General features: G+C 35.4%; 7 protein-coding genes and 1 pseudogene across 8 annotated transcripts; 3 read left to right on the top strand and 5 right to left on the bottom strand.

The window, feature by feature from the left end:
- Positions 1-24,649: 24,649 nt before the first annotated feature.
- On the bottom strand, positions 24,650-26,370 carry LOC119992688 (probable disease resistance protein At4g27220). Its single transcript, XM_038839482.1, has 2 exons — positions 26,124-26,370; positions 24,650-26,073 (listed from the first exon to the last, which is right to left on the bottom strand). The coding sequence occupies exons 1-2, from the start codon at positions 26,368-26,370 to the stop codon at positions 24,650-24,652; spliced, it is 1,671 nt and encodes a 556-aa protein (XP_038695410.1).
- A 4,400-nt stretch (positions 26,371-30,770) lies between these two features.
- On the top strand, positions 30,771-34,891 carry LOC119992837 (protein NUCLEAR FUSION DEFECTIVE 4-like). Its single transcript, XM_038839626.1, has 3 exons — positions 30,771-31,541; positions 32,638-33,548; positions 34,121-34,891. Exons 1-3 carry the CDS (start codon positions 31,218-31,220, stop codon positions 34,605-34,607), a joined length of 1,722 nt encoding a protein of 573 aa, XP_038695554.1. The 5' UTR covers positions 30,771-31,217; the 3' UTR covers positions 34,608-34,891.
- Positions 34,892-35,320: 429 nt separating this feature from the next.
- On the bottom strand, positions 35,321-36,435 carry LOC119993762. Its single transcript, XM_038840985.1, has one exon. It carries the CDS (start codon positions 36,247-36,249, stop codon positions 35,518-35,520), a length of 732 nt encoding a protein of 243 aa, XP_038696913.1. The 5' UTR covers positions 36,250-36,435; the 3' UTR covers positions 35,321-35,517.
- Positions 36,436-39,347: 2,912 nt separating this feature from the next.
- Positions 39,348-43,641, top strand: LOC119993872 (receptor-like protein 15). Its single transcript, XM_038841172.1, has 9 exons — positions 39,348-39,692; positions 39,768-39,926; positions 40,040-40,195; positions 40,303-40,377; positions 40,474-40,632; positions 40,751-40,825; positions 40,921-41,073; positions 41,167-41,313; positions 41,389-43,641. The coding sequence occupies exons 1-9, from the start codon at positions 39,377-39,379 to the stop codon at positions 43,545-43,547; spliced, it is 3,399 nt and encodes a 1,132-aa protein (XP_038697100.1). The 5' UTR covers positions 39,348-39,376; the 3' UTR covers positions 43,548-43,641.
- A 1,008-nt stretch (positions 43,642-44,649) lies between these two features.
- On the top strand, positions 44,650-50,227 carry LOC119993349 (NEDD8 ultimate buster 1). Its single transcript, XM_038840455.1, has 11 exons — positions 44,650-45,037; positions 46,227-46,349; positions 46,443-46,539; positions 47,009-47,044; positions 47,670-47,857; positions 47,958-48,060; positions 48,468-48,649; positions 48,734-48,811; positions 48,972-49,074; positions 49,158-49,251; positions 49,617-50,227. Exons 1-11 carry the CDS (start codon positions 44,736-44,738, stop codon positions 50,000-50,002), a joined length of 1,692 nt encoding a protein of 563 aa, XP_038696383.1. The 5' UTR covers positions 44,650-44,735; the 3' UTR covers positions 50,003-50,227.
- A 259-nt stretch (positions 50,228-50,486) lies between these two features.
- Positions 50,487-54,114, bottom strand: LOC119993350 (protein OS-9 homolog). The gene is made up of 8 exons (XM_038840456.1): positions 53,878-54,114; positions 53,250-53,326; positions 52,709-52,912; positions 52,468-52,539; positions 51,971-52,086; positions 51,800-51,866; positions 51,603-51,709; positions 50,487-50,827 (listed from the first exon to the last, which is right to left on the bottom strand). The coding sequence occupies exons 1-8, from the start codon at positions 54,080-54,082 to the stop codon at positions 50,698-50,700; spliced, it is 978 nt and encodes a 325-aa protein (XP_038696384.1). The 5' UTR covers positions 54,083-54,114; the 3' UTR covers positions 50,487-50,697.
- Positions 54,115-54,961: 847 nt separating this feature from the next.
- Positions 54,962-62,814, bottom strand: LOC119993687 (F-box/LRR-repeat protein 14-like). 2 transcript variants are annotated; one of them, XM_038840898.1, is made up of 16 exons: positions 62,655-62,814; positions 61,633-61,932; positions 61,423-61,551; positions 61,099-61,306; positions 60,423-60,569; positions 60,035-60,109; positions 59,718-59,789; positions 59,154-59,225; positions 58,771-58,842; positions 58,549-58,620; positions 57,922-57,993; positions 57,763-57,831; positions 57,533-57,676; positions 56,861-56,932; positions 55,775-55,921; positions 54,962-55,507 (listed from the first exon to the last, which is right to left on the bottom strand). In XM_038840898.1, the coding sequence occupies exons 2-16, from the start codon at positions 61,825-61,827 to the stop codon at positions 55,323-55,325; spliced, it is 1,731 nt and encodes a 576-aa protein (XP_038696826.1). In that variant the 5' UTR covers positions 61,828-61,932; positions 62,655-62,814; the 3' UTR covers positions 54,962-55,322. The 2 variants fall into 2 exon arrangements, with proteins under 2 accessions (XP_038696826.1, XP_038696827.1); XM_038840899.1 differs by having other exon boundaries at positions 61,633-61,803; positions 62,655-62,809.
- Positions 62,815-63,633: 819 nt separating this feature from the next.
- LOC119992687 lies at positions 63,634-70,480 on the bottom strand (annotated as a pseudogene).
- Positions 70,481-70,818: the final 338 nt, after the last annotated feature.

Raw genomic sequence — 70,818 nt, 5'->3', positions numbered from 1 at the left:
TTTGACTATCCAACCCCTTGAGGGTAATTTTAGGATCTGTTTGGTATCACTTTTGTTTCTTGTTTCTTGTTTTAGTTTTCAAAAAATAGAAAATAAAAACAAAAAATACTGTTTGGTTGAATTTTCTGTTTTGGTTTTTATGAAAACCAAAAACAGGTTTTCAAAATTTTTGAAAACAAGAAAAAAAGGTTTTTAAAAGTTTTGGAAACAGAACTAGTTATATTTATTATAGATTGCACTTTCTTTAAGATTTCAGATTGCAAATTGCATAGAGATATGAAGACAATGATCAAATATACTTTAAGTTATTGTTTTATTTCTTATCTTTTTTTTCTTTCTGCTGATGTTTTTTTTGAAGTTCTACATTTAACAAACTTTATGATTATCTCTATCATTATAAAAATAATTTGGCAACTTTTTGAAAATTTAATTCGTATTATTTTTAAAAGTCTAGAATAATAAATCATAAATTAATAATTTTGACACATTTTTTTTTACTTTAGAAATTGAATGAAATTAATAAAAATATATAAAGGATAGATGGTTAGAATTTAAAATAAGAAAATTCAAATTAAATTAGAAAATTAGTTAATAAAGTTTTAAATATTAGTCAATAAAGTATTTTAAATATGGACAATGCTAGATACCCCAAAATATCACCCCCAAAAGTCCCCCAAATCTATGTGGCATTAAAATAGCCGTTAATTAAAAAATACATGTAGAACCCACTTCACATCCAACACTCCACATTAAATAGAGGTCTTTTGGATTACTTCTTAGGGGTCTCAAGCATTATTCTTTAAATATTTATATTGAAGAGTTCAAATCATATCCAAACATCTCATAACTAATTTTTAATTGGAATTAAATATATTACGTCAAATTTAATTTCTTTGATATATAAGCAAAGTAATCAAATATAATATTAATTTTAAAATTTATTTTAGTTACAAATCATAGCACTTAATCATTGAATTTAAATTTTATTTAATAATTTTTTTAGCACTTTATAACTTTATTCAAAATAGTTTTTAAAAAAAAGTTAAATTATATATATGTGTGCGTATATATGTTATTCGTTTAAAATTAGCACTATATAAATGCTAAAATTCCCTTATTATTTTTTTGGAAAAGTGAATCTTAATTGTTGTCTTTGAAAATAACAGTTGCTTTGTGATCTTCCTATCCAATTAAATAATTTGGTTTTATTTAGGATAATCACTCCAATTTTTATTTTATATAAACTAAGTTTTCGGGTTTTTTTTATATATAAATTGATCTAATTTCTATAAGATTAGATAGACATGTCATAAGAGAAAATAAATAACATTAATAATATATTATTCAGTGTATAGATGATTATGCAGTTTGATAGGTTATAGACATGAAAGTTTTTCATCCACAATTGGGTGTTCGTAAAAACAAACTCGAAAGACCGCTTATATTGACAAAATAACATAATTGACTTTATTTATTTTGCAAACAAAATTCCCAAAAATTATATTTGAAATGAAATAAATTTTATGTTAATATATTTATTATTGTATGTAGATGAACTGAATGATGTTCATATATTTAAGGTCAATGAAGTTGGTGATGCTGAAAGTATGATTTCATCAATATAATATGCATATCCAAAAATTTACTTCAATGATGTTTGTATTTATATTCCAATTTAATAACTAAATATTCAATAGTAATATTGAAATCTTTGGCATTTCATAATATGTACTGTAGGTAACGACAATGATATGAGTTTAGAAGATATAAGTATTGAACATAATCTTGAAGGTAAAAATGACACGTGAAGTTGTTAGATTTAATTGATTTAATGTAGAGTAGCTCTCAAATAAAACAACATGATCGTATTCTAATGATTTTCACACTTAATTATTTTGAAGGTGATGATCAATTGGATTGGATATATTACAAAGGTTTGCACTTATTTTTTATATTATTATATATTAAATAAATGTTAAATTTATTATATTATTGTATCTTTAGTTAATTCATATTATCACAAGTTGTTAAGCCTTTTCTTTTAAAATATGTGATTCTTAGATCCTTAATTCTATTACTTGTAGACTATTGGGATATTGGTGAGCAAATATTTGAATGCGGAAGTTGTGATGCTCTCTTTTAGTACAAAGAGCGAATAGGGAAATGGAGGATGTCAACAACTCTAAAATTTTCATCATGTTGTATGTAAGGAAAAATACAACTTTCATTGAAGAAAAAACAACTGCAACCATTAAATGATCTTTTGCACAAAGGGGATGCTAAAAGCAAACATTATTTTGAAAATATTCAAACTTTCAACATAACGTTTTGTTTTACATCGATGGGAGGAGAGATTGACAACAACACTAATATAGAGACATGACCTTTTACATTAGATTGAGTTTATTGACATAGATTGTGTTCTCTCTAGAAAAAAATACCAAATTAATTGTATGGTATTTTGCATGAAACAAATTAAAAATAACCACATGGAGTACTCCGTTTATTTAAACAACTATATTTGGATATCTTTTTGTTTCTTTTCCTGAAATTTATGTTAGGTGTTCAAGAAAACTATATACCCATAACCCAATCTTTATTTAGTAATATATTTCTAAATTAATATTTTATTGGAAACATAATTATGCATACATTTTTCTAAACTCACCTTGTGTTGGTTCTTCTATAAATAATTATTCGCGTAAAATTGTAAATATTTTTTTTATTCGTGCATCGCACGGGTCCAAACACTAATTGAAAACAAAAACAAAAAACAAGAAATAAAAGGGTCTATTTGATATCACTTTTGTTTTCAAAAAATAGAAAATAAAAACAAAAAAAATATTGTTTGTTTGTATTTTCTGTTTTGGTTTTTATGAAAACCAAAAACAGGTTTTCAAAATTTTTGAAAACAAGAAAAAAAGGTTTTTAAAAGTTTTGGAAACAAAATTAGTTACACTTATTATAGATTACACTTTCTTTAAAATTTCAGATTACAAATGACATAGAGATGTGAAGACAATGATCAAATATACTTTGGGTTATTATTTTATTTCTTATCTTTTTTTATTTTTATTGATATTTTTGGTGGTGAATTTACATTGCAATAGACAGGGCAAAGGCTGCAGTTATGAAAAATATAGTGGTGTGGATATATTCCATTATTATGAAAATAAAAGCATAACCACACATTTTTTTCTTCAGTTTTTGTTTTCAGTTTTAAGTGTTCAACCAAACAATTTTCAATTTTATGTTTTATGTTTTTTTTTTGTTTTTAAAATTTTTGGAAGTGATACCAAACACAACCTTAATTGTTAAAATAATATGATATTGAACAAATATAATTTTAGTATCACTCACATCAAGCCAATCTTGCGGACGTATATTTGCCTTTTGGTCCTCTCCTGTTGAGACCCAATTTCAATCATCACAACCAACTACTTTTATTCTCTACCTGGCAGAGTTACTACAAGATACAATTACCACTTAAGGAAGGCTAGCATGATCAGTCGAGGCAATAAACAATAATGTCCTTTTTTCCACAGTAGCTTTAACCTGCAAAACTTAGTTTGAAGATTGAACTCTGAACTCTGAAGAGCTGAACATTAACCAAATTAAGGAAAGCTAAACCCATAATGTACTTTAGGTTATTAACACTAAGCTCTAAGCAATTTTAGAAGCTCTGTTTACCAAAATTATTAAATTGAACTCTGATAATAAGTGAATCAACTATACCAATTGTTTGTAAAACCCTATATTCAAGAGACTCGTAGAAACACATAGAAGAGAAATTGAGAGTAGACAGAGACGATTTTCTAGGAATTTCTTAGGATACCTGTTGAAGAATTACTTGGATAAAACTTCAGCTTCTCTACCATGACTCCAACTCTACCTCTCTAGTGTAACACCGAAGATACCAGAAAGATTTCATCTTCTTTCTTTATTTATCCTTTTTTATTTTGGTTCTTGATATAAACAAAAAGGAGAGGCAATTATGTGGTTCATCCCCTATTTATCCTTTACATTTTTCATGTTTTTTAAAAAGAAAATCTCATATTAGTTCAATTACGAAGTTGCCATCAATAAAATAGTTATGCCTGATAAACCCTTTCCTTTGTTAATTAAACAAATTTAAAGACTAGGATAAGGAGAGGGCCAATAGAACAGGCTAACCAGACTTGGCCCATCGCGTATAGACACATAGCAGTATAACACAACGCAGTCTCATTTTGGACTTGACCGACGTACAAGGAGAGGACCGATTTTAACTGGGCCAATAGAACAGGCTACACATTATTTGCACCCCACTATTTTTTAATTATACCCCATTTTTTATCATTTTAACTTTGATCCTCTATTTTTTTAAGTAGAAGATTATTACACTTCACCTCAAACCTTCAACGAGAGACTTGCGAGCAGGAAGGGAGACATACGATGATGAGTTTCTAGGATTTATTTATTTTTGGATATGTGGGTTTGCATTAGTTTAGGGGTGATCAAATTCTTGATTTACTAAAGTTGAATCAATTTAGGGGCAACCAACCCATTTTTGTATTTAATTTCTTTAGCAATGATCATTAATCGTTAAAGTCACAACGTAATAGAATGCAAAGTGCAAGAGAGCCTACTTCTTTATGTTCGTCTATTCTCACTATAGTATATTTTTTGGTCTTTGGTGTGTATTTCATTGATGTGTGAGTTTTTTTTTATTACTTAAGATGAGGTTAGATATTTTCAATTTCGGTGGGGTGCAATATATTGGGATGATGTTTGAAAATAGTGAGGTGTAAATAAAACTCACCCAAGATCAAAGGCCATGTCGAAGCAACAGAGTAATGGGTCCCCTTTTGTAGCCCAATTGTGTAATATATTTTTGGAAAAATTTCAAGCCGATATTTTTAAGGAGACTTTTGGACATCTAGGTCCACTTAAAAAACACATGGACACATAAGTACTCATGAAAATCAAACGGTAACATGAAAGAAAAAGTCTCAAATCCAGACAATTTCGACAACGGTTCACTACACACACACATTTGAAGAACCCACAGATGAAAGTACTTTGAATACCACAGAGAAGAAAACTCTTGAGGGTAATCACATGATAAATGCCAAAGCTCTATCAAGAATACAAAACGGAGTTGGTGCGACCATCTTCCCACGGATAATCAGAGCTCTCAGTGCAAAAGAAGCCTGGAACACTCTTGCAACAGAATTTGGAATACAATAATCATCAAATTACAGAATCTACGGAGAGAATTTGAATATTGGCGAATGAATGAAGCTGAGAAGGTAAGAGACTTCTATTCCAAAACCATTGAAATAGTGAATTAGATGAGAACACTTGGAGAAGACCTAAAAGATCAAAATATAGTTCAAAAAATGTTAATAAGTCTTTCAAAGAGGTATGATGTGTTTGTCGCAGCCATTGAAGAGTCTAAGGACTTAACTATTTTAAAGCCTGAAGAATTGGTCGGCTCTCTAGAGGTTCATGAACAGAGCATCAAGATGGGGTGAAGGCTCACAATCTTTGGAAAATGCTTTTCAAGCAAAATTATCCTTTTGGGATGATGGAAGGAAGGGCAAGAAGACTTGGAGAGGTTCTGGTTCAAAAAATTCGAAAAGTGCAGACAAGGGATATAGTGAAGGTAACTTTAATAAAACTCCCTGTGATATTTGCAAACGATTGTGTCATGTGGCTCCTGATTATTGGTTAAAAGGCAAGCCTCAATGTCATCGATGCAAGAAGTTTTGACACATACAAAAGTATTGTCGTTTTAAACCTGAAAATAGTGCAAATTTTGTTGAAGTTAGTAATGATCCTGAAGAAAATTTGTTCTATACAATTCAAGATACTTCAAAATCTAAGTCTACTGCGTGGTATTTAGATAGTGGTTGTAGTAACCACATGTCTAGCAATGTAGAACTTTTTGAGTTTGTGGACTCCACTGTGAAGTCTAAGATCACTCTAAGGGATGGTATAGTTGTGTATGCTGAAGGAATTGGCAGAGTAAAAATTAGTACAATTGAAGGATCAAAAACCATTGGTCAAGTTTTGTTTGTACTTGCTCTGAGTCATAATCTCTTAAGTGTTGGTCAAATGATTGAACATGGCTATAAGTTAGTCTTTGAAACAGAAGGGTGCAAAGTTTTTGATAAAGAGGATAAGGAGAGGATGTTGATGTATGTTCAGATGAGAGAGAAGAAATTTCTTGGTGGATTTTCAGGGAGAAGAACTACTGGCACTCAAGGCTAGTACTGAACAGGGACAAGTTACTAAACTGTGGCATAGGAGATTTGGCCATTTGAACATGAATGATCTTAAGTTATTGCAAGAGAAGAACATGGTTGAAGACCTGTCAATTCTATCAGAAGAAATTGGTGTATGTGAAGGATGTATTATGCGTAAACAGCATAGGCTCCCCTTTCCTCATCATGGGACTTGGAGAGCAACTCATGTTCTTGAACTAATACATACATATCTGTGTGGTCCCATGCAAATTCCATATTTTGGCAAATGCGAGTTTTTTCTAACTTTCATTGATGACTTCTCCATAATGATTTGGGTGTACTTTCTCTAGTCTAAAGCATATACTTTCTCTACATTCAAGCCATTCAAGGCTCTACTTGAGAAGCAAAGTGGAAAAAAATCAAGGAGATTAGAAGTGATAAGGGAGGAGAGTATACATCAGCATAATTTGAAATTTTCTGTCAAAAGGAGGGCGCATATGAAAGCAATTGACAACTGGTTTTAGTCCCCAAAAGAATGGGGTTGCTGAGAGGAAAAACAGGACTATAATGGAGATGGCAAGACTCCTTCAGACAAAATTCCTTCAGACGTATGGCATGGTTTCAAGTCATCTGTTAAACATTTCAGGGTATTTGGTAGCATTTGTTATATTCATGTGCCTACTGAGAAGAGACACAAATTAGAAAAGAAAAGTAAGAAATGCATCTTTGTGGGCTATAGTCCTACCTCTAAGGCATACATAGTGTTTGACATAGAAACAAAGAAACTATCAGTGAGTAGGGACATTATTTTTGATGAAGACACTAAAGTGACATGGGAAAGTCTGTTTGATCATGATCAATCTGATATGAGGCTCCTGGAGAGTGCAAATAGCAATTTAGAAGCTCTTACAGAAGAGGTTGATGCGGAGAATGATACACTTCAGCATAACACAACAGAGTATGGAGACATAGATGGTGATCTGTATAACTCTGACTCTAAAGAAGAAGACTATCAATTGAGAGTTTTGCAGCTTAAGGGAGCAAGTGACTGACATCTTCACAAAAGCTTTACCAAGGGATAACTTCTGTTTTTTGAGAAGGCGATTGGGAATGATTTCTGGCATGCAATTCAGGGGGAGTATTAAGTGAATTGCTTTATGTTAATTATGTTATGGTATTATTTTGTTAGTTCGTCTAATTAGTGGTCTTAGGGACAGGGCTATTCTAGTAATTCTTTGTAATGTCTACGGTTCCTCAAATAGGTCTTGCCTTTTTATTGAGGATTAATGGTTGTGTAAAAACCTAATATATTTCTTTGAACTATTTTCTATTAACGCCTCCCCTGTGTTGATGGTGTTAAGCTGCAGATTTGGATCTTAGTCTTTCTCTTCTGTTTATATCCAACATTCCAATGATGGTAATTTGAATGCATGTTTCACGGAGCCGCAGAAGCTTCAAAGGTTTGGAATAGAAGTAATATGTTGTAGTTTCAGTTGTCGGAAAATAAGTTCTTCCAAATTTGGCAATTTCTTAAAGAAACCTGGTGGAAAAGAAGTGATGATTTCATCATGGAAATCAATAATCGTAAGAGATTTCAAGTATATTCTAATATTATGAACACAAAAATATTTAATAACACATTTTAATTCATGATTTAGCATGGTTTTGAGGGAGAATTGGAGCCCACTATCCCCACCCACTGAGTTCAGCTCCACAATACCGCACCATCATAGAACTAATTTATTATGATATTACTTTCAATTTAAATAATTAGAAATCAAATTACTTCATATCATAATTAATAGATGTAAATTATTTCAAATAATTATTAATAAATGTAAAAAAACAGAAATTTTAATTGATCCACCTGTTTGGTATAGTGGATCCGCTGCACCAAACGATGCAACGGATCCGCCACAAAAAATAAGCTCTTGTTGGGAGTGTCCTTTTTAAATGACGTGGGCCCTAGTTTATTATTTAACTTTTTTATTAATTTTTTAAAAACAAACATGGCCCCACTTTATATTTAATAAAAATGATTATTTTAGGTAACAATTTTTGTTAATTTTACTTAAAAATATAATTTATATTATTATTCCCACTTGTATCATATTATAATATTTTATTAATATAAACATTATAATATAAAAGTGTTAATTTTAATATTAAACATTTTATAAAATTATAAAAATATTTAATAATTTATGCTTAAATTAAATTTAATAGAAATTAAATTTATTAGATTAAATTTAATATAAAAAATCATAATATAATATTTTAATTCAACAGTTTTTTCGTCAGCGTCAGGTTTTAATATACCAAACACCTCATAACATATTTAACAACTTTAACCTCAACTCTTTTTTTGACAATTTTTCCACTGACATTGAAAATCAATCCAACCGCTCTATCAAACGGATCCATAAAATGGCACACACATACCCATAAAAGTCCTAAGCAGAATCACATCAAATACTTTCATTTTTTCCCTTGCTTTATGAACTCTAGAGTTCCTTTTTCTAATAACAGCATCAATTCAAAGTCTCAAACACAAGCCAGGACATGCCTGTGTTCGTCCTCTTCAAAAACACCCAGGCTCGTTCAGGTGCAGCATCCACAAGAACTATAATCGAACCACAGCCTGATCTACGGCTCCTGCATCACCAAATCAACGGGAAATGGGCATGATCAGGAAGGTTTTGCTTCAAATTATCAAACCACCAAATCATGGTCGTCAGAGGAGGAATCAAAAACTAGGAGTGTTCTTCCAGGAAAACTTCTATTATACTAAGGGTGCGTTTGGTACAGGGGTAATGAGGTATAATGGTTACAAGGGTAATTAAATTTTAAGTTTATTTGTGTTTATTATGTCAATATAACTTTTACTCCTATAATAAATTTTAGTAATTGAGTTTATTTTTTATGCATAAAGTTTACTAGTGGTGGACCTGTGTAATAAAAAGTAATAGGAAGTTTTACTCCAACCTATTACCCCTTGATTAAAAAATTCTAAGAGCTCATAAGTTATAAGCTTGATCGAGCTTATTTTTTCTACGCGTCTCTCTCCATACAAAAAAAGAGCAACGTGCATCTGAAATTGGCGCTGTATTCTGATGGTCATCGACTGAAAGGCAGATAAAGTATTTGATGTTGGACCAAGACTTAGTGTCTAGTCAACATTGTGTTTTTGATGATTGTGTATGATTGTATACTAAAATGTGTGTGGGCATGCTTGATTTGAACATATCCTAAAATGCTAGAAAACATGCTTAAATGGTTATTTGGTTAATTGTTTAATATCTTAATTGTGCATATACACTTAAATGAAGGCTTATGCATATCTCTATGTGAATTTGATATCTATATATTTTTGAGATAGTGCTGGAAATTAAGTTTTGAAAACAAACATACATGGACTAAGTTAGGGCATTAATCTTCTAATGATCATAACTTATCTTAACCAGCTTAGGTCCAAATTACTTGAAACTTGAACCACATGCACATAAAAGTCTAATATATGTTCTATGACTATAATCATGATAAATTAAGTGCATCACATACACATTTGGTCATATGCTTAAATTCCGCCAAAACTAGGTCTTACCTAATTTTGTGCATGTGTTCTTTGTGAACGTGGTGAACCAAATGAACTCCGATTTAAATGAAATTTTGTGTGCATCTTAGTTTTATCACTATGAACATATTTGACTTAATAAAGTTCAAGAGAAAGGGTCATTTACACTGAGTTTGCAAAATGACATTGAATTTACACTTAAAATTTATCGATTTCACTATTAGTGACTTATTTGCTTGGTTGAGTGACCAAATGATTTCCGATTGTTATGAAATTTTATATGGATATTCTAATATATATAAAATGATTTATCATGAAGTAATATAAATTTTATGGGTTGTTTTTCTAATGTAATTAACCTATGCGCTTTATATGAAGCTCTTTGAGCTTACATGCAATTGGGAAGTTCTACCTCCTATTTCTTTGTAGATTAATCATCATGAGGATGTTATATCACTCAGAATTCAGTTTGCTCAAGTGAATTCAAGTTCGGTTTTCAAGTATGAGCTTAGATCTCTAGAAAACCAAGAAAAACCTATGTTCATCAACCTTCCACTAAGGCATTTTGATTGATGATTGGAATTAGCCTTGGAGCTGTATAATATGGATATATTGGTGCTGTCAAATTCAGAGTTTGAAGTCAAGATTCAGACATGGACATTAAATGTTACACAAGGTGTCCGATTTAAGCAATATATGCCACATGAAGACATTTGTGCATGAAGGCTATACGGACCAAGTATATGAAGTCTAGAGCAGTTGAAATTAATTGATTTAATGTTCTAGAAGATGTCTCAAGCTTTGGAAAATGTCTCTACACATTTGAAATCAAGAGACCAAGCTTGCTTAAAGATTGCAGGGAATGTTAAAGAGCTCATTTGAATTCAAGAGAGATACATGTTTAAATTTGCTTGGCTATGAAGTTGCCAACAAGGTCTTTTCAAGAATGTTATTGCAAGCACGTGTGAAGGGTCAGCCTTGCTATTGGGACATGTTGGTCACATGAAGGATCTCTTGTCTTCATCAAACAAGATCTTGCACATGCTTCCTTTATTGAGGTCAATGATCAGATTTTTGTGAGAAGAAAATTGATGAAGCTAAAGGACAAATGTAATGGTTGAAATTTGTAAGAGATGAGAAAGTATATTTTGCAACTAGACAAGACTTAGATTATGAAGATATTCTTGAAGACTACAAGCTCCAACGGTACACTAATCTGTGGTCGAGATTGAATTATTTTGAATTTTGAATGGATCAGATTACAACAAGACTTGAAGGGTTAAGATGACCATTTAAAAGGTGAATCCAATGGTTGTGCATAAGACCATATTCTTGCTTGCAATTTTTGACTTAAAAGAAGATCTTACTTGATTTTTGGAGTCAAAGATGGCTGCAAGTTGCTACACATTTTGTAGAAAATCGTTGGAGATACCAAGGCCAAGATTTGGTGTAAGTTTGATCAAATGGTCAAAGATGACAAAATTGTTGGAGATACGAAGGCCAAGATTTGGTGCAAGTTTGATCAAATGGTCAAAGATGGCTGCAAGTGCACATGACAACTCAAATCTTGCAAAGCTGGACTTGGAAAAAGATGCAAGTGCAACGGCTATGTATTGCAAGGTTGAGATTTAATGATCTATTCATTCAATGGCCAAGATTTGCACATATAATTGAAGGTCGAGATTTGAAGATGGAAAAAGATCCAATGATGGAAATCACAAGAGCTTGGTAAATTATAAAGAGGGGTTCTTCCTCATTTCAACTTGGAGAAACCAAAATTATATTGAAGAAATTCTTGCTCTCAAAGCTTTCAAGCTAGTTTGTGCCATTGAATCCAAGCTTCTACCCAAGCCACTCTAAAGGCTTCCTCACTATTTTGCTTTTGCAAAGAGGGAGTGCTTCTCATTTGGCTTCTTATTTTCAGATTCGAAAATCCTCATTATTCTTCATTTTCTATCCAACCCGTGAGGTGATATTGTGATTCTTGAGTGTTCCTCAACCCCATTTGCTTAGTGCAAACCTTGAGTGAACCATTTATACCAAATACTTGTAAAAGTCCCTTCATTGGGCAAAAACCTTGTTGAGGTTGAGTTTAAGGGAGTGCTTGAAACCCTTGGTTGTAAAGTTTGAAGATTGTCTTGAAATCTTCAGTTTTAAGGGTGACCTAAAAACCCTTGTGAGTTTTGTGGAGCTCTTGAGAAAACCACATCCTTAGTGGAGGTTGGAAAATCCTAGGTTGGTGAACCTAGGTAGTAGATGTAGGAGAAGAGTCTCCGAACTACTATAAATTGCTGTGTGGATTTTCTTGATTGCATTGCTTGCTTGTTGATTGATTAAGTGTTTTGATTGCAGAATTTTCTGAACCACTAGTCTGTCCGTGCACTGTTCACATAGCTAAACTTTGAATTTTAATCTGAATTTTTGATATAGTATTCATTAGGATGTTGTGATACTGCATACCAAATTTCATTGAATTCTAACTTGATTTGCTAGGTGAAATTTGAGTTGTAAAATCTGTGTGCAGTGTGTTGTTTGAAAAAATCTGTTTTTGCAATTCCTTGATTATTTGATAATTGATCATTCACCATATTGTATCACATCTTGCATTGAAATGAATATTGATTAGGATAATCATTAGAGTTCAAATTTGTGTGCTAATTGTTAATTGACATTGATTTCCTTTTAAATTATAAAAAGAGATTCCTATCGGAATTTGGGGACACAATTCACCCCCCCTCTTGTGTTAAGTACGATCCATCAATTGGTATCGGAGCAAGGTTTGCTAAAACATAGGATTAACACCCTTATTAGCATTTTTATGACTTACACAAATTTGCATGTTGAGGCCGAAAGCCTTTCTATGGATATTCCACCTATCTTTAATGGTGACTATCCATTTTGGAAGAATAGAATGAGAATATTTATTAAATCTAGAGGCATAGACGTATGGAGGGTAGTAAAGGATGGTCCTCATTGTCCTAGTAGGAGTAGAGGAGATGAATGGACAAATAAGGACATTGAATTAATGTGCTTAAATGTTTATGCTATTAATCTCTTTCATATCTCTCTTAGTAGGTGTGGACTTGACCACATTTCCGGGTGTACAAATGCAAAGCAAATTTGGGAAATGATGGAAAGAAAGTATGAAAGGTCAAATGGCGATGTGTGCCTAGTGACCAAAGTGGAGGAGACCTCTAGTGATAAAGAGGAAGAAATCAAGGCCAACCTTTGCTTGGTGGCAAAGGAAGAAGAGTTATCATCCATTCCGGATGATATGGTAAATGATTCTACACTACCCACTTATGATGAATTGAGTGATGTGTATGATGAATTATGTGATGCTCATGGTGACTTAATTTCTAAATACAATCATGCTACAAAAGAAATATCTAGGCTTGTGAAAATTGAGAAATCACATGTGGATGAGATTAATGACTTGAATGATAAGTATGTTGATCTAAATGCAAAGCATGATAATATATATTTATCTCTTGATGCTTTGATGAAAGAAAATGAAAATCTTAGAAAGCAATTATCTATGCATACTTCTAGTAGTAACATGGCAAATTGTAATACTTCAAAGATTCATGATTTGGATGCCTTGCGTGCTAGAGTGAATGAGTTAGAACAAGAGTTGAGAACATGGGATGAACATGAATGTATAATTTTGAACAACTCTACTTCTTTGCAACTTGAGCTTGATGATGTGAAAGAAAAGTATAGGATGTTAGAAATTCAATTTTCTAAATTCTCTATGAGTTCATCAAAGCTTGATGAGTTGCTTGCCTCTCAAAGACACTACCTTGATAAGAGTGGACTTGGATTTGATCCTACAAAACTCAAAGAAACCTTGAGTAGTGTTAGTACCATAGCCAAGCCTTCAAAAGGCAAGGCCAAGCTAGCTCATCTCATGGGTGAGACTAGTACCTCTAGGGAAACTCATCCTAGACTAAGGAGAGTTCACCTAAGGAGGTTGTGGGTGGCAAAGGGTTTGTGTGATATTGATGTGAAAGCATATGTGAAGAATTCTTTTAATATTAATGTATATGCAATTGTGGCCACTAACCCTAAAGGATCCAAGGTTTGGATACCTAAAGCGTCTTGATCACACTTTATTTAGATGTGCTATGCATTAGTTTGGGATACTAGGCTTTATTGATTTGTTTCTCTTTAAAAAAAATAAAAATAAAAAATAAAAAATAAAAAATAAAAAAAAAAAAGAAAAGAATGCTAGAACCTAAATGAAGGGGCTGCCCGAATATGATTTTTTAATGATTGTCATTGAAAACGATTTTATTAGGTTATATGATGCTTGGTTGTTGTATGAGAGTTATGCATTTATACTATTTTTAATCTTTATTGAAAAAGATTGCAAATTAAGCATGGAATGCATGATATGTATGACAAAGGTTGAATATGAGAAAATCATGAACAAATTATTTTTGTAATTTTTGTATGAAGAGAAAATCTAAAGTTATCCACTTTAGAAGTTTTAATTTAAACATGCTTTTTCTTGAATACAAAAGAAAATCTGAAAAAGTTTGATGATAAAAGTGATATTTGTATGCTTCTTGATTACTTATCTCTTTCTAGTGCACACAATGCTTTTGATACTAAGTCTAGAATGGTTAAGGAAAGTGTTTGTGTTAATTTTTATGATATAACCACACTTGAGGTCAATGTGCTTGTAGAGAAATAATTTTCAGATTTAAAGGACTTTGGACATCCCAAGGAGTTAATCTCAAATGGTACTCGTGGGGTACTTATCTTGGATGAGGATGCACCATTGGTGAAGAGCTCAAAAGAAGATGAAGATCTCAAATGATGAAGCAACACCAATTGGTGAGGAAAGTGTGCAACCCTTGGGGGAGCAATTTTAAATCAAGGAAAATATATTCAAAACATGGACAAGCACAAACACTCTAAGGAAGGAACTAATATTAAAGGAATATCATCAAGATGCTCAAACAAAAAGCTAGGAGGGTTTCGACGGTCATTTCTTAAACCTTTAAACTCCTTTGCATTATTTTTGTTAGATGCTTAACTTTAACTCAATTGCATTTGGAATGTTTGATTTTGGATGATATATGCTTTAGACATGATTAAATGATGATGATACGTGCATTAAGTTTGAATGAAGCATCATGGGTGCATATTTGCTTAATTGGTATCTCTTGTTGTTTTTAATTGGATTGGAATACATTGATGATATGTGGTATGCATATTTTCTCAAATATTCATTGGTATGCATGATTGAAGGGGGAGCATGCCCTAAGTCTAGAAATTCATGTTTTATCACTAATTGAAAAAGATAGAACGTATGTTAAGTTTCTTAAGTGAATTTGTTGCATCTCTATAATTTGGAAGCAATATGTGGAATACATGACTTCTAGTGTGCTTTTATTACTATTCATGAACGCATATATTTGGTTGGTGTCAACTCCTCTCCCTATTCCCTCTTGATTGACTACATTATAGGGAAGAGATAATGATTAGAAAAGATGCATTAAAATGACATATTCTAAATTGGTATACTTTCATGCGATATTTAGTATTTGAACTTTTATTGACGAAACATACTTATCTTGTATCAAGCATGATGCATCCTTAAACTAGTACTTGAACTGATATATGAAATGGTTTATGGACCAAAGTTTAAGGGGGAGTGCATTTGGCATGTTTTGGTGAGAAGTATGTATGCTACTATACTTGAAGTGAGGGGGAGCTAATATGAACATTACCTTATACTCGATCTATAGCTCACTTCATTTGCATGATTGGAAACAATTAAGAATTTGAGTATAAAATGAGAATTTCAATTAAACCTTAAGAGCTTTTTGATAATTACAAAAAGGGGGGAGAAAGAATATAGTTTTTGGATAAAGATTGTAGTTCTTGGAAAAAATGGTACATCTTTAGAAAACTACATTGCACATTTTGGAATCATCAAAAAGAGGGAGATTGTTGGACCAAGACTTAGTGTCTAGTCAACATTGTGTTTTTGATGATTGTGTATGATTGTATACTAAAATGTGTGTGAGCATGCTTGACTTGAACATATCCTAAAATGCTAGAAAACATGCTTAAATGGTTATTTGGTTAATTGTTTAATATCTTAATTGTGCATATACACTTAAATGAAGGCTTATGCATATCTCTATGTGAATTTGATATCTATATATTTTTGAGATAGTGCTGGAAATTAAGTTTTGAAAACAAACATGCATGGACTAAGTTAGGGCATTAATCTTCTAATGATCATAACTTATCTTAACCAACTTAGGTCCAAATTACTTGAAACTTGAACCACATGCACATAAAAGTCTAATATATGTTCTAGGACTATAATCATGATAAATTAAGTGCATCACATACACATTTGGTCATATGCTTAAATTCCGCCAAAACTAGGTCTTACCTAATTTTGTGCATGTGTTCTTTGTGAATGTGGTGAACCAAATGAACTCCGATTTAAATGAAATTTTGTGTGCATCTTAGTTTTATCACTATGAACATATTTGACTTAGTAAAGTTCAAGAGAAAAGGTCATTTACACTGAGTTTGCAAAATGACATTGAATTTACACTTAAAATTTATCGATTTCACTATTAGTGACTTATTTGCTTGGTTGAGTGACCAAACGATTTCCGATTGTTATGAAATTTTATGTGGACATTCTTATATATATAAAATGATTTATCATGCAGTAATATGAATTTTCTGGGTTGTTTTTCTAATGTAATTAACCTATGCGCTCTATATGAAGCTCTTTGAGCTTACATGCAATTGGGGAGTTCTACCTCCTATTGCTTTGTAGGTTAATCATCATGAGGATGTTATATCACTCAGAATTCAGTTTGCTCAAGTGAATTGAAGTCCGGTTTTCAAGTATGAGCTTGGATCTCTAGAAAACCAAGAAAAACCTATGTTCATCAACCTTCCACTAAGGCATTTTGATTGATGATTGGAATTAGCCTTGGAGCTGTATAATATGGATATATTGGTGCTGTCAAATTCAGAGTTTGAAGTCAAGATTCAGACATGGACATTAAATGTTACACAAGGTGTCCGATTTAAGCAATATATGCCACATGAAGACATTTGTGCATGAAGGCTATACGGACCAAGTATATGAAGTCTAGAGCAGTTGAAATTAATTGATTTAATGTTCTAGAAGATGTCTCAAGCTTTGGAAAAATGTCTCTACACATTTGAAATCAAGAGACCAAGCTTGCTTAAAGATTGCAGGGAATGTTAAAGAGCTCATTTGAATTCAAGAGAGATACATGTTTAAATTTGCTTGGCTATGAAGTTGCCAACAAGGTCTTTTCAAGAATGTTATTGCAAGCACGTGTGAAGGGTCAGCCTTGCTATTGGGACATGTTGGTCACATGAAGGATCTCTTGTCTTCATCAAACAAGATCTTGCACATGCTTCCTTTATTGAGGTCAATGATAAGATTTTTGTGAGAAGAAAATTGATGAAGCTAAAGGACAAATGTAATGGTTGAAATTTGTAAGAGATGAGAAAGTATATTTTGCAACTAGACAAGACTTAGATTATGAAGATATTCTTGAAGACTACAAGCTCCAACGGTACACTAATCTATGGTCGAGATTGAATTATTTTGAATTTTGAATGGATCAGATTACAACAAGACTTGAAGGGTTAAGATGACCATTTAAAAGGTGAATCCAATGGTTGTGCATAAGACCATATTCTTGCTTGCAATTTTTGACTTAAAAGAAGATCTTACTTGATTTTTGGAGTCAAAGATGGCTGCAAGTTGCTACACATTTTGTAGAAAATCGTTGGAGATACCAAGGCCAAGATTTGGTGTAAGTTTGATCAAATGGTCAAAGATGACAAAATTGTTGGAGATACGAAGGCCAAGATTTGGTGCAAGTTTGATCAAATGGTCAAAGATGGCTACAAGTGCACATGACAACTCAAATCTTGCAAAGCTGGACTTGGAAAAAGATGCAAGTGCAACGGCTATGTATTGCAAGGTTGAGATTTAATGATCTATTCATTCAATGACCAAGATTTGCACATGTAATTGAAGGTCGAGATTTGAAGATGGAAAAAGATCCAATGATGGAAATCACAAGAGCTTGGTAAATTATAAAGAGGGGTTCTTCCTCATTCCAACTTGGAGAAGCCAAAATTATATTGAAGAAATTCTTGCTCTCAAAGCTTTCAAGCTAGTTTGTGCCATTGAATCCAAGCTTCTACCCAAGCCACTCTAAAGGCTTCCTCACTATTTTGCTTTTGCAAAGAGGGAGTGCTTCTCATTTGGCTTCTTATTTTTAGATTCGAAAATCCTCATTATTCTTCATTTTCTATCCAACCCGTGAGGTGATATTGTGATTCTTGAGTGTTCCTCAACCCCATTTGCTTAGTGCAAACCTTGAGTGAACCATTTATACCAAACACTTGTAAAAGTCCCTTCATTGGGCAAAAACCTTGTTGAGGTTGAGTTTAAGGGAGTGCTTGAAACCCTTGGTTGTAAAGTTTGAAGATTGTCTTGAAATCTTCAGTTTTAAGGGTGACCTAAAAACCCTTGTGAGTTTTGTGGAGCTCTTGAGAAAACCACATCCTTAGTGGAGGTTGGAAAATCCTAGGTTGGTGAACCTAGGTAGTAGATGTAGGAGAAGAGTCTCCGAACTACTATAAATTGCTGTGTGGATTTTCTTGATTGCATTGCTTGCTTGTTGATTGATTAAGTGTTTTGATTGCAGAATTTTCTGAACCACTAGTCTGTCCATGCACTGTTCACATAGCTAAACTTTGAATTTTAATCTGAATTTTTGATATAGTATTCATTAGGATGTTGTGATACTGCATACCAAATTTCATTGAATTCTGACTTGATTTGCTAGGTGAAATTTGAGTTGTAAAATCTGTGTGCAGTGTGTTGTTTGAAAAAATCTGTTTTTGCAATTCCTTGATTATTTGATAATTGATCATTCAATGGCACAAACTAGCTTGAAAGCTTTGAGAGCAAGAATTTCTTCAATATAATTTTGGCTTCTCCAAGTTGGAATGAGGAAGAACCCCTCTTTATAATTTACCAAGCTCTTGTGATTTCCACCATTGGATCTTTTTCCATCTTCAAATCTCGACCTTCAATTACATGTGCAAATCTTGGCCATTGAATGAATAGATCATTAAATCTTGACCTTACAATATGTAGCCGTTGCACTTGCATTATTTTCCAAGTCTAGCTTTGCAAGATTTGAGTTGTCATGTGCACTTGCAGCCATCTTTGATCATTTGATTAAACTTGCACCAAATCTTGACCTTGGTATCTCCAACAATTTTGTCATCTTTGACCATTTGATCAAACTTGCACCAAATCTTGGCATTGGTATCTCCAACAATTTCCTTTTAAATGTGTAGCAACTTGCAGCCATCTTTGACTCCAAAAATCAAGTAAGATCTTCTTTTAAGTCAAAAATTGCAAGCAAGAATGTTGTCTTATGCACAACCATTGGATTCATCTTTAAATGATCATCTTAACCCTTCAAGTCTTGTTGTAATATGATCCACTCATAATTCAAAACAATTCAATCTCAGCCATAGATTAGTGTACCGTTGGAGCTTGTAGTCTTCAAGAATATCTTCATAATCTAAGTCTTGTCTAGTTGCAAAATATACTTTCTCATCTCTTACAAATTTCAACCATTGCATTTGTCCTTTAGCTTCATCAATTGTCTTCTCACAAAAATCTGATCATTGACCTCAATAAAGGAAGCATGTGCAAGATCTTGTTTGATGAAGACAAGAGATCCTTCACGTGACCAAACATGTCCCTCCAATCTTGACTTCAAACTCTGAATTTGGCAGCACCAATATATCCATATTATACAGTCCTAAGGCTAGTTCCAATCATCAATCAAAATGCCTTAGTGGAAGGTTGATGAACATAGGTTTTTCTTGGTTTTCTAGAGATCCAAGCTCATTCTCGAAAACCGGACTTCAATTCACTTGAGCATACTGAATTCTAAGTCATATGAGACCACAATGATGATTAACCTACAAAGAAATAGGAGGTAGAACTCCCCAATTGCATGTAAGCTCAAAGAGCTTCATATGGAGCGCATAGGTTAATTACATTAGAAAAACAACCCAGAAAATTCATATTACTGCATGATAAATCATTTTATATGTATTAGAATGTCCAGGTAAAATTTCATAACAATCGGAAATCGTTTGGTCACTCAACCAAGCAATTAGGTCACTAATAGTGAAACCGATAAATTCTAAGTGTAAATTCAAAGTCATTTTACAAACTCAGTGTAAATGACCTTTTCTCTTGAACTTTACTAAATCAAATATGTTCATAGTGATGAAACTAAGATGCACACGAAATTTCATTTAAATCGGAGTTCATTTTGTTCACCACGTTCACAAAGAACACATATGCACAAAATTAGGTAAAACCTAGTTTTGGCGGAATTTAAGCATATGACCAAATATATATGTGATGCACTTAATTTCTCATGATTATAGTCCTAGAACATATATTAAACCTTCATGTGCATGTGGTTCAAGTTTCAAGTAATTTGGACCTAAGTTGGTTAAGATAAGTTATGATCATTAGAAGATTAATGCCCTAACTTAGTTCATGTATGTTTGTTTTCAAAACTTAATTTCCAGCACTATCTCAAAAATATATAGATATCAAATTCACATAGAGATATGCATAAACCTTCATTTAAGTGTATATGCACAATTAAGATATTAAACAATTAACCAAATAACCATTTAAGCATGTTTTCTAGCATTTTAGGATATGTTCAAGTCAAGCATGCTCACACACATTTTAGTATACAATCATACACAATCATCAAAAACACAATGTTGACCTAGACACTAAGTCTTGGTCCAACACTTCCTTCATATTCCATTCGTATAAATATTCAAAAGTAAGAATCAGCAGAAACCAATATCTTTCTCAAGAAATCTTCAAGGATGGATACTCCTAACTCTCCACCTGCAAAAAGGTCTAGAACTTATGAAGGTTCTACTTCTAAAGAAGAAGAAGGTGGAAATGATCCCAGATTCAACCTCTCCCCTATAAGGGAAGACGTATACGAGGACGATCCCCAGAAAACCATCGAATCTCTACAAGAAGCTTTGATGGAAACCAAAAGGAGACTTAAAAAAGCAACCGACAAAGTTCAAGACTACAAAAGGCAACTTATGGTTTCAAGGTATGCCATACAAGGTGTTCGATATATGTCATGGGGCAGACAAGCAAGTACTCATGACCCAGATAAATTGCACGAAGCAATCACTGAGATCACAGTACAACTTGGATCTGTTGCAGATGGAATAGACAGTGTTCTTTATACCCTAGAATAAAATTCCTGTCCAACACATATTGTATCACATCTTGCATTGAAATGAATATTGATTAGGACAATCATTAGAGTTCAGATTTGTGTGTTAATTGTTAATTGACATTGATTTCCTTTTAAATTATAAAAAGAGATTGCTATCGGAATTTGGGGACACAATTCACCCCCCCTCTTGTGTTAAGTACGATCCATCATTTGAGACTTAAAATCATAGTCTACGCCAATCAACCCATACATTAAAACCAGAGTACATTATGCAGCAGGGCATACAATCGAGAAGCTAAAGACAAGGTCATGGAGTTTCACATTACATATGAAATGCATATGAGTGCCACTTGATTGGACAGTATGAACCAAAAGAAGTTGCGTACCATTTCTTTATACAAGGTCTGTATGGTAGTATTGAGGTTGCCATTCCAGCGCTTTTCAATACCCCATCTTGATAAACGGACGCTCCGGAGCTTAAAAGTGGAAAGTGGCCCCTCGCAAAAAGTTTTTAGATTGGGGCAACTTTGCACAACTACATCTTCCAATGATGGTAATTTGAATGCATGTTTGGCTGAGCCGCAGAAGCTTGAAACGTTTGGCATATAAGTAATTTCTAGTTGTTTCAGTTGGTGAAAAATGATATCATCCTCTGCCTCACATTCCCCTACACATTCTACAATGGACGTCATCATTGCACATCCATCTACCTCCAATTTCTCAAGCTGCATCATTCTTTTAGCTGTCGAGCAAGACATTAAGTAAGTCAATCCATTACAATTTGATATCTCCAATTCAATCAAATTGCAGAATGACATCAGTGAGGACGGAGACAGAATTTTCAATCTGCCACAAAATATAAATCTCAGAATTTTGAGAGTGCAAAATGTTGAGAGCTCTCCAGCCTTGCCAATGACTCCTCCATTTGGGAATATCTCATCGAAAGTACTATGCCTTACAATCAGTTTTTCCAAATTTGGCAGTTTCTTAAAGAAACCTGGTGGAAAAGATTCATCATGATACTCAATAACCTCAAGGGATTTTAATCTGCAAAACATTTCAAATTGAAATTCTCCATGCCACTTCTGCTTCTTAATGTAATTCCCACTCAATGATAATTCTTCTAGGTTGGGGAATATCTCCTGTCAAAATATTATGTAAATGTAAAAAAAATGAAGGAAATATTATTCACTAAACATGCAACAAAATACATACACACATACATATATATATGTGTGTGTGTGTGTGTGTGTGGCTTCACATAGTTTAAACATGCAGCTTTTACTAAATTAATGCAATACAAAAATAATTGTGTTAATCTTCCACACCACTTGTGCTATACATTATCGCTCTTAGTAAATTGAAGGATTAATATTAGTACTATTATCGCTCTTAGTAAATTGAAGGGTTAATATTAAAATATCGATTACAATTTATTTTTCATCAGTGAATAATAATATTTAAACGATGGAGGACATGTGCATTTTTTTTCTCAACTAACTCCGTCATTCATGAGTGGTTATCTATATTCTATACATACGTGATACATCTAAGCTACAATTCAACTGTTGCTTGAGTTCTTAATGATGTTTAGGTATGAAATGTGAACTTTAGATATTCTAAGCAGAGAGTTTTAAGTCCATACCTTTTCATGCAAAAAAAGGGGTTGCTCAGCTAAGGTGTCCAAAAGATACTCATCATGCCCCCCTTCTTCCACATTCGAACGTTCAGAAGCAATTATTTTCAGTTTACCACACTCCACAACTTCCAATTTCTTTAACAGTGGCCATTCTGAGGTATGAATTCCAGGGTAGAAACTTCTTAGTTTTGGTAGTTATCGAAGTTTCAGGGAAGTGACTTTTGGAAACTCGAACCTAACATCCGCATCTACCCCTTCCATTGCAACAATTTTCTCAACTGCCATACAGTCGTCAAAAACTAACTCTTCAAGTTCCTGAAGACCAATGCCAATGGAGAGTGGAAAAATATATCTCAGACTTGGACAATAACGGATTGTTATGGACTTTAGTTTTCTGAATATGGGGGCCTGCGCAATATTTATCTCCAAAGCATTTGGCCCTTCCAAATCAAATATCACATCCATTGACTTGCAATTGAGTATCTGCAAATTTTGTAGGTTCTGGAGTCTTGTCAGCATATTAGACGGAAAAATGTGCAATACATTTTCACACTCATTCAGCCGAAGAAGATCTAGGTTGCAAAAGGATTCTGGGGCAAGTTCATTGTGCCATATTCTTTTCAGGTTAACGGACCAAAAGATGCGTAATGTTTCAATGGTAGGGAGTTTCACCTATAAATATGATTCTGACTACATCAGCTAATCATCGAAAAGAATGCAACACAATTATATGAACAGATTTAGGAATATTAGTAGCTCATATACTCAGCATATGTCCATCAAAGCAATGAAAGAAAACTAACCTTTTCATCAAAGAGAGGAGGTGGGAGGTCATCATTGCTGACTTCCTTTTCATCAAAGATGAACGACTTCAATTCCGGGCATTTCACTATCGACATATAGGACAAGGATGGAAATTCAATAGAATTTCCTGTGCAGAATCTTTTGAGTTTGGGAAGACTTCCAAGACTCAGACAACATAATTGGGGGAAGATCATATGACCTGCCACTCCTTCTATTATCCCTTCCATTAATTTACAGTCTCGTACCGTAAGTGTTTCGAGTTCAATGAGACTTGTGACCACATCAACAGGTAATAAGAACTTTAATTTGTCACAGCCTGACAATTCCAAATTTCTCAATGTATGAAAACAGCGTGGCATTGCTAGAAGACTGTTGTCCCATATTTTTTGAGCACCAATCTGAGATAGATGTAACTCCTCTAAGTTGGGAAGCACTATCTGCATATATACGAGAACATTACATTTCGTGAATATATTTTCAAAAATTTGAACATTACATTACATTTGACGAGAACATAGAAGATAAGAATAATGTCAAAAGAAAAAGGAGCAAGTTAATTATTCAAATTAAGTCTTCCTGATCTCATATAAAGTAATTAAGACACTTCCCTTGCTGATCTCATATAATTATTGATCAAATTTTTGCTTAATCTATTAGATAATTATGTTACATACCCAACAAAATACGATCTGTACAAAGAATAAGAAAACGTACCTTCCCATTAAGAAGTGAGATGGGTTCATCCACATTGATTTCTTCACATCTTCTCACTTTCACATTTCTCAATTTATTAAACGACTCTACTCCAAGTTGGCCGTGACAAATCATCTCAAGGTTAATCAAGTTTTCAAGAGAGAGTACCTCCAAGCCTGGAAAAATGTGACAAGGAACCCTTGTGTTTGAGTTTACTATGTATTGGAAGTTGCGACCATTCTGGACATGCAAACATCTCAATCCTGGAAAACACTCCCTATCTAACTTAGAAACACTGTTAACATCAACCAATTCGTCGAGATAAAGATCTTCAGTTTTCTTCAACAATTCCTGAACATCAGGCTTCAAATGAATGCTTGTGGAGAGTTTTGAGTTTCAACCTCTGTGAGGTTTCATACTCGCTAGACCATTGCCAGTCCCAACCATCTCCTATTAATATTTTAAATCTTTCTAACTTGTCTGAGAACAAGTCATTTGGCATAATATCGGAATTTGGAATGTGAATATCCAAGCTGACTAGCTTAGACAATGTTTTCAACTCAGCAAGGCAAGCATTTTGATGATTAACTCCTTCAGCCTCCCAATTTACAAAGCTTTCTTCCATAGACAATTCTTCTAATCGAGTCCACGATGAAATGACATTTGGTGGAATCACTTCAAGATTATAACACCCGCTGACACTGAACAACTTCAGACAAGTCAGTTGTCTTATTTCCTCGGACAAACGGGAGATCTTTGTATTCACAATGCGAAGAACTTCTAGTCCCACTAGATTTCCTATTATGCCTATATCTTCCAACTCACACTCCTCAAGAGAGAGAGTGCAAAGGTTTTTCAGATAATAGAGGGATGAAGGTAAATATGGAATTATGATATTCTCAATATCTAAGACCACAATTCTTCTCAACCCTTGGAAAAATGAACTAGGAATCTCCAAGTCACGATTTTTGGAATGCAGAATAAATAACTTCAGCTCTTCACATTCCCACCCTTCTAGTAGTCTGTGAATATAATTGTGAGGAAAACATATGGAAGAAAACTTTGCAACCGTATTCTTTTTGGGCCATTCTTCCAATTCACCATCATATTCTCCAAGGAACATATTATGATTTTGGCTTGCAAATGACACAGCAAACTTGCGAACCACATCATGCATTTTGATGTAACCATATTTTTCACCATCTAATAACAAACATGCAGATTTGAGGTCTATAACCAATTTATGCAACCTGTTTCTCCTATCTTCCAACCGATCAATATCTTCAAAAGAATCAAGTGTCATGCAATATTTCACCAAATCCTCAATGGCATAATCAGTATTTACTAGTAGACCACAAAGCAAGAACAACTGTTTCATCACATCACTTCTCAAGTAATTGTAACTCAACTCTAGAGATGAATACACTCGTTCATCAAATTCAGCATTTTCAAACCTTTCTAATTGTCGTAAGGCTTCTTTCCAAGTATGTGAATCATTTCTATTTCTTAGAGCCCTTGTAACTGTGACAACCAAAATTGGCAAACCTACACATCTTTTAGCTATTTCAATGGCGATAGGAAGCAAATTGGGAACTTTAACGACATCCGCTGCCATTTTCTCAAATAATTTCTGAGCCTCCACATCATCTAATGTATCAACCAAGATTTTCAAACAATTAGTACCAATCTCGGTTAATACATTCTCATCTCTAGATGTCATCAATATTTTGCATCCTTTCTGGTTATTCCCAAAAGATATTCCTAATTCTCCCAGATCAAGACCTGCCCAAAGATTATCAAGAATCACTAGAATTTTTGTTCTTTTTGCAAACGTTCACGTAACTGGATGGATCTCACTGAAATTGTCTCCGCCTCGAATTTGAAGCCTAAGGCCTCTGCAATTTCTCCTTGAACCTTTCTCCTGTCTTGATTTGAAGATACCTCCGATAAAACCACCACATCAAAATTCTTGTCTACATAGGCTTGTTCAGCAGCTTTCTTCACAAGAGTAGTTTTGCCCACACCACCCATACCCCAAACGCCAATCATGTTGACATTAGGATTCTTTAAGGCATTCATAATATCTTCCAAATGGCGTGCTCTTGATTCAACGGTCTCATAATCCTTGATGGTTGGAAAACGTATTCCTTGTGGAGGACGATATGAAACACTAGGAAACTGCGCCGCCAGAAGATCGAATGCGGCATTTGATATGTTCTCAGCGTTCTTACTAAGAGCATCCACAACAGCTCCTCTTAACAGATTCTCTAAAATACAGTAAAATGAGTTATTTTACAGTTTTACAGAATCACAATTCAACAGCACTCCACAGCAGCTCCTCTAAACCATTAAAATATTCATTTCTCCAATTACTTTTAAAATATTTTATGTTTAATTTTTATCAATTACATTATACAATAACAAATATATTTTTGACAATATCATTTTTAAAATAAAATAATATATTAAATATATATTTTACCAGAAATTTTTGATTTTTTCAATTTAGTCTAAAAGTTTACTCGAACGGCTATATTCTCAACACTCAAAATTCCAACGGTCATATATCAAACGGTTATATTTACAAATATTTGAATGGTCTAGAATATTCTAATGGCATATTGTACAGGATCAGAATATTCCAAAGCATATTCTAAAGGATCATAATATTCTAGTGACATATTCTAATGGTCAAAATTTCAAACGTTACTTTTCAACACTTAAAGAGATTATGCTTGCATGTGTCATATTGCACAACATGATCGTTGAAGACGAGCGACATCTACACCTTCAACCAAATATGTCCTTCATATATGATCAAATCGATGAAAGTCCTTCATCAATAGAAGTGCCAGAAGACCATGCATATGAACTTCAGGATTTCATAGATCAACATTTTCAAATCAGAGATAGACAAGTTCATTCTCAGCTCCAAAGTGATCTTATCGAGCATTTATGGAATATTTATAGTGAATCGTAGTTTGTACTCTTTTCATTGTATTCTAATAAAAAGTTGTTATTTATTTGTGTGTTTATAATTATATATCAAATGAGTATCAAATTTAATTACCAATTAATTTCCTGACTTAATTATTATTTGAGCACAAACTAAATTAAAGAAAATAAAGAAATAAAATTGTATGTAATATATTGTCATCAAGCGGATCATTGTAGAAATAAAATAAAAGAGTAATTCATGTAATAATTGGATAAAGCTGTGGGCCCATTTTATTATTTAATTAATAAAAAACATGTAGCGGATCTACAGTGGTCCGCCAAATCAAGCGACCACTGTAGATCCGCTTAAGTATTCCGTCATTTTAGAGGAGCTGCTGGGAGCAGTTTTTTCAACTTTTTTTACAAATGGTCCTCTAAAATAGCGGACAGTATGAATATACAAGAGCCACAGTGGGTGCTCTAAGCCGGTACCTTGCCTTCACATTAGGACATAACCCAAAGAAACACCCCTTCTTTGCCCTCTCCATTTCCTCCAAAAAAGGTTCTGCATTCTCATCAAGTGTTGTCACTCGCTGTAGCCAGTCTTGAACGTCCCTTTCAATCAGCCTTTGATATGTCCTAGTTGCATCATCAACATCATGCTAGATCCTCTCTCTCTTAAGTTTCAGTTTTTGGAGTTGATCATTAAAATTATCAACATTTCTTTTGAAGTTGAACACATAACTAATTTGACGCTTAATCCAACTTGCAGCAGGAGCAACCACTGGTTCTGCAACAATTGGAATAGCAATCTCGGCCATTTCCCAAAAGTTTTATCCTCCTTACTTTTGTCTTGATTTTCTGTAGTTACACACGGAGTGAAACAATGTTATGAAAGTTATATGGGAGTAAATGAGAAAATCGTTATTGTAAAAGTGCTTTTGATAGGAAAGTTATATAGCTTCAACATATCATATCATGAAAAGAATTTTCATCCTTCATGTTTTAAGAAACATAATATGGACACTTAAAGCATACTCAAAGACACAGACATTTTGTATATCTAGTAGTAAAGAATAAGGATTCTTGTGAAAGTAAGGTCATGAGTGTAGTAATATTTTTAAACCGCGGTAAATTATTCTCTAGCTAAGCATGAATGCATTTGGAAACATTTATGGTATGTCACAAACAAATAATTCGATGCATGAGACAAAATTACAAAATTGGCTTAAGTATGATAGTTAGTATCGGTTGTGAAATTCAAGCCATCAATTCTAACATCTATAATTAATCATCACTACAGATAAAAACACTAATTATAGAATTTGAAAACCTACTAGGGGACTTTTTTTTAAGGATTCTACATATGCTGTTTTTTTTCTCCATAAACCAAGTGGTACTTCGTTGATAAGTAATAATAAGAGTGATAATAGAAGGAATGACAGGGGATTCGAGTACCTGAAATTTACCATGCGATACAGAGTTTAATAAAAGTTATATAAAAAAAATCAAAATAATGATCGATTTCTTTATTATTTTAAAATAACCGATTGGTTATTTTATATATATGATATATAATAAAAGTCATATAAAAAAAATCAAAAGATAAATAATATTGACAATTTTGTACTAAAATAGACTCGAAAAAATCTTAAGAGCTGAACTTTAAGAAAGGACTTGAAGGTCTCTCTACTCATTACTAATTCCGGTAAATTCTTATGCATCCTTATCACCTATAATTAATGTAATATGGAAGTAAAAGGAATTCGAAATCATACAAATTAGTCTCTGCCGGTCAAGACCTTCAATAATAAAGAGTAAAGAGTAGCATCATTTGTGAGGTCTACATGTAATTCTTCTATATAATAAATTAAATTTGATTAGTTTTTGTTGGGCCTATGATTTGGTCTTTTATTTAATAAAGAAAATCATTGCCAAGACTTAGAAAGGGTGCGAAATCATCCAAGTAAAGAGACACTTCTACATATCTTGATGTTTGTTTTTTTCTTCATAAATCTAGTGGTACTGCGTTAATGATTAAAGATAGAATCAAAACAAATACCTACGAAGAAGAAAGTTGTAGGTGGAAGGAGCGCAGATGAAGTAGAGCCACTAGGAAATCATAGCAATCCAAAATCACTGCAATCAAAAATGAATTCAACTTATAGAGTATGATCTGCCGAACTCAACGATACACAAAGCCAAACCCACATAGCCACGTAAAATTCACAACACCACTTCTCCACTTGGGAACACACTACACATCCACAAGACTCACCTTATATAAGATCATCGCATACATCCACACAGACTCCATAATCATAGGAAACCAATCAGAACGACGAAATTATAAAATTTAAAAAAAATATATATATTGGACATACCTTTGCCAAGTCTCTTGTATTCTTTAGTTTGGGTTATCAAAGACTGAAAAATGGAATCGGAGATTAACAGTAGATTTGCAGAGCAGAATCACAATGAAGAGAAATGTGAAGGCTGGGAAGACTTAGAAAGCGTGTGAAAGCTCCAAGTCAAGATGAAAATATACAGTGAGTTTTGCATTATTGTCCATCTGGATCCCTTTTGCTTCTAAAAAATTGAGTTGCATTATTTTGCATCATACAGTTACTTTGATGAAAAAGTAGGAGTGCCGAGAGTCTGCTGCCGTGCTGCGCTATAGATAAACTAGAGATTCAAAAAAAATTAAAAAAATTGAAGTATCTTGATCGGTTTCATAGATTCAATGATATTTTTTGTTTATTGGGTGATCAAATTGAAACATTTTAAACAATTGTGTGTAAATTGAAACACTAACTATCTTTCGATGTGCAAAAGTGATATTAACTCTAACGTGTGCATATAATTATAGATGAATTCTTATATAAGAGTTTAATGTAAGGGTGTAAAATAATAGTCTATGTTTACACGGCTGATTTGAAACATGTGGGATCTAAAGCATTGGACCTCACTTATCATCTTATTCACACCATTAAAAAGTCACCCTTATTTTACACTCTTACATTAAATCTTTATGTGAGAAATTATATATATATATATATATATGTATATATGAAGTTTTTCCAAAAGTAATGATGAAGAAAACACACAAATGATACCTTTTCTTAGGCCACAAACAAAGAGGAAAACAAGATAAATGGGCCATCAGCCCATATCTGCTTCTTGCAGATGTAAATAAACCAATAAACAAAAAAAGAATATTAAAAGCAACTAATCAAGGGACACAATGATTAGTAATGGGAGGCTGGTGGGCCAACAAGATGGGCCTTAAAAAAACCAGGTTCTCTTAGTCTTAGCATTAATTACTCCTAGGTTTTGTGCAAAATTATTTTTGTTGTTATTATTTTCATTTGAATAATAACAAAACTCACGCATGGACGGCATGATGGGCTTTGTCATCGTTCACAAGTGTCATGATAATTTTCAGGCATTGGTCACATTCCGTCGGTGGAGCATTTGATGGATTTGACACAGGGAGCGGAAATGGACACACGCCTCCTCCCCTACCTTTTGCTTTTGGAATGAATGCAACGTTTATTGAAAAAAAAAAAAACAAGCACTAAATCGCCATATCCTTGATTTTGAAGGAATTGCAACATCATCTTCATGAAAAACTATAAAATGGGTATCAATTATTCTGTTCTGTTTGATAAGTAGATAGAAGCCATTATTGAAATCAGCTCATTTTTCCCAATTATTTTAATAAATGACGAAAAATTAATGTGATTTATCGAATTTAGATTGAGTTGCAGTACTGCAGAGGTGTCCAAATCCCCAATCATCAGGGGGAGTGTAGGTGTAAACTAGGACAAATATCCACATCTCTTGCACTTTCTGTCCTCACTCGGCACTCGCCTCTCTCTCTCTCTCTCTGTTTCTCTCTAACTCTGCTAGTCTCTCTCTTTGAGCTCAAGATCAAGAATTTCAACTAAATTAAGCTCGTGAGCTCAACATTGATCGATAACCCATCAATGGTGACCCTCAAAGCAGGGAGTAGACCACCATGGGTGGGTTTAGGAGCAGCAGTTTGGGTTCAAATAGCATCAGGAAGTGGATACACCTTCCCTCTCTATTCCCATTCTCTCAAATCGGTTTTGGGTTATAGTCAACACCAGCTCACCATGCTTGGTGTTGCCAATGATATGGGAGAGAACGTTGGTCTCCTTCCTGGGTATGCCTGCAACAAGTTCCCTCCTTGGGTTGTTCTATTGATTGGTGCTTTTGCTTGCTTCTTTGGTTATGGTGTCCTTTGGCTTGCTGTCAGCCGTACTGTTCAGTGCTTGCCTTACTGGTTGGTGAGTTCTCTTTTGTAAACATCGTTTAGGGTTTTAGCTTTGTAATTTTAAGATTTTGAATACCCATTTGTGGATTTTGTTTCTTAGAGGGTTCACTTGGAGATGGGATACTGATTAATCTGATCTGATTGAATAGAAACTGAACTTATGGATCATTAATGCTTCTTGATTCTAGGTTATTTGATTGTTGAAAGGGTATTTCAAATTTTGGGTCTGAAATGACTGGTTTAGATTTGTTTGTTTCATTTGGTTTTCCTGGTAGCTTAGTAGTTGATGTAAAAGTTAATGTTAAATTGATATCAGAATCAATAATCAATTAATGGAATAGTTACTGATAGTCTGATACACTTCCATAAACCATATGGGATCTAGCCGTGCTCTGCTTGCCGTGAATAGCTCATAAAACTTGCAGATTCAGTGAAAAGTAACTAAATGTGCAACTTTGAAGAATATATTTGGACATGCTAAAATGTCAATCAACCTGATCGTCAAGTAATCACATTATGGATACAATATTTGTACATTGATTAGCTTCGCTAAGTCGCTCTATGACATCTCTCTTTATAGATCTGTAAATTCTGCAATGTGTTTGCTGCAATGCTGTTTGAATAGAAAAGGTGCTCAAGTTTGAAATTATGAGATGGTTAGATGCATTTTTACAATGTGTATTGGAAGTGCTGACGTTGAATGGGATTTGGAAAATTTTAAATTCCATTGTTAGTCTATCATTCAGAAAAGTGCTAGCTGAAAGTTATCAATGAAAGGAGAAACATGGATCGTGCATGATAATTGTGTTGGCTAATCTATTTTATGCCATTTCTGGAATGTGAAAGCCTGCTATTATTTATGTTTTAAGTCTAGTGGGGGGAAATAGATGATTTTTACCTGCTTCCATGAATTTGATAAAATTGAGATTTGTGTGCAAGTTGGTTTCCTTACTTAGGCTTGTGCACTGTTGCTTTTCGTGGTGCACTTTTTTTAGCTTCAAATGAGATTTTCTTATATGACTGTAGAAAGCCTTTCAACTTCGTTTTAAGTGTTTTCCGTCCCCAAAAATAAAATTATGTATTTATTTACGTATCTTTGCTTATCGCAGTTATGGATTGCGCTTTGTGTCGCCACCAACAGTAGCGCTTGGCTAACCACAGCTGTGCTTGTTACCAACATGAGAAACTTTCCCTTGAGTCGAGGCACAGTTGCTGGTATTCTCAAAGGTTATGGGGGCTTGAGTGCGGCAGTTTTCACGGAAATTTACAGCATACTACTTCATGGTTCTTCTTCTAAGCTTCTCATGTTCCTAGCTCTTGGGATTCCTGTCCTCTGCTTCGTTGTGATGTATTTTGTCAGGGCTTGTACCCCAGCTTCTGGTGAAGACTCTTCAGAGCATGGCCATTTTCTTTTCACCCAAGCAGCTAGTGTAGTGCTTGGCATATATCTTCTTACAACTACATTATTGAGTCATATTCTTCACTTAACTCATCCAATTTCATACACTTTCCTTGTCATAATGATTGTTCTTCTCATGGCTCCTCTTGCAATCCCAATAAAGATGACATTCTTCCCCTCGAGAGCCAGAAAATCATGGATCACTGACCAACCAGGTGGGTCTTCAGACTCTCTGTGCGAAGGAGAAGACAAAGCCGTCATAACTGAGCCGTTGATGAAGCCATCCTCTTCGGCAGCACAGCTTGGAAGTTTTCTTGAAAATGATGATGAGTCTGAGGTGGCTATGCTTCTTGCTGAGGGTGAAGGAGCAGTCAAGAAGAAGAGGCGGCCCAAAAGAGGGGAGGACTTCAAATTCAGTGAAGCAGTAATCAAGGCTGATTTCTGGCTTCTATTCTTAGTTTACTTTGTTGGGGTTGGTTCCGGGGTAACCGTTCTCAATAATCTCGCTCAGGTAGGAATTGCTCAAGGTGTGCACAATACCACAATGCTGCTGTCGCTCTTCAGCTTTTGCAATTTTTTGGGCCGTCTCGGTGGGGGTACTGTTTCTGAGCATTTTGTCAGGTGAGTGCCACTTTATTCCTATTGACTATTGATATCCCCCAAAGAAATTACATATAGTGGTTATGCATAATCAGCATAGCCTATGTTTAAATGCCTAACCCCATAAACCAGAATTCTATTCCAGTACATGGACTTCTTTATCAAATTTAAATGTATAAATAAATGAAACTTTAATTAATGTTTTGAACGTGAAAAGAATCTGATATGCTGTAATGGCCTATCTAAGCATTTGTATTTCAGGTATCTCTGGCATATTACACAATGTCATGTGATTGCCTTACTTGTTTTTTAAACATCAAAAATCATTTAGAAAACCTATCATTTCAGATACTGCAATGAACCTAGTGAAATGTGTCCAAGGCAGACGCAGATACAAAGGATCACTTGATATTCTTCTTCGTTCAATCTACCATCTCATCCTAAAGATAGGGCTCTAGTTCATGATTGTTTGTTCAATAATTATATTTACGGATACATCCATGTAATTTTTGATGCTGATATATTCATGGGATTTGTCGTATCTTGATGTGGTTGTTTTTCTTTTTCAAATATTTTTTGTCTCTATTTTACAGGTCGAATTCAATTCCTCGTACAATATGGATGACTTGCACTCAAGTAACTATGATTATTACATACCTTCTCTTTGCTTCTGCTATTGATGGTACCCTTTATACTGCAACTGCATTGCTTGGAATCTGCTATGGCGTTCAGTTTTCCATCATGATCCCAACTGTCTCTGAACTTTTCGGCTTGACGCATTTCGGTATATTTTACAACTTCATATCATTAGGGAATCCTCTTGGCGCATTTCTCTTCTCGGGTCTCCTGGCAGGGTATATATACGACACTGAGGCAGCAAAGCAGCATGCACTTGATCCATCTTCTGCAAGCATCTCCTGCTCCGGTCCAAATTGCTTTAGGCTCACTTTCCTTGTTCTGGCTGGCGTCTGTTGCGTCGGATCCATTTTAAGTATTGTTCTAACTAAAAGGATTAGGCCTGTTTACCAAATGCTATACTCTGGAGGTTCTTTCAGGCTGCCGCAAAGTTCAAATCATTGAGTTGTGTCATGGAAGTTCAAAATTTTTGCGACAAGCCCTTTATCGAACCAAGACAAATATCGCTACTTCCTGGTGAGTTTTAGTTTCCTGGAATCATTGCAGTGTGTATATTTGAATATCACCTTTGCTAATCGAATCGCTTGAGGACTTGTCGATATGATTTGGTAATGGAATCATAATATAATGAGATATAGTGTCAACCTTGGTATGTTTGTGTTAGAATTTGAATTTTATCCTGTAATTTGTTTAGATGATATATAATGCAGATCAAAGATGCTAATTCAGGTGCAATGGAGTTTCTGATAATGTCTGGTTTCCATAAATGAGGTCCCAACACACTGAGAACTCAAAATTTGCTCTTCAATAGTGGTCACCATGTGATATATATGTTCAAAGATGCGGTAGTGCAACTTTTGGTCACTTGATTAGGTCCAACTCGGTCATCGAATTTTCAATCGTTCCAATGTGGAAACCGAAAATTAAAAATTGTTTCGATTTACATAATGGGTAGATTTTTCACTATTTGGGTGATAAACTCATTGATGTAACATAAAAAGTCAATATAAAAATATGTTCGAATAGTTAGAAATATGTTCGTTTGTACATATTCGAATAATTTTTAACTTTAGGTTCTCAAGTTAGAACATTTGAACATTTCATGATTGAATTGAAGATTGACAATTCTTTGAGTGACAAAAAATTACATCATTCAGTTCAAAACATAAATGAAAACATTATGGGAAACAACACGAAGAATCCGCAAAATATTAATACAACAAAAATAAATTCCAGGAAACAAAACTAATCACCCAGCAAAATATGCGAAATCACATATTGAAAACACATACAGGGTATGTCACCACTCACCATCTATAACAATTTGAAAGAGAGAGAAAAAAGCTCATACTTTTCAAGTGGGCTTCATGTCCTGAAAAAGGGTAGCCCAAAGTGAATCTGGGTCATTGTAGTCACTTACCATTCTCTCCTCATTTTCACCATGCCCAAATGGGCTTGGACTTCTTCTATCTGGAGGCCCAGTTATCATTGGGCTTCTACCACTGACCATGAAATTTCCTTGTTTTCTTGGATCAGGAGTCCCAAAGAATTGTGGGCTTTTACTAGTGTACATAAACTTCTCTTGCAACTTTTTCACATCCAGAGGCCCAGATAGCTTTATGCCTCTGTTAGTGGCCATCACCTTCTCTTGAATTCTTCCAATAATAGGCCCAGATTTTGCTACACTTCTTGCTTTCACAATTGCCTTCTCTGCCACCACCTCCGCTTCACCCTTCTCAGGCACTGCTTGAATCACCAACTCCTTGTGAAAACCCCACTTGTTAACACACTTCTTGATGCCCTTCTTGGTCTTGTTAATTGCCCAAACAAGCTTCGACAGGCTGACGATTCGGCCCGGCCCGACTTCCTTCTTGGCAAGCTTGAGAATTTCTAGTCTATGCTTAGCTACTGAAATTCCCATACTATGGAGGAACTCATGGTTGAAGTAGGGTAAATCCTCGGCTTCTAGCTCGTTCCGGGCGAACGTGAGGCCGTATTCATAGACTTGTGAAGGCTCAAGAGTGGTTTTGGATAGCCAAGAGAACCAGTCCATGGCTTTGTGGGTGTGAATTGGGTATGCTAACATTGTAGACAAAATGTGAGGTGGTTATGTTGTGTTATGTCATGGTACTGGCTAAGGTGGACCTATATATATAATGTAGAAGATTAGAAGGTCAAGAGCAAGTAATTGTGAAATTTGGATGGTAGTTGGCCACTGAAAGTGACTTTGCAGCAAAAATATGGAGTTACACCTGATGAACTTACTGTTCTTGTATCCATATTTAAGGGATGGTTGGATGGGGCATGACAAAAGTGTACAAGTACACCCAATTGTGTGCCATTTTTACCAGAGTCATGGTAGGTACTGAAAAATATCCAACCATATATTACTGTTTATCTTTAGTACCTAATCATTAACTATTTTAAAGTATTTTGAGCAAAAATCACAATATGTTCATGTAGCACCCGACTTGAGTGGGCAGAGTCACAAGCATATGTAGTGTGTAAGCTTGGTGGTGCTGGACAAACTACTTAGTGGTGATGAGATTAAGTCTCTTGTCCCTCATTGCCTAAGAAAATATGTGAAACACAAAATGTAATTGGCTAAAATTTCAAACTAGTAACAATCGCTTTTCTTGGAGTCAAACTAGTATGAGTTGGTGCTGGGCTTAGAAAGACAAAGCATTACGTGCCAATATGGGCTGGCCCAAAGCGGATAAAGTGTTACTAGTGCGGATGGAAGGGTTGTTACAAATGGTATCGGAGTTGAGGCCCTAAGGTTTAAGGTGTGAGCACCCATGGGCATTTGTGGGCATGTGGGCCGCATAGAAACATGGGCCTTTAAGAGTGGAGTCTGTAGCACCCGACTTGAGTGGGTGGACCATAAGTCTCTACATTGTCAAGCTTGGTGGTCCTAGATGAACTATCGAGTGGCAATAGGGTTAAGACTCTTGTCTCACATCACCCATGAGAAGATGTGAAATACATAATATAATATGTCAAACTTTCTAATTAGTAACAAGAATTTTTTTTGTGCTTGAATTAGTATGGACTGACCCAAAATAGGTAACCTGTTGCTAGTGCAAAGGAACAAACTGTTCCAATTAATGTGATGAGTCGAATTTTTGTTTGAAAGATTTGTCTCAGCCAACTCGATCATATCTTGATTTTTTGTCACTAATTTAAACTATACGAGTTTTTTTTATCCATTTAATTTCAATTTAATATTTTACAATGAAAGGTCATTTTGGTCCATTCATTACATTTTTGGTATAAATTTACAAAATTTTGGTGTAGCTAATAGAGTTGGATTAAGTAGTGTAAACTTAGTATTATAGTGGTGTGCAAATAAAATTTCCCCAAATTAAATTGTGAAAATGGACAGGTAATTAAAAATCTAGAAATTAAGCATGGATAATAAAAGCAACACCAATGAGGCAATGACCAAACCCTAAAAGGGAAGTCTTCAGGATTTATTAAATTCAGTAACCTACTAACACTAATTTGTCAGTTGGTTTTTTGGTGATCATAAAGAAGTGGCTGAGCAGGTATTGAAAATTATAATTTGTAGGCCTTAAAAGTCAGAATGGTTGACTATAGGGGAACTAGGTGTCACATGAAATATAATATATACTAATATATTTAATTAATTAATTAAAAACCATGCAATCAGATCTTAATGTATGGACTAGGAGAGAATTTACCATCTCTAGAATTTGGGCGTTCGATTTCTACCAAGCTCGTACGTCAAACTACTACGTGTTTATTTGACAAGCTTGATCAAAGTTATTGAGTGTGCATCATTCTCTCATGGTTCTTAGCATAACTGGCAATAATTTATCAAGTTCAGTAATTGATTTGAGAACTCAATTTGAATCTGATTTGAAAGCCCAATTTGGAGCATTTAATAAATAAAAACAGGTGTGAAGAAATACCCTTCTTTGGCATTCCCAAGGCTTTATTTGAGAATGGGCCTCACCCATCTCTACCTGCCATTGGGCTTAGCCCACAGATTGTCTAATGGGCTCAAAACAATGGGTCGTTGGTTGAGATAATGAACTTGATTGCGATAACCTTTAACGCAAGCGAGAGGTCATGAGTAAGATGACAAAATCCTATCCGACACATACTAAAGCAAGTTTGGATAGAAGTTATATATTCAAAATTCGGATCCAAACACAAACTTTTTCTCCGGTTCAAAATCGGGTTCGGGTTCAAACACAAAAGTCTTGTTTGATTCACTTGTCCGAATCTTAATTTGAATTAGGTTATTATCCGATTTACTTGTCTGGATTTAATCCAATCGAGGTTTGAGTCCGAACATGTAAATATTTCGTAAACACGTGTTGTTGTATGATTGAGAACCCATTTTTGTCATCTCTAGTCGTGAATTCAAGTCTCATGAGTGTTACCATTATTGCAATTTGTGAGATGAGCCATTGCTCAGCCTAGCGTGTGCCAATGCCACCTCACACCTGCATTATCTTCCAGCACGGGGCGATTTACCAATCAATTATTCGGTGGGCCGTGGGTGGATATCATGTTAAAAAAAAAATGTATTGGGCTCAGCCCTGACCTCCTTTCTCTCTGCCATGGATCACTCTTTTCTGCAACCCATTAGCACTCAGCCTCAAATGTGTTCGCTACTTCATTTGTGGGTCTGCAAATGCAGAGATTGTCAACAAGGTATACAATCTGCTAACTTCTCACCATTTGCCTCAATTATGTTTATTCTTGACTTGATTGTTTGAAATTTTTATCAAAGTATTGATCGCATTAAAACCTCATAAACAAGAGCAGATTTTCCAGATATGGGCAATGATCAGTGCCTTTGATTAGAGTTATGGTTCATGGAACTTTTTTACATGCTAATATAATAATATATCATTAGTTTATAGTCAAGGTCTACCACAACAGGTCATGGAGCACTTTTAGTGGCTCTTGAATCTCTTTAGTGATGTCTGTTTACTTTCTTTCACTCCGATGGTCGTTTTCTCAATTTATAAGTAATTAACCACTAGTTTTTGCCGGGGATAAGTGTGATTCAAGTCTATGGGATGTATGACCAACTGTATACAAATTTTATGGTTAAATATGATTGAGATTGATACCTAAATTGTGCCTCTTTTTGTTCCAACTTCTATATAAATCCATGTACAAGCAAATCTATGCACATGAAAAATATGGAACTTCCCAAATATTTGATAGGTCTGATGATAATCACTTGGGTTGGGTTGGGTTGGGTTCATGGGTGTTTGGACAGTGAGAGGGATGCTCTCTTACAACTCAAACCAGTCTTCAAGTACCTCTTTTGGCCGATGGAGGCCAGGGAGGAGACTAGTTCAGATTGTTGTCGTTGGGAAATGGTGGACTGTGATGTCGTTACTGGGAGAATTACCAACCTCTCTCTTGCTAAAGGAATGGGCTCAGAGTTGCCGGTTCTCAACGTCTCTCAGTTTCTTCCCTTTGTGGAGCTCAAAATTCTTGACTTGAGCTCAAATGATATAGTTGGTTGTATGGAGAACAAAGGTCCTAACTTGTCTTTTACTTCTATGAAAATTATATTCTTGTGTATGGATTCTAAACTTCATGGAATTGCTGCAGGATTTGAAATATTGTCGTCGAGGTTGAGGAAACTCGAGGAGCTCAATCTAAATTACAATTACTTCAACGATAGCATTGTATCATCTCTGAGCGGTTTTGCTTCTCTCAAGTCTCTTTCTCTACGGGGTAATCAAATTACACCATCAACAAACAGCAATGGTAAGCCTAGGTTCCTCTCCTCCGTATGTTGGTTTAGAAAAATGATGGAGCTTCTTAATTTCTTCCATTGATTGCAAAATGAAGGAATAAATATACTTGTATATATATGGCAGGGTTTGGAAGTCGATGGCGGTTAAGCAATTTAGAACTTCTTGAGTTGAGGGATAACTTCTTTGACAACAGCATCCTGTCATCTTTACGCGATCTTTCTTCTTTAAAAGATTTAAATCTCAAAAGAAATCTACTAAACGGAACAATTGATATGCATGGTATGTATATATGTATTCATAAGCAATTAATTACTTGTGCTTTGTGATGTAGTATGATCTCTAGATCGATATAATAGTGCTTCGATTAATTATCTGTTTTTGAACAGATTTGCATAATCTGGTCAGCTTGAAGAAGTTGGATGTGAGTGAAAATTTGATTAGCGACTTCAAATCTGTCAAAGGTAATGAATTCTGGCATCACGATTTTCAGTTTTTGATTGTTGGGAACTAATTCTCTGTAGGCAAAACCCAATTCTATACTAATGGAATATTTGCAGGTGCTCATAAAAGACTCCAGCGATCAAGTGTTCTGGAGGTCCTTGATTTGAGAGATAACTTCTTCAACAACAGTGTTTTGGCCTCCCTTAATGAATTTTCGCACCTCAAGTCTCTAAATTTGTCGTGGAATCCATTGACGGGATCAGTGCACCTTAAAGGTTACAGTTTTTCTGCTTCTTCTATTCGATTGAAGCTGCACTAGCTAGTCTGAATATAAAAGGTAAACAACTTCGTGCACTAGCTAGTCTGAATATCTCTCTCTTAACTGATATTCAGAGTTGGAAGGTCTGAGAAACTTAGAGGAGTTGGAAATAAGCCACAACGAAGTAGAAAAAATTGTTGGCCCTGAAGGTATGGATACAACATCGTAAATTGATTTACATCTGTTGCTCTATCTGATACGAAAAACCGAACGAATTGTGGATTGTTTTATATTTGAATTGCAGACAGAAGAACATTGAACAAGTTAAAAGTGCTCCGTCTGGAAAATCTCAGCACCAATAACAAAGGCATTGTGCTAGAATCATTAGGGTCCCTGTCATCTGTCAAGACGATCGATCTTCGTCAAAATATTTTGAACAGAACAAAAACTCTTCATGGTATGTGAATTATGCATTTTACTTCTAATGCAGCTTTCAGTACTCTGATCCATTGCGCTTCTAATTAACATCTTTCCATTAACATGCATAAAGAGTTGTGTAGTTTGAGTACTGTGGAAGAACTGTTTCTACACAACTCTAGCCTCCACAAAGATTTTCTCCAAAGTATCGAGTCTTTGACGTCTCTCAAAGTTCTCCGTTTGAAGGCTTGTGGGCTCAAGGGCACTCTACCTCCTCAAGGTAGTTTTCTCTCATGAATTAATTTCTCAGAGCTATCCATTTCTAGTATGTATCGTGACAATGATTGAATTGCAGGCTGGTGTGAGTTACAAAACTTGCAGGAGCTTGATCTAAGTGACAATGAACTCGTAGGGACACTACCACCATGTCTTGCAAACTTGACATCTATTCGAACTTTAGATCTCTCGCACAATGAATTCTCTGACTATATTGCTTCCAGTCCCGTTCGAAATCTGAAGTCTATTGAAGCCCTCTTGCTTGGGTATAATCACTTTCAAGTTACCCTCAAACCATTAGCAAACCACTCGAGTCTAAAATATTTCGTGGCTGATGGTAACCAATTAGTTGAAGAAGCTGCTTCTCAACCTTGGACTCCTAAATTCCAACTGCAGGCATTGAGTTTGTCAAACTGTATACCAAAGAATACGAGTGCAAGATTTCTCAATTTCCTATACCATCAATTCAGCTTGCAATATCTTGACCTCTCTAGTGTAAAGTTTGGTGGAGCATTCCCCGGCTGGTTATTTGAGAACAACACAAGATTAGAGCAGATTTACTTGGTCGATAACTCGTTTGTCGGCCCCTTTAAATGGCCATCACATCCTAATCTAAACTTGTCTTGGATAGACATCTCTCACAACAAGCTATATGGTCAGATTCCGTCGAACATCAGTCTTATTTTTCCAAATCTAGAATACTTCGCTCTGTCTGGAAACTCCTTTCAAGGTAGCATCCCTCTTAGTTTGGGTGAGATGAAGTCCTTGGGAGTTTTGGACCTTTCAAACAACCAATTTTCTGGAGAAATTCAAGTGCTATTCACCAGTCAGACTCAATTGTGGCTCATCAAACTTTCAAACAACAATTTTTCTGGCCGCATTCCTACCAGTTTTGCCTCGAATTTGTTCGTATCTTTACAAATGAATGGCAATAAATTTGTTGGGGAAATACCTGATCTCTCATCGTTGAAAGACTTGGAAACATTGGATCTCAGTCGTAACTCGCTGTCAGGCAAGCTTCCTAGATGGATAGCGAATATGTCAAAGTTGTGGGCTCTAGTTCTGTCCAACAATCATTTTGAGGGTCCTATTCCACAAGAATTTTGCAGACTTGAGAACCTTAAATTCTTGGATCTTTCTGATAATGATTTGTCTGGCTTCATACCATCTTGTTTGAGTGAATTAGGGAATCTAGCCCATGTCCTTCTGAGTAGGAACAGGTTGAGAGGGCCAATCCCGCAGTCGTTTGTCAATATTAGTAGTTTGTTTGCTTTGAATATTGGAGATAACAACTTGAATGGCCCAGTACCAAGCTGGATTGGCAACTTCTCAAGTTTAGTGATTCTTCTTTTGCAAAGAAATCATTTCCATGGTGATATTCCCATTCAGTTGTGCCAGTTGAACCAATTGAACATATTGGATCTTTCCTCGAATAATCTGTATGGAGGTTTACATCCGTGCTTGAGGAATTTGTCGTCGACAATAACAGGCATAAGGTCGTACGAGTTATCCTTTTCGATTGGTTATGGTGGTGTTGATTTTCTTTTTGAACGCTTCAATTCAGATTCTGATTATACCATGCCTACTATACATGAAGGGGTAGAGTTTACAACAAAGAGCAATTCGCTTGATTACACGGGATACATCCTTGATCACATGTATGGAATCGATCTCTCTTGCAATCGATTTTCTGGTGAAATTCCCCCTGAATTTGGATATCTTGTCAGATCTTTGAATTTATCGTACAACAATTTGAGTGGGTCAATCCCCACATCATTTTCAAACCTGAAACAGCTAGAAAGTCTGGATCTTTCCTACAATGATCTGAGTGGTCGAATTCCCTCTCAATTGATCGAGGTAAACACTCTGGCAGTGTTTAGCGTAGCACATAATAATTTATCAGGCCCAATTCCAGATCTCAAAGCTCAATTTGCGACATTCAATGCAAGTTGCTACGAAGGGAATCCTCTTCTCTGTGGACCTCCATTGAACAACAACTGCGGCGGCGAGACTCATTCTGCATCACCACCTACGTATCCCTTTAAAGAAGAAAGCGTGGATAATGGTTTCATGGACATGACTTTTTTCTGGGTAACCTTTGTGGTGACTTACACGGTGGCACTCTTTGGCGTAGTATTAGTCTTGTACATAAATTCAAATTGGCGACATGCATGGTTTTACCGTGTTGATGTATGCTTCAACGCTTGCTACTATTTTGTTTTCGACAAGTTCAAATAAGTTTTACAGCTTTGTAAAAATGTCATTGCGCCTCATATTTAGGGTATTTTGTAACTTCTACCTCTTTGTAATGGATCTCATCTCTTTTTTTGGCAGAAATTCCTCTCAAAGGAGTTGAGTATTCTCTTGCATCGAATGTCTAATTGTAGAACTGGCATCAATTCACTATTATGTGAGCTAAACAAAACAGAAGAAAGGCAGATAAATGTTTGAGTATGCAGCCTCACGCCTAGATGTTGTGGTTCTGTAAATCTGCTTGGTGAATCACCACTGTATGTAATGAAACATACCTTCTTTGAGACAACTTTGCCTTTTTGGATCTTCTTGAATACAACTTGTGAAAACAATGATCAAGATATCAGTAGGAGTTGCAGGTGAAAGGAAGAAATTGAGGTCTTTAAGAAGGGCAACAGCAGGAGTCATGGAATCGTAGATATTCGGTACAGTGTTTGGTGTGTGATAATCATGGTGGCAAGGGGCTAAGGTTGTAAACATGATTAACATCGAAATTGTTGCACGTGAGAGTTGACGTTGTGACCTCTCGCATTTGCAAGGAGTTACCACATGTCGTCAACCTCACCAACCGAAGCTTCTTTGTTGCTCTACTCTAGTTAATTGTCCATATAACATCCTCCGTTCATCCTTAAAAAGAAAAAGAAAGGCACTAGCATTGTGACATTTTGGACCTTGAAAGTTACCAAAATCCAGAAATTAAGCACATCTTTTAAACAGAAATAAGAAATTCAATAGACCAATCATATATCATACCCTCTTTATTTTCTTCTAATTAATTAAATATTCTCTTTATTCTTTTCCCCTTGGTAAAAGTTCTCCTTTGCCGAATTAAATACTACTCTTAACTCTTAATTTCAAACCCTTTTTGGCTCTTTTTTTCATTGTTTTTGTTTTTTGGCTCAATATACATGGAAAATAGAAAGCAATTGCACTAACTCTTATTTTTGCAATATTAAAAACCAAAGAACGTTTGATTAATTTATTATTGGCTACACAATTCGTCTTTTCTTTTGGAAGGAAATGAAGATCGAATCCTAATCGGGGCCATTGTCTTAACCCTCAAGAAGCCTCATGCAACAAAACCTCTATAAATATATTTACTCAAAATTCTTTCTCACACATTCATTAAGTCAGTCACGCCTTTTCTCGACTACCCAAAATTCCTAATCTTCCATGGCGAAACTGAAGATTGCAGGCACATGGGCAGGTGTGTTGGAGGTTGAATTGGAGAATTGGACAGTGCCCATGTTGAGAGAAGAGGTTGCGAAGCGATCAAACCTCGGGCCAGAGTCGATCAACTTGATATGCGCAGGGAAGTTATTGAAAGATGGTGATGGGAGCGAGAAGCTAAGCCAACTGGGTATCAAGAACAACGGAAAGATTCTTGCGAGTCGGGTCTCAGTCAACGAGGGGAAGTCGTTGAATGAAGAGTTGATGGCCGAGGAGGAGCGTTCTCGTAGACTTAATCGAGTCAAGTGAGTATTTTTCTCTCTACTTTATGTAATTGTAGCTGTTTTTGTGGTGGTATGAGAATTGCTGGTTGATTGCTTATCAAATATTTATTGATGGGTTATATAATGATTTTTTACTTTCTTACTTTCTGGTCAGTGGTGTTTGGTAATCGGTTTTCTTGAGCATGTTAGATTTCGATGGCAGGAACCCTAAGAGTTTAGGAGGGGAGTTCAAAAAATAAATTCTGGATGGTGAGTGTTGTATGGGTTGTAAAGTTCGTCCTTTTGGGATTTTTTTTCTTTTAGGTTCTCTATGAGAGTGGATTATCGAGTCTCTGATTTTTTTTTTTTAGTTGAACTGAGCAAGACAATTAATAAATTTTCTGTTTTTTGTAACGCTACTTTAACACCTTTTAGATTTGTTTGCAGATTCTGTTGGATTTCTGGTGGTTATAGAAAGTTCAAAATTTATTTCTTTATTTTTATGGGAAAATGTTTTTGGGGAGGGAGGAATCGGAGCTTTCACCTTGTGGATAACAAAAGGTTCGAATTTTTTACACAATTTAGCAACGTTGAGTAAATTTTATGGGGGTTCATAAATATGAGACATTCAAGGAATTTGGCACTTGTTCCAGTGTCGTGTGCACCGTACAGTCCAGTTAAGCCTGTTTGTCAAGTTCCCTTAGCGGTCATTCACTGCTGTCTGTTTTAGTATACCACTTATCTTGAACTCTGTGGAATGGTCAAATACCCTATACATGTGTTTGAGTTGGACAAAGCTCAACAGCAAGTTTTGGACGGACCAAGTGATTAGCGAAATATGGAACACAAAATGTAGGGACATTGATATCAGGATTCCCATTAAATCATTTGAAAATTATTTGTTAGGCAGCAACTGAAAAGTACTTATGAGCTTCTGGATGACAATGAAAGCTTGGCTATCAACTATCCATTGATAGGAAGACTGACATTGGTGAGGATAGAAAACTGATGCGTATCTTTGGATTATGATTATACATGATCATCAAATCCAGTTGTAGGCCAATTTCATTGAGGGAAATATTGACCACTTCATCGTGTGTCTATTTATGATGGACTCTTGAGCTAATAATATATGTGCACATATTGGCATATGCAAAATGGTGCACTTCTTTATGGATAATGTTGATACACAATTCATTTTTAGTTACTGGTGTCCTTTTCATGTATATAGGGCTGCTGCCAGTGCACTAGCTCAAAGACATGCTGATGGTTTAATGCCAGTTGAAGACTTCAATATTGAACTTGAAGATCAAAGTGGACAGAAAGTGCAATTGGGATCCGAGACTGATCAACGGTAGGTAGAAAAGTAGTTTTTGTTCGTAGTATCCATATAGTCCCTCTTTTTTCTCTGTAACTCTTGAAGTGAGACTGAACCTATTTTTGGCAGGGCTATAATGATGGGTCTCATGCTTCACACCAATGCTAAGCAGCTTATTAGAAGGAAAATGTTCAAAGATGCATTGGAAGTGCTTACTATGGGAGAGGTCAGTTGTTGGATATTCGTTTGGATGGTTATTTCACCATGTTCAAGTTAATTAATTGGTTTTGTAGGGTGAGAAGGTTTTGTGGCTTATAATCAAACGAGTTTGATGTGTATGCATAATTTGAATTTTAGTTATCAAAACTGAGAATTTGAAGGTGAAATACCTTTCTTGAACCACCTTCCCTGCCCGAAAAAAGTAATAAAAAAACGAAGTGACACTGATTGTTGCAATTTTCTCGCGTCTTAGATTTTCTTAGATTTTTTTTTATCTATATGGGATAAGCAATTGCTCTTACTGTTTTTTGTTTTTTATTTTTTATTTTTATTAATAGCTATAACTGCTTATCAACTGTTAATGGACGTACATGAAAGTGGTTTCTGCGATCATTTTTTGGGTTTATCGTGCCCTTTTTCACTGTTGCATTTTCGCCTTCGCTTTGATTCAAAATGGTTTTGTTTCTTTGTTGCAGGAAGCTTTCTCTCTTTGCAATCCCAAGGCTATAGAGGTCAGTGAGACATTCACTAAATTAATCATCATCATCATCCGAGCCTTTATCCCAAAAGTTTGGGGTCAGCTACATGAGTTGAAAATCAAAGAGAATCAACTAGTTGTATTCATTTCCGCCATTCATTAGCTTAATGCATATTTAATTTTCTGATGATTAGCAACTTGGAAACTCTAAGCCATGTTGTGGTGCACTTGTTTCTTTTGGTTTGGCTGGTTGTATCGGGATATCTAAGCCAGTGAATTTTCTCTTTGAAAGCTGTGATGGTAGGATGATTTTTAAAAATTTAGGATTTTTTTATACGTCCTGGCCCTCATATGGCCCACCTAAATCTAGTTTCCGCACACACAAAATGGACACTGCCCATGAGATTCGAACTCCAGGCAGGATACACCTTCCTGGCCAGCTGGGTTGGGCTCCCGTATGTAAAGGTTAGGAATGTTAAATGTTAGTTTTAATCAGGATTCAGTTTGAGTCCTTCAGAAACAATAACAAGATGAATTATGTTCTAGAAATTGATAATGCAAACTAAGTTAAACATAAGCAAACTTCTTTAATTATATTTCTGCTTCTTACAAATAATAAGACATTGTTTGCTTTCTTGGCATGTGCCTTTTCCTTTCAGCTAATTGACAACGTCTCGATACTGCAAATAGACATGGTGTGGTGTTATTTTATGCTCCGAGATGTTAGCTGGCTTTCTGTAGCAGGAATTCGTCTTCAGAAAGCTAAAGAAGGACTGGAACGTGCTCATGGAAAGGACGCCTCCCGTGTCAGACTCCTTCAAGCAGGTCGCTCTCTAGAGCTAGCACTGTGAGTATTATCTCTGTCTCTGGTGTTTATATTTGTAGCTGGACATCAGCGTTGTCTTGATAGGAAATTGAGGATAACTTTTCTTTTTATCTTTTTGTAGACACATGAGACTGGAGCTGTTGGAAGGGGTAGTAGCATATCACTCTGGTCAATTTGTTGAATCTAGGAAGGCCTTGACCTCTGCTCAAGCAAAATTTTCACAGGTCAGTTGAATTTTCTTACATTCTTCACTAAGGTTCTTCTGCATTCTGAAAAGAAAAAAGTACACAGTGTGGGATGCGAAAGAAAGAACCTTCACCTATCACTGAGTAAATAAGTAATGTATATTTGTCTGCCACTTCTATGAACGTAGTTGGTCAACTTTTTCTTACTTAATCAATAAATCACCAGACAAAAATGAACGTTTTTGAAACAATTTTGTAACAAAAATAATGTTGCGATGAAACCAGAAAATGGACCTCATTGTGGGACAGAAGGTAGGAGTATTATTTATTCTCTTTTCTTTTTTTGTTTCACCAATGGCTTCTGGGTGATTACCATATATAGGTAACATTTAATTACATATTTATTTTATTTCTTCATCCTCTTATTATCTTCTTTTGAATTTCAGTTAGTAGTGTCAGATGAAGCACTATCCTTGGTTATGAGTATGGGTTTTAAGGAAAAAGAAGCAAAGAGGGCTTTGCGCATGAGCAATCAAGATGTGGGGAGTGCCATTGATTTTCTTGTGGAAGAGAGGACACAGATAGAAAAGAAACGGGAAGAGGATATTCGGCGAAGAGATGAGATCTCGTGGGTGTTACTTAACAATTATTTTTTATTTTTTTTTTGTTGTGCTTTTCTTGTAAGTAATAATATAACCTTGCGAATTTGCAGGGAACAAAAGCAATACGGAGTGACACCATTAAAGAAACCTGTGGATCTCCAGAGATTGAGGGAGTTGGTTTCCATTGGGTAAGTTTTGGTCAATGCTATCAGAAAAATAAGGATTACATATTTTTCTAGTTAAACTGGTTCTAGTGAATCTGTAATCTTTTATATTTGGATATTTTGACATACAACAGTGAAAGATGTGGTTTATTGTTTGGCAAGCTAAAGATTTTTCATATTGCAGGTTCGATAAAGAGCTTGCTGCTGAAGCTCTTCGTAGAAATGAGAATGACACTCAGAAGGCATTGGATGACTTGACAAGTCCAGAAACCAATTCTCTGTTACAGGTTTCATGCTTATTCTTATGAAATTATTTTGGTTCAACTAATATTTTGTGTGTTTATTGCCTAATAACTCCTTTGTGTTGTAGGTTGATATTGAATCTAGGAAAAGGAAAAGACAGCAACAAAAAGCCGATGCTATAATTGAAAGGCTCGTTTCCATGGGCTTTGATAGATCAAGAGGTACTGATTGCTCATTAATATTTTGTGGTAATGCAATTTTTGTGGCCTGTTGTTACTTGTAGGATTCTTTCTTTGCCATTATTTCAATGCTTAATCCATACGTTCAACCAACGTTAGATTCACTATATACTTTTTTCACATCCCATGTGTATTAAACTTCTGCATTTTCTTTCTTGTACTCGTAAATTGCATTCTTCTTTTGTCTCTCTTTTTTCTTAGTTGGTCAGCCTTGTGATTAAGATACACTTGTACACAGAACTTAGAAGTGTTGCATTTGGTCTCATTCGATGCAAAGCATTATATTGTTTTAGAGGTAGGTAGTTTTTGGCTCGACTGGCAGTCATTGATAAATTTATTGTCTACAGTGGTTGAAGCTGTTCGAGCTGGTGGCAATCTGCGTCAAGCCTTGCAACTGCTAACTGCACAACCTGGGGTGAACCCCTCAGCTGCTGCGGGTAACAATGCCAGCTCTGCTCCAACATCTACTACCAATCTCGGCCCTGAAAGTTTGAGCAACCATAATCTTCCTGATAGTTTGATTGAGAATGACGAAGCCGGTGAGGCATCAACTTCCAGGAAAACAGAAGTGAGGGATGAGGAAATGGAAAACGAACTTGCTGCAGAGTTAGAAAGAGGAGATGCGTATTCAGACTACGACTTTGAAGTGACGGAAGAGGGTGAAGCCTTGAATGAGTACTTGGCTTTGCTTGATTCAGCAGGCAGCAATCAAAAGGTTCAAGCTTCTCATTAAGGAGGGAAACTCTTCACCATGGCATTAAGTATATATCTGTCAATAGATCTCCATAATTGTTCCTTGGGGACATCTGATAAAATCATCATCTATAACCCTAATAATTATTATAATGGCATTAAAAAATCATGTGCTACAGAAAGCAAAATCTATTTTTGCTAGCGTAATGAATCATACTATGCCAGGGATTTTATATTTATGACAACAGAGTTTTCTTTTTTTTTTGTTTTTTTTTTTTAAAATTTCACTTTGACAAGACCCAGGCATTGTTTGGTTGAAATTAACTGAACCCATATTCACATGAGAAAGAAAAATTGGTGTTTCACATTGGGTTCCTTTTAAAGCCTAGAAAATTAGCAGATTTTGCTCTTTGAAGTGTATGAACTATATATTGCAATACTAACTTGAATAATTTATCAGAGCTACTCACTCTGTTTCCTTTCCATGAACTTTCCTGTAATTCATAGCTAAAAAGGGGGGGAAATAAAAAGAAAAAGTACTTTTAGAAGAAGGGTGTAGGACTCTGTAATTGTCACCAACTAGTTTTGTACTTTTGTTAATTTGTGAAACAGGGCAAAGCATCAAGAAAACAAATTATTTCACAAAGCGACTGATATTGACAATAGTACATTTGAAGCATATACTAAGGGTATCTGTACGTCACTTATTCCTCTGAATAAGCATTTGATGGGTATTCAATCGTCGGTGACCATGATAATCCCCTTATCTTCAAATCTGTCATTTTCCATCTTCCTATCCTTGTAATCCTTGGGAAGAACATTACAGTCAACGGTATGCGACACTGGTCTCTCTTCTTGAAACAATCTGTAGAGCAAAGTCCATCAAACAAACTAGCTTAAAGCATTAGCATAAGACAGGAGTATGCCCACCGTGACAATCACACATTCCCTTCCAATAGCGCCAAATTAACATACTGTAATAGAAAATATGTAGCGTCTGCGTGTATAAATGAACTGCTAATACAATATCTTGTCATCAGCATCATAGAATGGCGCCAAGTTCCACTCCAAGGAACCACTTCCTAGACGAAAGGCATCTTTATGATAACTTTTACTAGCATCTTTTTTGGTCAATGAAGAAAGTTAGCTGGATGGGGAGACGACTGAGCTTGTCCTAACACCCAAACTCTAATCCCTTTTGCTGCCAATGATTGTATCCTACCAGTTTATCAGAGCTACTCACTCTGTTTCCTTTGAACGAACTTTCCTATAATTCATAGCTAAAAAGGGGAATAACGAAAAAGAAAGTACTTTTAAGAGAAGGATGTAGGACTCTGTAATTGTCATCAAATTAAAGAGATTAGTGCATGTTTTACCTGCATCTTTTCACCATAATTTAAGTATTTTCAGAGTTTGAAATTTTAAATTAAGAACTGTCTTGTTATGTTGTGCAAGGAAGGAAATAAATTTACCGGGCATTCCTCGAATAACCAGATATTGGAATTGATGGGCTCACAGAGAAGGTTTGAAAATTATATCATTCTATGCAAGCACTTGAATAGTTAACCTTATTAAGTCAAAATTAAATACCAGATCTAGCAAGAACTGTTTATGCATTGAGCAGAGAGAGAGAGCCTTACGGGTGTTTGCAAAGCATTGGACTTTGAACTGTAAGAGCATACTTGCAAGTGGATAGCTCAGTGATAGAACTGATCATGGCTCTGGGCTCTGAGCATACAAATCTCACCTATACATTACCAAGAGAAACATAAAGCCATAAGAGATCTAAACCATATCTAGATGCTACAACTACATTTACAGCATAGCCATCTTTTACCTCAGTTTCTCTGGGCTGATTTGTAAGATCACAGATTGTGCCATTTGTGAACTGATGAGCATGATACCTGCACAAATTATGTGAATACAGTGACTAACTGATACGTTTTTCTTCTCCTTAACCTATTTCCTTAGATTTGTAAAACACACTGCTCTGAAATTCAAGTCATACCTCTGTGATGCATCTTTTGACCGAGGATCTTTCAGTGTGGATATGTCAGAGAGATTCTGGTTGAAAGCAGCTGTGGCCTCTGCATCAAAAACACCCAAGACAAATTCCTGAACTACCTGTAACAGAATAACAAACCCACTTACTACAAGTGCATGAAAGAAAATCCAGGCTTCAAGTATTCCTTCAAAGTATTACAAAAGGAAATTACAATACGTTAATTATATGGCACATGGTCTTCACTAATATATCATAAGATAATTTAGGAAAACAATTGATATTCATGATTTTAACACCAATCTCACAGATGATGCTACTCGCCTACTCCTACTGCTACTGTGAGTCTGACAGCTAAATATTAATTGGACAATTGGATACTTCATTCAATTATTAAATTCACATTGTACATCATATTAAACGCCTCCTTTGCATTGCATAGAATAGTTAATGCAAAGAAGATGGCCCAATAAAATAATGCAAATTGCACCCCATGAACTTACTTTATCATCTTCGATGTGAAGTTGCCGAAGTTTCTTCTGATAGCAAAATTCGTAAGACCACCAACCTTCTTGCTGGGTAGAAGTTTAAACAAGACATTGCATATGAAGAGATATAGCAAGACAATAAAGGCCAATATCAATATGTATATCCAAGGGAAAGAAGAAGCAGCAGCTCTTTTTGGAAGTTATTTTCAACATGAGACGTGAAATTGCAAGATGGTTTTGGTTAACAGATACGAACTCTGATAAAGCAGCGTTCCTTCAGTACTTCAAGTAGCTCATCTGGTGTTTTCAATTTAATCCGCTTCTCAGTTTCCACAATCATGCTGCTTGTGTTCAGCTGACTAATAGGCTTTCCACTCTTGATTTTCTCCACCCTGGGCAAGAAACATATATACTTTTGTCCATTTTTATTGGGCATAACCATATATTCCTGGTCATCATCCTGCAAAATATTTGCAAACATATATATGAATTAATGAGACAGTAAACCCAAACACATAAAGACCACAAACTAGAGCTGCAAGTATCATATACAAATTCGGCATAACAGAATCAGACAGTGATTGCCAGTCATTGTAAGACAGATCTCACAGGAAAAAGCCAGCCCTCAAGGGAGGTAATGAGTCTTCAGAGTTCATGAAATCAGTATGATCACCACCCTTTCTGTGGCCTTGCTGCTAGTTATTTCATGACCTCCCAAAGAGCAGGTATTTGTAAATAACCATAGGCATTACAGGGTGAAGAGTTGTAAATAACCCTACACAGCTACACTTACTTACCGGACGAAATGGTGAGTCTTCTGGATGGAATTCAATCTTATATTTTGGTTCACGCGAGCTGCGTCCAAATGTGCCACCTGTGGTTTAGTGAAATATTAATGATATCACAGCATTAACAGTAGATTCAAAAAAAATAATCAAATTTGTTTGAGAGAGTAATCAAATTTGTTTGAGAGAGACTGTTGAAAAAGTCAATGACATTCATTTCATACAATATAATGCTTGCCTTGCATATTTTCCACTGCATACCTGACTCGCTTGCAATGTAAAACAAAGCCCTTGGCCTTTTTCAAGTCATTACAAGGCATAAGCAATTCTATCACTCTTCAACCCACTAAACGACAATCAAATATGCAACTCTGTAATGAGTTCATTGATTACACAGAACGACCAACTTAGTATAATTTATCACATATTGAACTACTGCATATAGCTAAGTCCTAAACTTCACCTGAATTTCTTTAAAATATTTGCAGGGATTCATGAAAACGGATTCCAATTCAGAAATTTAGAATGCAACCCACATAAAAATATAATGATTGAGCACGATGAACAGAAAACCAAACCCTAAGAAATGGAAAATTGAAAAACGAAATTTAATGGGGGGTGACATCAGTGAATAATTTACCTACATGAGCTGAGAGGATCTGATCGGATCTCACGACTCTACACAGAGTGTACGAAACCAGAATCAGCCACAACAATCTCATATTCGCAATTCCGCTTACTGACTTTGCAGATCTTCCTATCAGCTGAAGAGGAAGAAGCAGAGTTTCTTCTGCGAGTCTCAAGAGTCTCCGGTGTAGTCGAAGATGACGCGGTTCCGCGCACATTCTCCAATCGAGATGCGCCACGTCAGGTAGAAGGATTTTGGATCACGTGAAATGCGCGTGAACCTTTTAGGATAGGTGGGCTGGGCTAGCAAAACTGAAGAATAAGGCCGGCTCATTATCACATGACTTTACAATCCAACAGTAGAAACAAAAGATGGCTGAGGAGGTGGTTGTGGAGGAGAGAAAATTGAGGTAAAGAAGGCTGAGGATTAGGTGGTTGTGGAGGAGAGAATCAGTATTATAAAATACGAAGAGCCAAAGAAGACTGTAAGGTTGGCGTTTGGGAAGAAATAAGTGTCCTAAATAAACCTCGCTGACAACACACAGACAATAGAGCAATCAAAAGAAAACAATCGAAACTTTGAGAAAGAAGTACACAAGATTTATGCTGTTCTGTAAGAGTCTCTACGTGCAAGAATACAACTATTGTTTCAATAAACTACTACCTAGTTAACTTATTTGTTTGTTACTGGTTTATTTATCGCTAAAAGCTTGAGATATTTTGACAGAGTCAAAACTTTTACTTGCTTTGACAACATCAAAATACAACGCAATGCGCCACAAGCTCTTTCTTTTTGACCAAAAATGATAAAGATCTCAATAATAAGTATCTCAATAGTGTGTGACATGTATTAATTGAATGTGATTTTCAATGTGTCCCTTGCATATCACCACACTCAATGAATGCATACCACACTACTAGGATATTTCTTGTATAATTATTATTGAGATCCCTAGCTTTGTTGTTTTTTGACATACCCTCTAACAGGAGTGCAGATTTTGCCAGATTAAATAACTCATACACCCAACGTCAGGCGCACAAAAAATCTGGTCCATAGCACAAACAATAACAAAATAATCTAAAAAACCAAATCTACATGTTGCAGAATTTATTTAAAGTAAATTTAGAAAAGTAGATGCAATGCTAGCCCTTATTATTGATTATTGGCGCTCCGAAGCAGGCTAGACGAACAAGTTCTTATGGACGTAATAAACCTAATACAATTTCTTTTTGACGATCGAAAACTCCGTAATAGACAGTAATCCATATTTACATGCATTAGACAATTTTATCATAATCTCAAATCCCTTCCCCAACATTCCTAAAAGAAGCCAGGATCAGTAATACCTTCTTCCTCTTAGAAAGGGCAAGTGACGTGTCGTTAATTTATTTGCCTGTACACAGCTAATATTCCGATAGCAAGCTATTTACATGATGTCCTGTTTTCGCTCCTCCCAACTATTCTGGTCGAAAGCTTACTAGATTTGGTAGGGCAGTTGACTGAAGCTTCCTGATCTCAGCTGCAGTCACTTTGCAAGATTCCAGACAGAGCGAGCGTAAATTCTTAAATTTCTTCAAATGCTGCAGCCCCTCGTTGGTCACTCGAGAGTTTGAAACATTTAATGACACCATTGCAGTCAATCCTACAGTACATGACAAACCAAAAGTTGTCAATCTACTTAAAAAAATTATAACTTTAATCACACCAGAAGTTTAATAAATTAGACGAGCATTGCAGCCTTAAAGGCTTATATAAGTATATTTCCCCATTAAAGAGATTTATCTGCTAATTTCACAATATTAGTCATAGGTTCAACTCTACTTAATAAGGCATTCCCTGACCAAATCCATAGACAGTATATACAATGACCAAAAGGAGCAAAAAATTTCTAGCCAAAAAAAGAAGATACCAGATATCACTTCCAAAGTTTTGTCAGTGAGGCTGCAGTTTTGTGACAGATTCAATAGTGTCAGGGAGGCAAGATCTTTAATATTCTTCACTCCAGCATCAGTCAATCCTCCACCGCATATTTCAAGGGATTGAAGATTCTTGAAATCTGTAGTCAAGTGCAAACAATCCAAGTTACGAAAATTTAGCAACGAACAAAAGACTAAAATAATACATATTATTCAGAAAAGGATTTACGGTCAAAGTCTCCCTTTCAATTATATGGAAACTTCCAAGTGTGTTACACGAGTTTCCATTATTTTACTCTGTTTTGTTAACCACTCCCATCATTGAGCACGAAAATAAGCTATGAAATTACGCTCATTTTGCCTATTTCCACAACCAAATCACAGACGCACTATTTTAAAGAGACATGACAAAGAATACTGGACTTTCAGCTATTTCTCCAAATTCCACAACTTCACAATAACAAATTTGCCTGAGCAATCAACAAATTGGTTACTCTGAGCTATTTCTCCAAATTCCACAACAACTAATAATAACAAATTTACGTAAGTAATTAACAAATTGTTTTGGTAATTCATGAACAGAAACTACGCTAAACTGAGTCAATCCAAACATCAAATTTATTAAGAATTTAAAGGATATTAATTAAATGGTGTGACAGGTGAAACTACTAATGAGTAGAAAAAGGAGAAATCATCCAACCATGGACTCAGTAATTGCACAACAGTATAGTCGAGCGACGTCAAAAACACTAGTAGCAACTAAATGCACGAATGAAAAATAAAAATGAGAAGGGGGGAGAAATTCATGCACCAATGCATTACGAAATCCCACTAACGGGAGACAGCACAAATTTATCATATTGAGGGACATACCAGAAAGATCAATTACCCATAGAAGGTAAGGCCAGTATGAACACAAAAGTCACAAAAGCATTCTCAAAAAAAGGGAAAAAAGTCAAAAACATATTGGTTGGATAAACGATCATATCATTTGAGTAAACAAAAATTAATGGGCACAACACAAGAAGCAATTACAAGAATTAGTGACGACGTTAAAGTGGCAGAATCTTCTAACATACATCTCATATAATTCATCCCAGAATCTGAAATACGAGCTGCAAAAAGATCCAGATGCCTTAATCCAGTGAGGTCTGCATCAGCAAAATAGGAAAAAGTAATGACCCGGATGTTCAGTTAACATGCACAATGAAGATTAGAAATTAGGTATCAGTCATATGCTAGTGACATATCAGGGATGAAACCAGGACATAATATAAGGGGGGTCTCACTAGGGGCGGACACAAAATTTTATGCCAGGGTGCACAAAGCTAAGCAGGGTTTGGGAGCAGCACCACCGGAAATTTTTTTTTTGGGTTATTAATTAATTATACATTCGAAAGTATGAAAAATAATAATAAATTCAAAAGTTTATAAAATAGGAAAAGTAATAATTGTCATATATCTTATTGTTTCAACCATTTGAGCATTATTTTTTTGCAACAGGGAGTCTAAATTTAAAATTTAGGGGGTCTTTTTTTTTATAATTTACTATTATATTAGGCTTATTTTAAATGTTTTGAGGGTTTTTTGAGGGGGTCAGCTCTCACATGAGGCTTCGCCTCTGACCCATATAGATGCCAATTCAAATTCAAACTGGGCAGCTTCAGTAGAGTAGAGGATTTTATCCTTATGCTCCCAGAGGGGCAAAACTCTTGCTACTCTAGCATCCAAAATTTGTGAAAAATTCTTACTTTTGAGAGCTGCAAGACCAGAGTCTGAAATCTGCCGAGCATCCAGATTGAGTGATTTAATAGATGTCAGTCCAGACAGCCTCTTCAAACCACCATCAGTTATTAAGGTGAATGAAAGGTTTAAGTTCTCCATATGGCCAAAACCTAAAAGAAATAAAAGACGATGTAAATTAGCTACAGTGACAGGCACCAAGAAGTGAAAAGATTGTACATACAGATGAAATCCTAACCAGAGAGATGGCGGAGGCCATTGTTTCCAACTTCAGTATCAGATAACACTAAACTTTTAAGTGGAAGACCTAGAGAAAATTTTCGCAACATAAAATTATAAGCATAAGCTTTAAAGTATATGCTTGGCAGGGATTGGATGAATTACAAAGGATACAAACCTGTCAAATTAGAAAGCCCTTCATCACCAATTTTACAGGAATCCAAGTTCAAGCTCTCCAAATTTGTTAAATCTGCAAAAGAAACCAGATAAAGATATACATAAGCATCCCCAAAAGAGAGCAGAAGATTCTTTCATACTTCTCTCATAAAACCAAAATCTATAGTTGTTGAATCTCATTAAAAGAAACATCAAATCATATTGCATTCATCATATTTAGTATGCAAGAAATCATTTAAGATTGTATTTACAAACTTCTCACAATTTAGTATGCATCTGTTTTTGGTAAAATCTGATTTTCCAATAGTCCATAAGATTAAGCCCAGATAACACTCCCCAGCATGCTTGAGGTTCAATCATGTTTACTGTACTTATCTCACAAGGAAACAAGACCCACAACTTCAGATAAAAAAAACTCAAAATCCCAATCCCGAACAGATTACTTTAAGATAGAAATGTCTGCTGCTTTGTATTGCATCACAATGAATATAACCAGAGAGTAACACAACAATGAAATATCAAAAGGAAAGGAAATATGATTAGTAATGGACAAATCTGCTACCTATAGAGCTTAAGTAGAGAGAGAGAGAGAGAGAGAGAGAGAGAGTGCATGTGTGAGAGAAAGAACCTTTCAGATGGACCAAGCATTCATCTGTTATGTTGTTGAACCCCAAGCTCAATACTCTCAAGTTTTTAAGTCCTGCATGCATGTGATTTTCAGCTATGATTACCATCTCGAAATGAAAGAGCTCAAGAGGAAGGGAAAAAAACAGAAGCAGCAGAGAATCATTTACATTTTAATCAAGACTCAAAAACAAAATTTAACATGGTCAAAGAATATAACACTCACCAGAAAATTTATCACATCCATCATCAGATAGCCCACATCTGTTCAGATTTAAGGATTCCAATGAAACAATAGCTGCATGCAGCATGCCAAATCAGTAATTTATAGACTCTAAAGATGCAAGTAAATATTTGCTAATTTTCAGATCTACAAAAGAAAAAAGAATTACGAGGAAAAAATACAGGACATAGATGCTTCATATCACGAATCATGATGACGCATATTATTGCACCAATGTCAGCATAGTTCATAACTCATGCACATCAGTTTGTTCAAAAGAAATACCATTTTCTCCAATTCAATAGCAAAATTTGTAATTTTTATATTTTCTAAAAGAAAAGGAATGTGCTAAGGATTATCAACCAATAACCAATGAAAAGGGGAACCTGAGATAGAATCCAAACTGGCAATGGTTACATTGCATCCCTCCAAATTTAAAACAATGAGCTTGCACAAACCTGCGATGCATAAATGAACATTTAGAAAATGAGGCATGTGAGGACAGCAGGAGAACCAGTCAACAGCTGAGATATACATATTATAAACAAAAACACGCACATACAAAAGTGGGTCAAGGTACGATGTAGAGAAGAAATAGGTGAGAACATTCAGAAAGCCTTAAGTTCTCAACGAAGGGATCCACACATTTTCAGGTCTTGTGACACAAATAGAACGTTTGCTGTTTCCGTGTGAAGCTCTCCCTCTGTCCTAGCAGCTTCTTGTGTATATGGGTATTCTGCTTTTCTTTCACTAATATAATTATTATAAACAAAAGAAATTTATGGTAGAAACAGGAAGAACCATTATTATCATTGAGTTTATAAATAGATTTTCTGATTCTCTCATTTGAATACTTCTCCTGCATAGTATATGTTTCTCTACTAAGGAGAACTACTAACTAAACAGCTCTGCCATTGTTGCATATAAACATGGCAGATGGTCGATCATACCTCTCAAGTAAGACACTCCGGAATCGGTCACGTTACAGTTGGAAACCTGTAGCTCTTTCAGGTTAGTAAGCCCTGCAAAATGAAGAAAACAACATTCATAAATACAACACGTCAACATGCGAACCAAGGTAAATAATACAAGGAATATTAGCAACAAATTAAGTCTGACTCTCATTATTCTTAATATGACATTCCTCAAGCACTGTCATTTTATCGGACAAATTCAGCAATAACCTACTAGAATTTTCTCTTTTCTAGCGGTCAATCTCAACTAAAATGCCAATGGCATTGTCTAAAAATAGGTAAGATATGATTACCTGAAATAGCTCTCATGTCCAAGTCTCCAATGCATTTACAACATCTTATATTAAGATAATTGAGCTTTGTTAAACCTGAAGAGGGAAAAGAAGAGAAACCATGTCATATAAGAGATTAAAAAAGGAATAAAAATAAATATTGTACATAATCTAAAAGTTCAACGATCAGTAAGGTAGCAGCTCTCTGATTGACATGAAGAATGCCATCCCAGGATAAACAAGTCAGTTAATTGATAAAGCTGATTTTAATAAATAGAAGCACCAAGAAGGCTGCAGCATATTCCCTCCCCTATGCTTCTGTACCTTAATTTATATAAGGTGTATAGAAAGCAAAAGAATAAAAGGCAATTTGTAGAAGTCACTGGAATATGCTTCACAAAAGACAAACCCTTAAGATGAACAAATCCTCCATGAACCCATGGGCACCTCTCCAAGTCCAACTTTTCCAAGTTAACTAAGTTGGAAAAGGCACGCATCCCTTCCACAGTAATGGCATTGCTCTTTTTGAAACTTAAAGATGTCAAGTTTGTAAGACCTAAAACAGAGAAAAATGATAATCATCGATGTAATCCAGCAAACCCAATCGTAACTAGTAAATTGATCTGATGGTTATTGAAGATAATTAATTGGAAGTAAATTAATCATGCAGCCCAATGCATTATTGAGGTGAAAGATATTTCAACTAACAAATTTTTGCCTTTATTCTATGAACATGCATACCAGGAAGACAAAAGGAAATTGCATTATGCTCAAGGATTGATTCTGCTAGAAAGTGAATATGACATTTGGCAGCATCTTATGGAAAATTCTCACACAGCTGAACTATCTTGACTTATACCACCAAGGATGCCGCTGCTTCCAATACATACTCTTGCAGAGTACTATGATAGCATTAATAATAACATGAAAGACCACCAAGAACTTCCAAATTCATACATAATTTACGAAGATATAAAAGGATTCCACACCTTATTCTTACTAGTGTCTTTCTATCCAACAAGGAACAAGAATCATGCAAAATGTATCATTGGGTGGTAAAGGTGTAACATAAAGAATAAAATTACCACTAATATGTTTCAGCCCATTTTCTGAAATCTGTTCACAATAATCATAAGTTAATTCTTGAAGGTTTGAACAATCTTTGAGTAGAACCAACCCAGTGTCAGTCACGTCAGAGCCTGAGATATCAATTGAAAGTAGAGAGGAACCTTGCGAAGAAACAACATCCATCCAACTGTCCTTTACTCCGGGATATTCACTCAAATAAACGTCCTGCCAAACAGAATAAATTCAGATAATTTGACACTTTCTTTAAAGAACCTATAGTGAAAAGGAAGTGTAAACATATCCAAGTGTCTGAATCTCTAAACTATCGACAAAGATAATACCAGGAGAGCACAATCTCGAAAGGCTTCAAGTGACGCTTCAGTGAGACTCTGTGAATTCACCAATTCATTGAAAACTTGTTGACTTAAATCCCTTGGAAGCACTGAAAACGAACTATACTCGTCAATCTTCTGTAAGAAGATAAAAAACGATGGTCAGAGAAAGCAAAATGAAAGATTCTCCTCACACAAACATTCGAAACATTCAGGTACCTCGCATATTTTATGTATGCACAATTCCATGAGGGAGGGGCAAGTCCTTCCTGGCAGCTGATCCATCACATGACGAGAAAATGAGGCTCCAGGCCATTTCGAACTTCCGCTTTTACGATAAGCCCTAGAGACCCCTCTTTGTAGGCCGTCTTCATAAACAGGTTGATCTCTCTTCCTCGAACAAATTCCACCCATTGAGTTGCATTCAAGTCAATGATGAATCGATATCATAAAATGGGCAGAAGAATGAAACTGAAACCTATTTTACTGAACAAGTCTATCATAGAATCCTTGTCTGAACTGTTCCACCCAAATAAAAAGTAAGAACATGCTGTAAGTAACCTGAATGGCTGTTAACTTCACGAAAAATGCATGTAAAGCATTATGCCCATAATATTATCATATGTGGTCATCTATATTTTATACTACAATATCAAAGCATTACACAACACATCCTCTCATATCAGTAATTCACAAAAACACATCAATCTCCGCGAAACAACAAGAGCATCAATCAAAACAAAAGTACAACTCAAAAATCAAACTGACGCGCATCTCCCAAACATAGAGAGGGCTTCTGCCCCGTTTCCAGGACCTTAACTCATGCACACCGACAATCACCAATTTCACGTAACTTGATCTTTGCTAGTAAGAGGTCCATGTATGTGAGTAAAACAGAATAAAAAGAAACGAAAACACGAAATACAGAGCGTATCATCAACAAAACAATCATAAGTCTGCCATAACCACTATGTAAAACGACAGAGAAATAATTAACGATAATCAAGTAACTTTCAAATGAAACTTGAATTTAAAAAAGAGTAATAAATGAAGCTTATAGTTGCGATAATTAGAAGAATCGAGTTCCGTTTCATCCAACAGAATACAGGGAAACAAAAAATCTGCAACTTCTCTCCTCCCCTTGTTTTCATTACCGTCTACTGTTTTCTCAGAAACCAAACAGAAACGAAAGACTGAAATAATCAAAATTTCCGAAAATCAAACAAAGAAGAAAGAAATACCTCCCAATCAAAGGTTTTCAATGATCGCAGAAAACGATCAGATAATCACTGTGAACGAAATACAGAGAGAATTTAGAGAGAGGGTGAAGCTGTGGAAGAAAGAAAGGAGTGGTGAGGAGGGGAGAGGAGTTAGGACTTAGGAGGCGACAGCTGAAATCTGGAGCGTCGATAAGTGCCACGTGGAAGATCGTCGCGGTTTGGTATTATGTGCCAATGCGTATGATGACAAGATAAGACGAAAGGCTCTCTGGCGGGTCCCGTTCCGCCACCTTCTTTCTCGTTCTGCTTTATTCGGCGGGAGAATTGCGTTTGCTTACTTTTTTTTTTAAGACAAAATATAATATTTGATCCTCGATTATATCTTAGTTTCATTTTCATTCTTAAATTTTTTCTCCCTTAATTTCATCCTTAAATTATTGAAAGATATCTATTTTATTCTTAGCTGAAAAAATCTAATGTGACATCTATTTAACATATCGAAATAATTTTAATTGACAAACTTTGATAAACTTGAATGATATATCCCTAACTACTAATATATGACACTTTTAGTGCTTAAACTATACAACAAAATAGTTTAGAGATCTTGAAAAATCAAGTATTTTAGGGATTTTGTGAGATCATCGGTGTCAAATTTAAACTAAATAGAATGACAGATATAAAAATTACACCAACTAAGATACCGCATATGATTTTTTTGATGTTAGAATCATTTGAAGGACTAACGAGATAAAATAGAATAAAAAAATTAAGGACAAAAATGAAATCAAAAATATAATTAAGGGATCAAATGTATATTTTTTACCCTTTTTTATTGCGTTAGCCAACTAATTAATCCAGTAGTCCTTCAAAAAATCGTAGTGCACAAAGCCAAACGATGTCGTTTTAACGTCTCTGTTTTAACTACGGCTCACGGCAAAACCAACACTCATCCATGTAGCGAGGTTGCTAATCGGCCACATTAGTGTCTCCAAATGAGACCAAAGGGACAAACCCATAGAACAATTGCATAGGAAATAAGCAATCAAAAGGAAAAAAAAAAACTGTAAAAGGTGTGAGATACCAGCATGGAGGAGGAGGCAGAGTCCCAGAGATGGAAGCTACTGTCACCACCTCTGATCATGTATAGTGTTTGAGAGGTTTTTTCTCGAGAGAGAAAGTTCATAGTTTGTAATCATAATCTACAATGAAGATCCAACTACAATGAAGCACTACAATGATGAAATTAACTCGTTACGTACATGATCAATGTATCAAGCCACGGTCGACCATCTATACACAACATACAGAAGATAGAAGCCATATCCATCTAGAGTTAAAGCATTTCAAATGGCAATATTTTATGCAAACAAAGGCGGCGGCTGCTGTTGGCTCTTCATGTCTGTTTTCAGAAGCTCGTGGATAAGAAATGGAGGATAAAGAATTTCAAGTGGCAATATTTTATGCAATGATTGTTAAGATCACAAACTTACCTAATAGGCGAATAACGAACTACGGACTGCTTCCTGGGTAGAATTGCAATAGATCGACTCTTCCGCTCAAAACCTATTTTGCATGTCAATAGATTGAACACATCACAGGCTTCCACTGGAGTAATTTCAAAGAACGAGAACAGCGCAGCCTAATTCTGAAACACCTTTCCAAAAGAAAGATAACCGATCAGATTACAAAGAGCTACACCTGATGAGTGCTTATGGTACAGTACACATCAAATTCAGCTTTGACTGTCTTAAACATTAACACAATGTCATGAAGCTGCAACAGAACGAGCTGAACTCCAGTCCAGGCCAAGACCGAAGCCTAATGAGATGCTGTCCGTTTTTTATTTCCCAGCATTGTTGTGGCTGCAATGAGATGAATGTACATGACCCTGATGGATTTTACTGGCCTTAGAAGTCATGTTGATAGCAACAAGGCCATTACCGTTTGCGTTCTGTAAATGGGTATCTCGGTTTTGCAAGTTCAAGTTTCTTGACATACTCGTCAACCTGATCTCCTAAGAATGTGCTGAATCTTCACTATATTCCACATTCTCATTGTAGCAATTAATCAAAAAGTCATAACAGTTCTCCCTGAAACAGTGATCATATGGATTTCTAAAGCGACCACCTGGCTCTTGGAGATAGCTGTATCTCATCGCGTTTGCCATTTCATTTGTTGTTATATTGCGCGATATCGGCAGCCAATTTTCTTTTTAAGAAAAAAAAAGGACCTAATAACAGGTATTACAGTAGAGCAAATTACAAAAAAACAGGCAATAGTGTGTGAACATAAGCTGCTACACTTGGTAACAGTATTAAGGCAAAAGCGGGATTACAAAGCAAAGAGGAGATCATGCCATGATATAACAAACCGGACACCTCAGCAAGATGGTGGCTACAAAAGTACGAATAACCCATGCCTCCATAGGTAATCTAAAGGGTAAGAGAACATATATTCCTGGAAACTCAATCTTCTACAAAAGGATGTCAGGAAAACTACACTTAATAATGGCAGTAGTTTCAGGAGCAGTAACAGAGGTTAGCAGTATCAAAGTTAAAAGTGGATAAGGAACTCTAAAACAAAGTGCCAGAATAACAGTCTTGAAGACAAAACTCCAATTACATGACTAACACTGAGAACGGCCTCCAGACTCTCCTATATAGGTTCTTTTGCTTATGCCACTAGAGATGTCGTTCGGATATGTATTAAGTGTGACAGTACAGATAAACAACTTCAATTTCTCAAATCAAACAGAATCTCAGCACTGCAAAAATTAAACTTTGCGCTAGAAAATGGAGGGTTCAAATAATAACCTGAGAAGCTTGTACCACAATTAAAACTGCCTCACTGAAGAAGAGGAAGAAATCAACAATTAGAAACGATAAGCACCAGTTTGATAAGCGGTGGCATGGTTTATTCGTGATTCAAATGCAGATGGAGCTGAAGGATCAGTTAAAACTCTTGCGTGAAGTCAACCATTTAGATTAATCAGTTTACCAAGAGGGACAATTGCAATAAAATGATAACCTAAAAATTTAACTTCCAAGGTAAAATAAATTCGAAATCGATAGCGTACTTGTAAGAGCCACTGTGCCAGTTATCAACTTCACAGAAACTTTTAGCACAAGAAACAGGAAAAAAAATCCCACTTGTTTTTCTGCAATAAAATTTAAAAACAAAGTAAATGGCTATAGTTCACAAACACATATTTAATCCAGTTAAATCAGTTTCACTGGGAGCTTCAAAAAATATCTAGAGCTTGTTTTATGAACATGTCTGACCCTCCCATTTCTATTTCTTCCGATTTCTTTTTTTCTCAAATTTATCTTCTTCTCTTGTGGTGCTTCTTTCATACACAGACTCTCAGTGGTACATGGTGTCATTTTCAAGCTTTGAGCGTATTTCATTTTTATCACAAGAAATAGAGTCATATCTTGCAAGTTGCAACCAATTATTGAGGCATTAAAAACATTTCACCTTGCCAATGCAATTGGACACCCAAGGACAATGATGATCAAATTGTTCAACAAAACAATCACAAGTAGAAGAGTGCTTTGCCCAAAGAGGTCTCACAATCTGACACCACAAAGTTTAAACCATTTATAAATAAAATAGAAAAAAAGGTGAGAGAAATCAAAAGTCAAAGATGCAGAAAAAACTGAACATCAAATAAGAAGCACAGAGACTAAAAGCTTTGAAGACAGAACCTTGCAAGTTGCACAAAGCTGAGACCAATTTCCCGCTAGTAAAGCAGGATTGTTTATCTCAATCTTCAACAAAGGTTCCTAGCTGAAGATGAAATATAAAAAGTCACGAAGCTGATTCCTGGCGTCCTCTATATGCATCCAAAAATAAGAGAAGACGTATTCAAACAAGAAAACCTTTGTAAGCAGCCCTAAGATTATCCAAGGGATGACAGAAAAGAGAATAGAAGTAATCATCTTGATCAGCAGGATAAATTTAATACTCACGCAAGTTGCTAAACAATAATCATAGCTAATCACTAATATATGTATTTGATCAACGAGACAATAAATCACTTACTTCACACTAATATTGTTAAAGTTGCTCGCCCAAAACACCTAGTCACTCGGGCGAGAGGCAGGATGAGCCCGGAGTGTCTTGTAACCCTCCACGCGAGGTCCCTTCACCTGGGCGCCACCCAAAATAGTCCCTTGAGGTGAGGCTCCAAGAGCAAGGCACAACCTTTGTTGTGTATTCTTTACTTTTGTTTGTTTTTTTATTTGCCTTAAACTTATAATAAAAAGGACTGGGCAATTATTTAAAAGTTCCAGGAAAATTGGGCATTTAATAATAGAGGAGAAGATTGATGGCTACAATTATACTCCCTTTTCTTTCAACCTTTTTTTTTTGGCAATCTGGGGATCCCAAAAGATAAGGCACAAACAAAGATTATGATGAAGATCGAAGATTAGAACATCTAATAACTTTGGTAGTGTGAGTTACAAATAATGAGATTTTGAATTGTATTCTTGTTTTGTTTGTGCACTTGTATTTGAAATCGAATTAGTTTGCTTTGGACACATGATAAAGATTGTCAATGATTTTAACCATGATTTCCTTTAGCATGCTGGAGAATGCATGCATGCTGGATAACCACTTCACTTGGGCTAGCACCTAGGTCACCAAGCAATAAGAGTGCCTTGTGCTTTTAACAACCCTCTTTCATGCAGAGTGACTAGGAAAATCCGAAGGACTAAAGAATTGGACCAAAGATAGAACAGCACAAGCAGAAAAGCTACATCTCATCTGCAAAACACACCTCCTATAAATAAGTAATGATTTATCATGTGCAAACTCATGAAACAGAAAAATTAGAAAAGAAATAACACAACTCTATAATGACAGACAAGTGTTGAAATCTCACTCTTGTCGGAAGTGTGAAAATTTTCATTAACCTACTAAGAACAGTGAATACCAAATATCATAATCTTTCAAGAATAGGCATAACAAAAAGTTCCTTTGTACCAGTGTAGGGGACTTCTTCCGTAACTATCAGAAACATCAGGGTCAGGCGGTCAGCATTCCATTTTGAGACAATATGATAGAGGAAAGCTGTCTGACCATATTGAGCTGCAACATGTGATGTCTGCAATGCAAAGCAGATAGCAATCAGTATACAGGCCAGCAAAAACTTCTAAAATAAATTGTCAACAATTAATGGGTGAAAGTCCTTCCTACCTGCTCTTCAAGATTAAACACTCCTCGTAGATACTGACTAAATAATCATGAGTTGCCATCAATTTATTTTAAAGATTCTGATATTTGTACAGCATCACTTTGAAAACAATTCTAAATATCTGAGTACATTTGTCATTATAGGAGTAAATTCTCACAACTTTCTTTTTGAAACTTCAAATAATGCCTACCCCACGAGCTTCCTTACTACTAGAGTTAACAGGACCCACTAGTGCTTAAGTTCAAAACTGGCATCTATGTTAGTGTTCCAAAGTTCAAAGATTACTAAACAGTCATGTCATATATAAAGTACGAAAATTTTTCATAATGATGAGTGTTAAACTAACCTGATAACCAGACATATTGGCAGCATCCACCCAAGCACCCTTTTGAAGTAAAAGCTCCGCTACTTGAATGGCACCGCGAACTGCACTCCAATGTAATGCAATTTGTCCAGTGTGATCTGCTGCATCGTCCATGCTGGCAATCCAGGGAATCCAAAATACAATCGGTTCAGTTAAGTTTGATGTAAATAGTTCCCCAATCAGTTTGAGTTATAAATGTAATAACATCAAGACCCAATCCTATCTTTATAAACCATCACACTGGTACAATGCAGATCACTGATCAATCAGATAAACTTCCATTCAAATGGCAAAGCAGTGAAGCTATTTATTTCCAGTGTTATTAAAAGATAGTAAAGCTGCCTGAGTTGACACTAAGCCAACCATGAAGCAAACCACTTCATGGCTTAGTCTTCCCATCATACAATTAACCAACCAAAAAAAAAAACATAGCATATCCAACTCATTCAGCCTTTACTTTAGCCCAATATGTCAGAAGGAGAAAAAAAAAAAAAAAAAAAAAAAAAAACCCAAGCCATTTATCACAATGAAAACAAAATTCCCAAATAGGCGGCACAACAAAAATCCTGATTCAAACACCCAGTCAGATACTGGGAAAAAAATCCTACACTAGTGAACACATGAAAGGGCAAATCCAGTTCATGATCCCAAAAAACTAGAAACTCTATTTGCATTAAGTGAACCGAGTTAACTAAATCCGTGAAAGAAGCAAGACGAAAACGCAATTGCACCTAGAACAACATCAACAATCTGAATAAGAAATTAAAAAACAAATCAAGCAGCGCAAGCGTACGACAGAAAACCTCAACGATATATTGAGCAGCAGTGCCAGTAGTTCGATTATTAAGCGCAGCCCATTGCAGAGCGTAGTAGCCCAACCCATCAGGCTCCGAAACCGTGCAGCCCTCACCCTCAACCAATCTCTGGAGCATTTCCATATCCCCGTAGGCAGCCACCGTATACACATCATTAATTAAGCTCTCCTCATCAACCCCTCCATTCACCTAATCACCTCTACTGCAGGCGCGGAATTCGACACGCGATCCCTAGGTTGCCAATCCTGCTAAGTACTCCAATGAAAATTATCTCAATTGTTACATCAACATGTCACCTACGTTTTTTTTTTTTTATCTATATAATCACTCTCATCTCTCTCTTTCCTCTCTCTTCTCTCTCATTTTCTCCCTCCCACTCTCACGACATAACATTGCCACTCACTAGAGCTCCTTTGTCCGGCCACCAATCGGGCCTGTCGACTCACAGAACGAAAACGCCTGGTAACCACGATCATTTCCCGACCCTCTACACCAATCATTGTCACTCGTATCATCGAAAAGACACACTTAAAAAAGAAGATCATCGTGACACAAATCGCGTCAATCCGATCACCTCCAATGACATCTCCGGCAACTGACCAAATATTTGGACTCCACACTTCGAGGCGCACCTTATCTACCCATTTTCCAGCCAGATTGCTGTCGAAATCCGACAATTCAGTGCAACATACATTGTAAAAAAACAATGTAATCCGTGCATCCAACCACCTCTAACAATGTCTCCGGCCACCTCCAGCTCTAGCAACACTGTAATTTGTTTTCTCAATCTTTTTTTTTTGCATATTTTGGAAGTTACACTGTATTGAAATCAATGTAATAATGTGTTTAACGCTCATTTGAATGAATATGCTTTTGAGACAATTTATTTTACCTTGTTATTCATCATTGATATGTAAACTATTTTTTTTGTAGCTTATATATGACAAACACTCCGAAAGTTACATTGTTTTGATAATTTTGACCATTTACATTGTTCTTGAAATTTGAAAATTTACATTATTCTGAAAATTTGATAATTTACATCTTATATTTACCTATTCTGGAAAATGACATTATTTTGAAAACAATATAAACGCAGGTTTGTGTGGAAAAAAAATACAATGTTATAACATGTTTGTATAAGAAAAAAAACAATGTAATCATGAGTTTATATAACCAAAAAACAATGTGTATAAAGACACAAAATAAAAGATGAAAGTGTGGGAGAATATGGAGGGAGTATTTAATTTTCAAAGTTTGAACAAAAGAGGAATGGAGAGAGAAGAGAAAAGAGAGAAATTTAAATTTCAAATGTGTACATCCATGTCAACATGCTTTCCATGTCATCAAGCTTAGGTGGCAATACCACATGGGATTGGGAAGATTTGGGACCAAAAATGTTGGGACAAATAACATTTTCCCTAGATTGCACCTCCTCCTTCACGACCTTGGTCTTCGACGACATTTCCTATCAGAAGTAATTAACCACTATAATCCGATTCAAGTACTCCTTACGGCTCGTTTTGACTTTGTATTCAAATTATTCCTCTCAATTACGTGAATTAACATTGAGAACTCACAAATTGCAATGTTAACACTACGATCTTTTGAAGCACTAGAGATTCATAAACTTATATAATCATGTGGCATGACAGGTAGGCTATCCAGCTTGACAATTTCAAATTTAGAAAAAAAACCCAAAAAAGGTCATTGGACGTAATTGGGCGTGATAAACAAAAAGACCCTAGCTCCGAAAAAAAAATCCCGTCTGAAATTTCCGGAAGAAACACGAAGGTCTCTCCC

Source organism: Tripterygium wilfordii, chromosome 23 (genome assembly GCF_013401445.1).
Source record: "Tripterygium wilfordii isolate XIE 37 chromosome 23, ASM1340144v1, whole genome shotgun sequence".
In the NCBI taxonomy this organism is placed as follows: Eukaryota; Viridiplantae; Streptophyta; class Magnoliopsida; order Celastrales; family Celastraceae; genus Tripterygium; species Tripterygium wilfordii.
The sequence above is the reverse complement of the archived record's forward strand: the minus strand, read 5'-3'. Positions and strand labels throughout refer to the sequence as shown.

Excerpts from the sequence above, each read along its gene's own strand:
- LOC119993687 (XM_038840898.1), bottom strand. The coding sequence starts at position 61,827 with ATGGGTGGAATTTGTTCGAGGAAGAGAGATCAACCTGTTTATGAAGAC. Across the intron at positions 61,552-61,632 it reads GCATACATAAAATATGCGAG|AAGATTGACGAGTATAGTTC; the intron begins GTACCTGAATGT and ends ATCTTCTTACAG. Across the intron at positions 58,843-59,153 it reads CAGTTTGGATTCTATCTCAG|CTATTGTTTCATTGGAATCC; the intron begins GTTCCCCTTTTC and ends TGCTGCATGCAG.
- LOC119993872 (XM_038841172.1), top strand. The coding sequence starts at position 39,377 with ATGATAATCACTTGGGTTGGGTTGGGTTGGGTTCATGGGTGTTTGGAC. Across the intron at positions 40,826-40,920 it reads AAAAATTGTTGGCCCTGAAG|ACAGAAGAACATTGAACAAG; the intron begins GTATGGATACAA and ends TTTGAATTGCAG. Across the intron at positions 41,314-41,388 it reads GGGCACTCTACCTCCTCAAG|GCTGGTGTGAGTTACAAAAC; the intron begins GTAGTTTTCTCT and ends ATTGAATTGCAG.
- LOC119992688 (XM_038839482.1), bottom strand. The coding sequence starts at position 26,370 with ATGAATGCCTTAAAGAATCCTAATGTCAACATGATTGGCGTTTGGGGT. Across the intron at positions 26,074-26,123 it reads ATCCATCCAGTTACGTGAAC|GTCTTGATCTGGGAGAATTA; the intron begins GTTTGCAAAAAG and ends ATCTTTGGGCAG.
- LOC119992837 (XM_038839626.1), top strand. The coding sequence starts at position 31,218 with ATGGTGACCCTCAAAGCAGGGAGTAGACCACCATGGGTGGGTTTAGGA. Across the intron at positions 31,542-32,637 it reads AGTGCTTGCCTTACTGGTTG|TTATGGATTGCGCTTTGTGT; the intron begins GTGAGTTCTCTT and ends TGCTTATCGCAG. Across the intron at positions 33,549-34,120 it reads GTTTCTGAGCATTTTGTCAG|GTCGAATTCAATTCCTCGTA; the intron begins GTGAGTGCCACT and ends TCTATTTTACAG.
- LOC119993350 (XM_038840456.1), bottom strand. The coding sequence starts at position 54,082 with ATGTGCGCGGAACCGCGTCATCTTCGACTACACCGGAGACTCTTGAGA. Across the intron at positions 53,327-53,877 it reads GATCCTCTCAGCTCATGTAG|GTGGCACATTTGGACGCAGC; the intron begins GTAAATTATTCA and ends ACTAAACCACAG. Across the intron at positions 52,540-52,708 it reads AGGAACGCTGCTTTATCAGA|CAAGAAGGTTGGTGGTCTTA; the intron begins GTTCGTATCTGT and ends ACTTCTACCCAG.
- LOC119993349 (XM_038840455.1), top strand. The coding sequence starts at position 44,736 with ATGGCGAAACTGAAGATTGCAGGCACATGGGCAGGTGTGTTGGAGGTT. Across the intron at positions 47,858-47,957 it reads CGCTCTCTAGAGCTAGCACT|ACACATGAGACTGGAGCTGT; the intron begins GTGAGTATTATC and ends ATCTTTTTGTAG. Across the intron at positions 49,252-49,616 it reads GGGCTTTGATAGATCAAGAG|TGGTTGAAGCTGTTCGAGCT; the intron begins GTACTGATTGCT and ends TATTGTCTACAG.
- LOC119993762 (XM_038840985.1), bottom strand. The coding sequence starts at position 36,249 with ATGTTAGCATACCCAATTCACACCCACAAAGCCATGGACTGGTTCTCT.